Source organism: Cynocephalus volans, chromosome 4 (assembly GCF_027409185.1).
Source record: "Cynocephalus volans isolate mCynVol1 chromosome 4, mCynVol1.pri, whole genome shotgun sequence".
NCBI classification, from domain to species: Eukaryota; Metazoa; Chordata; class Mammalia; order Dermoptera; family Cynocephalidae; genus Cynocephalus; species Cynocephalus volans.
Window position 1 is genome coordinate 72,835,559 of NC_084463.1, and position 60,948 is coordinate 72,896,506.

Consider the following 60,948-nt stretch of genomic DNA (forward strand, 5'->3'; position numbering starts at 1 on the left):
TTCCATTGGTCTGTGTGTCCGTTTTTATGCCTGTACTATGCTGTTTTGGTTCCTATAGCTTTGTAGTATAATTTGAAGTCAGGTAGTGTTTTGCTTCTGGCTTTATTTATTTATTTTTTTGTTCAGGATTGCTTTGGCTAGATGGGGTCTTTTGTTGTTCCATATGAATGTTAGGGTTGTTTTTTCTATTTCTGTGAAGAATGTCATGGGTATTTTAATGGGGATTGCATTGAATCTGTAGATTGCTTTGGGCAGTGTGGACATATTCACAATGTTAATTCTTCCAGTCCAAGAGCATGGAATGTCTTTCCATCTTTTTGTGTCCTCTTTAATTTCTTTCAACAGTGATTTGTAGTTCTTATAGAGATCTTTCATTTCCTTGGTTAAATTTATTCCTAGGTATTTTACTTTTTTTGGTGATTATTGTAAATGAGCTAGCTTTCTTTATTTTGTTTTCTGCTAGTTCATTGTTGGCGTATTGAAATGCTACTGATTTTTGTGTGTTGATTTTGTATCCTGCATCTTTATTGAAATGGTTTATCAATTCTAAGAGTTTTTTTGTGGAGTTGTTAGGCTTTTCTATATTTAGGATCATGTCAACTGCAAATGGGGACAATTTGATTTTGTCTTTTCCAATCTGGTTGCCATTTATTTCTTTCAGTTGTCTGATTGCTCTGGCTAGTACTTCCAATACTATGTTAAATAAGAGTGGTAAGAGTGGGCATCCTTCTTGATCTTGTTCTTAATTTCAGGATGATATTGGCAGTGGATTTGTCATATATGGTTTTTATTGTGTTGAGTTACTTTCCTTCAATACATAATTTGCTGAGAGCCTTTATCATGAAGGGATGTTGAATTTTGTCAAATGTTTTTCCTGTGTCTATTGAGATAATTATATGGTTTTTGTCCTTGATTTTTTTGATGTGGTGTATCACATCTATTGACTTGGGCATGTTGAACCATCTTGGCCTTCCTGGGATGAATCTCTCTTGATCATGGTGTACAATTTTTTTGATGTGTTGGTGTATTCTATTTACTAATGTTTTATTGAGGATTTTTGTGTCTATGTTCATCAAATATATTAGCCCACAGTTTCTTTTTTTGTGGTATCTTTGTCTGGTTTTGGTGTCAGAGTGATGCTGGCCTCATGGAATGAATTTGGGAGAATGGTTTCTGTTTCAATATTTTGGAATAGTTAGAAAAGAATTAGTATTAATTCCTCTTTAAAGTTTGGTAGAACAGTAAAGCCATCTGGTGCTGGCCTTTTCTTTGTTGGGAGACTGCTGATTACTGCCTCAATCTCATTGCTTTTTATGGGTCTGTTTAGGTTTTCTGTTTCTTCTTGGTTTAGTCTTGGTAGTTTGTATGTGTCCAGAAATTTATCCATTTTCTCCAGGTTTTCAAATTTGTTGGCATATAGTCATTTATAATTAACGATTCTTTGTATTTCTGTGGTATTGGTTGCAATGTCTCCTTTTTCATTCTAATTTTTGTTACTTGATTCTTCTCTCCTCTTTTCTTAGTTAGCCTAGCTAATGGTTTGTGTATTTTGTTTATCTTCTCCAAAAACTAACTTTTTGTTTCATTGATAATTTGTATTAATTTTGGGGTCTCTGTTTCATTTAGTTTTTCTCTGATCTTAATTATTTCCTTCCATGTTCTAATTTTGGGATTGGATTGTTATTATTTTTCTAGTTCTTTGAGGTTAGCATTAGGTTGTTTATTTGAAATCTTTCTATTCTTTTGATGTAAGCATTTACTGTGATAAACTTTCCTCTTAGTACTGCTTTTGCAGTATCACACAGGTTTTAGTATGATGTGTTTTTATTTTCATCAGTTTTGAGAAATTTTCTGATTTCCTATTTAATTTCTTCTTGGACCCTTATGTCATTCAGGAGCATGTTGTTTAATTTCTATGTGGCTGTATAGTTTCCAGAATTTTGCTTGTTATTGATTTCCAGTTTTAATCTGTTGTGGTCTGAAAAGATACCTGAAGTAATTTCAATTTTTTAAAACTTGTTGAGACTTGACTTGTTACCTAACATGTGGTCTGTCCTGGAGAATGTTCCATGTGCTAATGAGAAGAATATGTATTCTATGGTTGTTGGATGAAATGTTCTGTAGATATCTGCCAAATACAATCGGTCTAAAGTGTTGCTTAAATCCTGTGTTTCTCTGTTGATTTGTAGCCTAGATGATTTGTCCAGTGTTGAGAAAGGGGTGTTCAGGTCCATAACTATTATTATATTTGGGTCTGTCTTTTTCTTTAGGTCTAATAGTGTTTGCTTTTTATATCTGGGTACTCTGATGTTGGGTGCATATACATTTTTTATTGTTATGTCTTCTTGCTGGATACATCACTTATTATCATATAGTGGACTTGTCTGTTTTTATGATTTTTGGTTTCAAGTCTATTTTATCTGATATAAGAATGAATAGCTACTCCTGCTCATTTTTGTTTTCCATTTGCATGATATTTCTTTTTCCATCCTTTCACTCTTAACCTGTGTGCATTTTTACAGGGGAGGTGAGTCTCTTGTAGATAGCATATAGTTGGGTCTAGCTTTTGAATCCAATTAGCCTGTGTCTTTTGAGTGGGGAATTTAATCTATTTACATTTAGGATTATTATTGAAACGTATTGACTTATTCCTAGCATTTAATTGATTTTTGTTTGGCTGCTTTAAATATCTTTTGTTCCTTTCTTTCCCTTTTATTGTTTGTCTTCCATGTTTTTTGATTTTTTTAGGTGGTTAGGGAAATTTTTTTTCTCTTTCTTGTTTGCATTTTTGTTCTACTAGTGGGTTTTGTTCTTTCCTGTGTATTCATGGTAGTGATTATTGTTTTTTGGATTCCATGTGCAAGACTCCCTTGAGAATTTCTTGTAGGGCTGGTCATGTGGCGGTGAACTCTGACTTTTTTTTTTTTTTTTGTCGTTTTTTCGTGACCGGCACTCAGCCAGTGAGTACACCGGTCAGTCCTATATAGGATCCGAACCCGCGGCGGGAGCGTCGCCGCGCTGCCAGCGCAGCACTCTACCAAGTGCGCCACGGGCTTGGCCCTGACTTTTTGTTTGTCTGGGAAATATACTGTTTCTCCCTTATTTCTAATGGATAGCTCTCTGGGTATACTATCTCATTTGGCAATTTTTTTCCTTTAGTATTTTGAATATATCACTCATTCTCTTCTAGCCTTAAGGTTTCTGTTGAGAAGTCTGTGGTTAGTATAACAGGGACTCCCTTACAGGTGACTTGATGCTTCTCTCTTGCTTGTTTTTAAATTTTTCTGTCTTTTCAGCTTTTCAAATTTGACTGTAATGTGTCTTGTAGAGGACTTTTGTGGATAGAATCTGTTTGAGGATCTTAAATTCTCCTGGATCTGAAGGTCTTTTTCTCTCACTATACCTGGGAAGTTTTCTGTTGTTATTTCATCGGATATATTTTCAATGCTTTTTTCCTTCTCCTTCCCTTCTGGAATACTCATGATTTGAATATTCATGCACTTCAGATTGTCTGCTAGCTCTCTTAGATTTTCTTCACTTTTTAAAAAACCTTTTTTCTTTTTTCTGTCTGCGTGCATTATTTCAAAAAGACCATCTTCAGTATCAGAAATTCTGTCTTCTGCTTGCTCTATCCTTTTATTAAGCTCTTGGTTGGATTTGTTATTTCACTGAATGACTCCTTCAGCTCCAAGGACTCTGCTGCATTCTTTTTTAAGGCTCTTTGTACATTTCCTTGTTCAGATCCTAGATACTTTTTCTCATTTTGTTGTGTCATCTCACTGAGTCTTCTTGTATCCTAGTGAGTTTCCTTGAGACTGTTGCTCAGAATTCCTTTTCAGTCATTTCAAGGGTTTCCTGCTCTATAGGTTCTGGTACTTGAGAATTGTTATATTCCTTTGGCAGTGTCATATTTTCTTGGTTGATATTTTATTTTTATTTTTTGTATTTCTAGTGTCTCTACATTGTTGTCTAGTCATCTGATAGAGCAGTTGCCTTTTCTATTACTCTGGAGTGGGCTTTGAGGAGAGGGAGTTCCTCTTGTAAATGTGTTTTGTAATGACCATTGAGTGGGATGTTTTAATATTGTTCTAGGTAGATGCAGTAGTGTACTTTGGCCAAATTCAGTGTGGGAATTACCTGTGAGTCTCTCCGTGGCCTAGTCCCTGGGGTACTTAGTGATTCCTTATTGAGGTTGGTGACACTATGTTGGTCCTTCAAGGACATGGGAAAGCTCTTGAGTTTTTAGGGGAAGCACCTTGGTGCTCTGTCACTCTTTGGGTGTGGTGGATGACACTGGGCTGGCCTTTTGGCACCCCAGCTAGCTCCCAATGACCCTGAGGGGTGCACTGGTATATACTGGTACTCCTCAGTTTTAGTAAGTGACTCTGGGCATGTTTTCTCTTTCTTCTTTTCTAAAGGCAGAGGCTCCTCCTGGGGCTTTGCTTCTCCCAGTTGGAGGATGGGTTGGTGGAGATGGGGAATTTTCTTTCTTACTCCATTTGGTTATCCTTGGTTTCTACACTCTCAGAGGGTTCCATGTGTGTCTCTCCCCAGATCAAGGTCATATGGGCTCACATGTACCTCCCACCCCAAAGTGTGTTACCCAAAGTGTGTTATTTGGCAGCATAGTTCTTCCTGCAGGTTGAGCCACTGGGTTGTGGGTCTGCACTTGCTCACTTCTTTCCCTGGGCTCCACTGGTGACTCTCCTACTGTCTACGCTGATGAGTGAACAGTGAGTTGCCTATAAGGTGGCAGTGGCTGCTGGTGTGGCAGCAAGTCACCCTTACAGCAGCATTTGCTGTGGTGGTAGCTGTCACGGACTGCTTGCTCAGCACTGGCGTCTGTGGCAGTGTCAGGTAATGCTGCTGCTGGTGAGGTGGCTGGCATGCTGGTGCCATCAGGTAGGGGCTGGCTGGCAGGGTGGGGCTGCTTCCTGGGGCCTGGCAAGGTGCTGGGTGCATTTGTGCAGTCAGTCAAGGGGCTGTTTGGCAGAGTGGGGCTGCTTCTCAGGGCCCAGTGAGGTGGCCGAGTGCGGTACTCTATCAGTAGGCTAAGATTTTTAGACAGAAAAAGGAAAGTGATGGGTTTGATACATTCTGAGGGCTGGGAAGTACAATATCAAGGCTCTGTCAGGTTTGATGTCTGGTGAGGATTCGTCTCTGAAAGTAATTTAAATTTTTTTTTTTTCCTATTTCACTGGCCAGTACTCAGTTGTTTGTGCCCAATCCCTACCTTGAAGCTTCAAGGAGGCTGAAAAATACAGGCTAGTACTGTGCCCAAGGAGAGGAGAAATGTGGATATTTTTTATTTTATTTTATTTTATTTTTTAACTTTGTTTTGTCGATATACATTGTGGCTGATTATTGCTCCCAATCACCAAAACCTCCTACCCTCCTCCCTCCCCCCCCCCAACAATGTCCTTTCTGTTTGCTTGTCGTATCAACTTCAAGTAATTGTGGTTGTTATATCTTCTCCCCCCCCCTCGTTTTTTTTTTTTTTTTTTTTTGTGTGTGTGTGTGTGTGTGAATTTATATATTAATTTTTAGGTCCCACCAATAAGTGAGAACATGTGGTATTTCTCTTTCTGTGCCTGACTTGTTTCACTTAATATAATTCTCTCAAGGTCCATCCATGTTGTTGCAAATGGCAGTATTTCATTCGTTTTTATAGCTGAGTAGTATTCCATTGTGTAGATGTACCACATTTTCCGTATCCACTCATCTGATGATGGGCATTTGGGCTGGTTCCAACTCCTGGCTATTGTAAAGAGTGCTGCGATGAACATTGGGGAACAGGTATACCTTCGACTTGATGATTTCCATTCCTCTGGGTATATTCCCAACAGTGGGATAGCTGGATCGTATGGTAGATCTATCTGCAATTGTTTGAGGAACCTCCATACCATTTTCCATAGAGGCTGCACCATTTTGCAGTCCCACCAACAATGTATGAGAGTTCCTTTTTCTCCACAACCTCGCCAGCATTTATCGTTCAGGGTCTTTTGGATTTTAGCCATCCTAACTGGGGTTAGATGGTATCTCAGTGTGGTTTTGATTTGCATTTCCCGGATGCTGAGTGATGTTGAGCATTTTTGCATATGTCTGTTGGCCATTTGTATATCTTCCTTAGAGAAATGCCTACTTATCTCTTTTGCCCATTTTTTAATTGGGTTGCTTGTTTTCTTCTTGTAAAGTTGTTTGAGTTCCTTATATATTCTGGATATTAATCCTTTGTCAGATGTATATTTTGCAAATATTTTCTCCCACTCTGTTGTTTGTCTTTTAACTCTGTTAATTGTTTCTTTTGCTGTGCAGAAGCTTTTTAGTTTGATATAATCCCATTTGTTTATTTTTCCTTTGGTTGCCCGTGCTTTTGAGGTCGTATTCATGAAGTCTGTGCCCAGTCCTATTTCCTGAAGTGTTTCTCCTATGTTTTCTTTAAGAAGTTTTATTGTTTCAGGGTGTATATTTAAATCCTTAATCCATTTTGAGTTGATTTTAGTATACGGTGAGAGGTATGGATCTAGTTTCATTCTCCTGCATATGGATATCCAGTTATCCCAGCACCATTTGCTGAAGAGGCAGTCCCTTCGCCAGTGAATAGGCTTGGTGCCTTTGTCAAAGATCAGCTGGCAGTAAGTGTGTGGGTTGATTTCTGGATTCTCTATTCTATTCCATTGGTCAGTGTGTCTGTTTTTATGCCAGTACCATACTGTTTTGGTTATTATAGCTTTGTAGTATAGCTTAAAGTCAGGTAGTGTTATGCCTCCAGCTTTATTTGTTTTGCTCAGCATTGCTTTGGCTATGCGTGGTCTTTTATTGTTCCATATAAATGTCTGGATAGTTTTTTCCATTTCTGAGAAAAATGTCTTTGGAATTTTGATGGGGATTGCATTGAATTTGTATATCACTTTGGGTAGTATGGACATTTTCACTATGTTGATTCTTCCAATCCAAGAGCATGGGATATCTTTCCATCTTCTTGTATCCTCTCTAATTTCTCTCAGCAGTGGTTTGTAGTTCTCATTATAGAGATTTTTCACCTCCTTGGTTAACTCAATTCCTAAGTATTTTATTTTTTTGGTGGCTATTGTAAATGGGCAGGCTTTCTTGATTTCTCTTTCTGCATGTTCACTATTGGAGAAAAGAAATGCTACTGATTTTTGTGTGTTGATTTTGTATCCTGCTACTGTGCTGAAATCATTTATCAATTCCAAGAGTTTTTTTGTAGAGGTTTTAGGCTGTTCGATATATAGGATCATGTCATTTGCAAACAGGGACAGTTTGACTTCATCTTTTCCAATATGGATGCCCTTTATTTCCTTCTCTTCTCTGATTGCTCTGGCTAGTACTTCCAACACTATGTTGAATAGGAGTGGTGAGAGTGGGCATCCTTGTCTAGTTCCTGTTCTTAAAGGAAAAGCTTTCAGCTTTTCCCCATTCAGGATGATATTGGCTGTGGGTTTGGCATATATGGCTTTAATTATGTTGAGATACTTTCCCTCTATACCTAACTTATAGAGGGTCTTTGTCATGAATGAGTGCTGAACTTTATCAAATGCTTTTTCAGCATCTATAGAGATGATCATATGGTCCTTGTGTTTGAGTTTATTAATATGGTGTATCACATTTATTGATTTGCGTATGTTGAACCAACCTTGCATCCCTGGGATGAATCCCACTTGATCGTGATGAATAATTTTACGTATGTGTTGCTGTATTCTGTTTGCTAGTATTTTAGTGAGGATTTTTGCATCTATATTCATCAAGGATATCGGCCTGTAGTTTTCTTTTTTGGTTATATCTTTACCTGGTTTTGGTATCAGGATGATGTTTGCTTCATAGAATGAGTTTGGGAGATTTGCGTCCGTTTCAATCTTTTGGAATAGTTTGTAAAGAATGGGTGTCAATTCCTCTTTGAATGTTTGGTAAAATTCTGCTGTGAATCCAACTGGTCCTGGGCTTTTCTTTGTTGGGAGCCTTCTGATAACAGCTTCAATCTCCTTTATTGTTATTGGTCTGTTCAAATTTTCTACGTCTTCACGGTTCAGTTTTGGGAGCTTGTGTTTGTCCAGAAATTTATCCATTTCCTCCAGATTTTCAAATTTGTTGGCGTATAGTTGTTTATAGTAGTCTCGAATGATTCCTTGTATTTCAGATGAATCAGTTGTAATATCGCCTTTTTCATTTCTAATTTTGGTTATTTGAGTCTTCTCTCTTCTTTTTTTTGTTAGCCATGCTAATGGTTTGTCAATTTTATTTATCTTTTCAAAAAACCAACTTTTTGATTCATTGATCTTTTGAATTGTTTTTTGGTTTTCAATTTCATTCAGTTCTGCTCTGATCTTAATGATTTCTTTCCGTCTACTAACTTTAGGTTTGGATTGTTCTTGTTTTTCTAGTTCTTTAAGGTGAAGTGTTAGGTTGTTCACTTGCCATCTTTCCATTCTTCTGAAGTGAGCATTTAATGCAATAAATTTCCCCCTTAATACTGCTTTTGCAGTATCCTACAGGTTTTGGTATGATGTATCATTGTTTTCATTAGTTTCAATAAATTTTTTGATTTCCTGCTTGATTTCTTCTTGGACCCATATGTCATTAAGTAGAATGCTGTTTAATTTCCATGTGTTTGTATAGTTCCCAGAGTTTCGTTTCTTATTAATTTCTAGTTTTAATCCATTGTGGTCTGAGAAAATACATGGGATAATTCCAATTTTTTTGAATTTATTGAGACTTGATTTGTGACCTAATATGTGATCTATCCTGGAGAATGATCCATGTGCTGATGAGAAGAATGAATATTCTGAGGTTGTTGGGTGGAATGTTCTGTAGATATCTGCCAATTCCAATTGGTCTAGAGTCTTGTTTAGATCTTGTGTTTCTCTACTGATTCTTTGCCTAGATGATCTGTCTAATATTGACAGTGGGGTATTCAGGTCCTCTGCTATTATGGTATTAGTGTCTATTTCCTTCTTTAGGTCTAATAGAGTTTGTTTTATAAATCTGGCTGCTCCAACATTGGGTGCGTACATATTTATGATTGTTATGTCTTCTTGATGGATCAGTCCTTTTATCATGAAGTAGTGTCCCTCATTGTCTCTTTTTATGGTTTTTAGTTTAAAGTCTATTTTGTCAGATATAAGCATAGCTACTACAGCTCGTTTTTCTTTTCTGTTTGCATGGTAAATCTTTTTCCATCCTTTCACTCTTAGTCTATGTGAGTCTTTATGGGTGAGGTGGGTTTCTTGTAGGCAGCATATAGTTGGGTCCTCCTTTTTGATCCAGTCAGCCAATCTGTGTCTTTTAATTGGGGAATTTAAGCCTTTTACATTAATAGTTGTTATTGAAACGTGTTGATTTATTCCTAGCATTTTATTGGTTGTTTGGTTGTCTTAGGTGTCTTTTGTTCCTTGCTTTCTGATTTACTGTTTGGTTTCTGTGTTTGTTGGTTCCTTAGGTTGTAGATAGCGTTTTTGTTTGCATGTTTTCTCTTCATGAATGCCATTTTTATTATACTAGTGGGTATTGATTTTTCTTGTGTTTTTATGGCAGTGGTAATTATTTTTCAGGAACCAAACCCAGTACTCCCTTGAGGATTTCTTGTAAGGGTGGTCGTGTGGTCGTGAACTCCCGCAGTTTTTGTTTGTCTGAGAAATATACTATTTGCCCTTCATTTTGGAAGGATAGCCTTGCAGGGTAGAGTATTCTTGGCTGGCAATCTTTGTCTTTTAGTATTTTGAATATATCATCCCATTCCTTTCTAGCTTTTAGGGTTTGTGATGAAAAGTCTGATGTTAGCCTGATTGGAGCTCCCTTATAGGTGATTTGACGCTTCTCTCTTGCAGCTTTTAAGATTCTCTCTTTGTCTCTGAGTTTTGTCAATTTGACTATAACATGTCTTGGAGAAGGCCTTTTTGGGTTGAATACGTTTGGAGATCGTTGAGCTTCCTGGATCTGAAGATCTGTGATTTTTCCTATACCTGGGAAGTTTTCTGCCACTATTTTGTTGAATATGTTTTCAATGGAATCTCCATTTTCCTCCCCTTCTGGAATACCCATGACTCGGATATTAGAGCGCTTAAGGTTGTCTGATATCTCTCTCAGATTTTCTTCAATGTCTTTGATTCTTTTTTCTTTCTTTTTGTCTGCTTGTGTTATTTCAAACAGCCCATCTTCAAGTTCAGAGGTTCTCTCTTCAACTTCGACAAGCCTGCTGGTTAAACTCTCCATTGTGTTTTTTATTTCGCTGAATAACTTCTTCAGTTCAGCAAGTTCTGCTACATTTTTTTTCAGGACATTGATTTCCTTGTACATTTCCTCTTTCAGGTCCTGTATACTTTTCCTCATTTCATCATGATGTCTAGCTGAGTTTTCTTGTATCTCATTCAATTTCCTTAGAATTATTACTCGAAATTCCTTGTCAGTCATTTCAAGGGCTTCTTGTTCTATAGGATCGAGAGTTTGAAATTATTAACTTTTGGTGGTGTACTTTCTTGATTTTTTATATTTCTGGTATCTTTTTTTTGATGTTTATTCATTGTGGCAGGGGACTTCACAGTCCACCGGTTTGAGACTATTGACTAACTAAGATGTTGCTGTGGTTGCCAATTTGGTATGGCTCCCTCCGTGACTGTTCAGTTGGCCTCTAGTGCCTTGTGTGTATGGTTGCCTCGGGTCTTGGGCCTCTCCGGGGAGCCACCTCTCTGGTCAGCTTGGACTCTGCTGGGCTGGTGGATCTCGTACCACAGGGTGTGTGATCTCTGCTAAGCTTTCACTTCCCGTGCAGGACTTCTCCCTATTCCATGTGCTCTGGCCCAGGCTGTTGGATCGTGCAGTGGCGACCCCACAGGGTGTGTGGTTTCTGTCGAGTCTCCGCCTCCCTAGTCGGACATCTCCACGTCTTGTGCCCACTGGGCTGGGCTGGGGCGTGTCTTCTGCAGCCCTCATCTATCAGCTGGGCCTTCAAGACCCTGCCCGGCACCACCTCGCCCAGGAAGTCTACCAGGTTTCTGCTAGGCACAGACAACTGGTCACTCTGGGTGCCTCTGTAGCACTGTGTGGATCTTTCTCGGTACTTATCACCTTCCTCCTGGTATCACGGTTATTTGTGTACTTGTCTTATCTCCTACACCAGAGCGTGAGCTTCTTGGGGGAGGAGCCCGCAGCACATGGTTCTCCTTTGTATCCCCCCGGCATGGGTCGAGTCCGGTGCCCGCCTGCAGTCAGCTCTCCAGCAGGTTCAAGCGGGCTTGGGAACTCTCCAACCACACTATTCCTAACCAGAAATTAATTAGGCGTTTTTCCAAACTGGTGGCCGCAGAGATGGTATCTGCCTCCCAGTAACAGGAAGTTTACCAGGGGCCGGAGCCCAGGGTGCAGTAGAGTGACAGTCGGCCCCGCCCATACTTCCTTGCCCTCCCGATGCTGGCCGGACGCCCCACGCTAACAGCCCCGCCAGAGAACCACGGAGGGAGTGGGAGGGGAGACCAGCCTGCAGGCCCTGGGAAGCCCCGAGCTGGGGCTAGCAAGTGGGAATGCTCAGTGAGGAGCCAAGCCGGGCGAGGAGAACAGGCTTGGCTGAGCCGGGCCAGAGCTGCCACCACCCGGGATCCTGGCTGCATCCACGGCAGCCCGGGCACTGTGTTCCCTGTTTAGAGACTCCCATATCGAATTACTATTAAAGCAAACAATTATATATCCACTCAGGTAAAAAAAAAAAAATGCTTTTAAGAAGATAAAAAAAAATCTTGCTCATTTTTTAGTTCTCTGAAGTGGAAGGATTAATCCAAATCGACTTGTTTGTTGTAACCAGAAGCAGAAGTCTTTTATTCCTTTTTTTTTTTTTTTTGCATAGTTTTCTGTATTTCTTTAGGACTGATTGTAGTCTTATTCATATAATTTGTCAGATCTACAGAACCTACAGATAAATCTATATTTTAACCAGTGTCGTCTATATAGTAAACAGCTAATATTTTGTTTGCCCAATACCCACTCCTCCTGGGAATAGTAAAAACTCTGCCCCTGGACACAAAAGATTGGGGTGAGATACTGGGAAATGAGACTATAGGGTTATTCTCTCTCCAGTGGCTGAAAATGAAGCCAAAAAGCTGAGACAAACAAACATGGGCAGGAAGGAGGGAGATGGAGAGAAGAAATAATATTTGAGTCTATTTTTTCAAGTTTTGTTCTGAGGCTCTGTAACAATTCTGCACTTGAATTCTATGAGAGCACAGTGTCAGAATGTCAAGATGGGTTTTCGTGACATGCAACAGAAAACATCTAATGAACACAGACTTCCTGCCTAACTTTGAGATAGGTATTTTATTTCCTTGGGATAAAGAGTATGTATATAAATTTCTAGGAAGGGCATTAAGAGGCCACTGAATAAGTAGCTCTGTGCAGACAAACTTATTGATAGAGGTCAATACCCTGTTCGTTTGTTTCCATATTCCAAAGTTTAGTAAAGTTGGGGGAAGATTAGGGGATAGAAAAACAGGGAGAAAGAAAGGAAAAGAGTTTGTTAAGGGTTGCCAAAAACACTGGATAAAATGCATAGTAGGGTTTAAATTTCACTTATTGTGTTTTTCTGCTCTAGAAATGCTAGTTAGCACTTTTTAAAAATTGTCACATCACTTTTATAGTTTCCAGTTCCTTCCAAGATGTTTTCAAGATTTAAAAAATTTCTTTAAACATTCTTGGCTTAATCATTTCACAGCATTATGACAATTTCAATATATGCAGTCTTTATGAGTATGTTTCAATTGTCTCTTATTTCTCCTGGTTTTGTGTTCAGTGTCTAGTTTTCTTGTATGTTGGTGATATTGTATACCTAGCTATGCAAGTTCAAAGATTAAGCTTCCTTGTCATATTTGGACTGCAAATCCAGAAAAAATGTTAGCTTAGTTCTAGTAAACCCTCTAACTTAAGGAATGGGTGGCGTTTGTCAGGCTTCCTAGTGGGTAGGCACTGACTTCTACTTTAGTTGCGCTCATTCCAAGAAGGCAATAAAACCCCAGTTCTGCTCACAGCTATGTCTTCATATGAACAAATGCCCTTATGGCAAAAGCAGTTTTGTGAGCTGGTTTTATTTTATCGGACTTCCACATTTTCCTAGATTTTGGTCTGGTAATTTTCACACAAATTATCATTCATATATAATGTAGATTTTTAGCTATTCTCAGAAAGAGAATTGGTCTTAATGACCTGATCCAACATACTCAAAGTCCCTCCTCTCAGCACAGAAAGAGCAATGGTTGCTAGAGCTTGGGTTGGGAATGAGGATAGACTGCAAATAGGTATGAGGGGATTTTTAGGGTGATGCAAGTGTTCTAAAACTGCACTGTAGACATGGTGTACAACTGTATAAATTTACTAAAGCACATTGATCTATGCACTTAAAATGGGTAAGTTTTATGGCATGTGAATTACAACACACCAAAGCTGTTTAAAGAAGAGACTTGGAAGATGATGGTTGAAGAATGAGAGAAATCTCAGCTATATTGAGGGGGAATGTGAAAGAAGAGAGGGCTTGTACCCTCATTTACTGTTTAGTTCTGAGGGAGGAGACTACTTCACAGGGTGCCCCCAGGTTGACATGGAGTGACCACAGCACAGGAAAAATCACTTAGCATGTTTGGGCAGAGAGAGTGCCCCAACATGCCAAGACTGCTTCTTTGCCTTAAATACCGCCCTATCCGGGTGGTGTGGTAGATCTAGAATTTCACATGTGCTTCTTGTGGAGGACTCAGAAAGTAGCTGAGCAAGAACCAGTGGTATTGCTGTGGTGTGAACCATGTTGGTCATGTAGAGGGGGCCATGGTGTGGCCAGCTGAGGCAGAGGCCAGATGGAGAACGCAGAGGAGACCCAGATGATCTGATGCAACTGCCAGAGCTGAGGTGGAAGGTGTGGGGATGAAGGGTAACAACCACCTGACATACTGAGAGAACAGACCACGAGCTACACAAGCTGAACATTGTAGAGGCAGAGTAGTAAGGACAGAAGCCGACAGACCTGGCAAGACAAAGTAGCTGTGGTTATGTACGCTGCACCTCCTCTCCATCTGGACCTCAACCACAGATAGAATGGATCCTGCACCCATCCAACTCCCTGGGCACACATGAGCTTTACCCTGTACCCAGAAACTGTCTTGCAAAAGAGGAAGACAGTCCTTTTGAGAGAGGAGTGACAGCCCTGATAGATAGTTTGAATTTGGATTTGGCTGAATATTTTCCTGAAAGGGATTTTTAAAGAAAAAAAAAAAAAGGCCATTTTTAATCACAAGAGAATGATTCACCTCTAATTGGCATTTTGATGCTCTGCCCGCACCCCACCCCCAGCCGTATGCCAGAATGGGTGTTTGGCAGAAAGCTCAATGCGTTTGTAGAGAAACGAAAACTCTCCTTTTGTTATACATCTGAATAGTGTGTAAATTTGACGCACTCCCCTCACTGCATCAGCTATGACCTGTTAATAACCAAGACTTGAATTTCTCATGTGTGTGTTGGCTGTAGCTGTCAAATAATACGTATGTGAATACTGTTTCTATTTCCACCAGTTGACTATCCGCCAAGTTAGTCAACTCTCTGTCCTGGAAATGTCATGCTCATTTCGAGAACTCTGAGACCTGTTTCTGTTGTTGCTACTGTTTTAGCTCTTCTTCCTCACCACCTAGTCCAAATGCTTCCTTTTCTACCAGACCCAGCTTGTCCTCTCTTCCCCATGGATCCCTGTCCAAGCACACTAAATCTTACATGTTTCCTGCTCCTCTAAACTCACAAAGCATTTACATGCAGGCTGCTCATTTGACTCTCAATCACACACTGCCTAGGATGGTAATTTAACTGTATTTCATGTGTGGATCTAAAATCTCTCCATTGGCAGGGGGTGGAGTGGGGTGGGAGAAAGGGGGATGGGGAGAGGGGTTAGGGGGGCATTGGTTAAAGGACTCAAAGAATGAGTACATTTTGTAATGATGAATATGCCGACTGTCCTGATTTGATCATCACATATTGTACACAAATACTGATAGTCAATGCTGTGCCCCACTAATATGTACAACCAATTGTGTTTCAATAAAAATAAATAAAATCTCTTCATGGGATTAGAGCCTACAGCCTGTATATCTTTGCATATACTCATAGAGTATGTTCCATTGTTTGGTATCAGTCAAATCTGAGTTCCTCCGCTGCTCTTTTACTTATTAAGTACTACTATATGACCCTGAGCAAATATTCTGGCTTCTTTTAGCCTCACTTTCCTCATAGGATCTTTGAGAAGACTAGTGAGATTAGGCATGTGAGGAATTTAGCTTGTGTATGTGTAATTTATGGCACACAAATACATAATAAATGTCAGCTATCATTAGAGGAAGATCCTTGAGGGCAGGGATTGTGTCTCCTTTCCTCCTTGTTGACTCTACATTCAGAATACATTAATATCCAACCAATTCTCATGACCCTCACTGCTACCAGCCTCCACCCGATTCTGGTCCCTACAGTCTCTTGCCTGGATGGCGGCAATCTCCTGGCATCTCTCCCTCACTCTCCTCTTGCTGGTCTGTGGTCTTTCCTCTACACAGAGGCAGAGTGACTCTATCGAATTTAAGAATGATGGGATCCTGGATAGAATTCAAAACTTTTCAGTTGCTTCTTATTTCCCTTTGTGTAAAATCCCAAATAATTTTAAGGACTGCTTCCAACACCAACTTCCTGACCTCAGCTCCTACCACTTTCCCCTTCAGTCTCTCAACTCTGACTGCACTGCTCTCCTGCTGTCTGTGGACTGCACCAGGAATTTATCAATCTCAAGACTTTCATTCTTACTTTTTCACCTATGTGATGTGCTCTCTTATATTTTTCAGGTCTCTGTTCAAACGTCACATTATCAGAGTGGTCTTCCCTTACCACCCAGTGTAAATACCATTACTCACCCTGTCTCCTAACACCCTTTATTTCCCTTACTTGGCTTCATTTTTCTCTGATTCACTTATTCTCTAACATATTATTTTTTTTCTTTTAATCTGTTTTCTGTTTTCCTCCACTGGAATGTAAACTCCATGTGGGTAAAGTCTTATTTTGCTCACTGCTTCACTCTCAGTGCTTAAAAAGTACCTGGCATAGTGCATGAGAGAATGAATACATTAATGAAAAAGTAACTAATTAATGGCACATGCCTAATAGCTATATGTTGAAAAGTCATCTGATTGTGTTAGCAATAGAAATGATGAGATATTTTAATATACAGGCTAATGCTATAATTCCCAAAGCTTCAGCATATTTTTTAACGGAATAAATTCTAAGTCTGTTGAATTTAGATTATGTCACTGTGGCCATATTCATTGTATATTGCGTACTGTACCATTTTTTAGTGAGTATATATATTGCCATTCACTGTGTGGTGATCATGGGATTTCAACTTGGATCAAGTCAGATGCTACTGCTATAAATTGTTGGAATCCATTACTAGTAGAGTTGCCACGTTTAGCAGTTAAAATACAGGATATCCAGTCAAATGTGAATTTCAGATAAACAACAACTAATCTTTTAGTATAAGTATATCCCAAATATTGCATGGGTCATACTTATACTAAAAAAATTGTTTATCTGAAATTCAAATTTAACCAGACATCTGTATTTCATTCGGCAACTGTAATTACTAGCATGAATTTCCTGCCTGTTTGCCTCGCAGTCCTGAATGTTTTCTGTTTTTCTAAATTCAAATCAAGCAATAACCTCACCACCTTGAACTGTGCTTTTCCCTTGATGTATCTTAGCGCTAGAGGGATTATTTCACTTTTGTTTTTGGCTATTTGTAGACAGTAAAGCTGAAAGATAAGAATGATTAAATAAGAGCACTTCCTTTCCCCTGACTGCAGTAAAACAGAGTACAGAGTGCACACAGTTCAGTTAGAACTTCACTCTCTGAGGGAGCTTTGAATCGTGAGTTGCTCTCTGTAGTGCAATTAGTCATTCGTCTCAACCATCTATTAATTCGTCATGAATCAGCAGATGGCCTGGTGTGACGTGTGCCCACAGGGCTCTGTTTATAGGGGATAACTATGCCAAGAGCTGTATTTGTTTCTCTTTTCTAATTATGCATTTGGAGAAGATATTTTTAGAATTTCCAGTGGTCAGTATTACTAGGTTGAGGAATTGATTTGAAACCTGTGTGGTTCGTGTGGGACATCTAGCATCTAAGCTCTCAGTTTTATGCAATTTCCAGCTTTGTGTATTTTTGTCTGCAGAGATCTGAATAAAATATTTTTGGTCATGAATAAAGATTCCATAAGTTACTTTCAGGTTTATCTATGCAATGATAGTGATTATCCTGCTGAAAACAACAAAAAATGTATTGTTTTCTCTGATAAATTTTATTTCTTTTTGCTTTAATACTCGTTAGTTAATAGATTGTACTTATACTTATGATTTTAATACTGTATTGAAGCATCACCAGTTCATGTTTGCATAAGCATTTCATCTGACAAGTTATTTCACTTTACCTTAAATGCTTAAGAGGTGAGCTAGAGATTTCAGAGGCCATTTGACTCAGTAAGCAGAGTTGAAAGTCTTTTTTGTTATGTGCTGCTTTTCAGTTCTTCTGTTTGTCCTATAAACTATTCCTAGTTTTGATTTTCTAAAGATAAGTAGAACTCTGTGAGGAAATTGCATTCTTAGAATTATTAGACTAAAGTGAAGGGCAAACATTTATAAAGAGAGTAAATATTAAAAGAACAGGCAGTGTGGTGTAGAGCTTAGATTAAATAGTATTTGGTTTGCTTTGTTCTCTTGCCTTTCAAATTCTGTTTACTCGGAGGCACCATATGAAACAGAAACATCCATTATTGTGTACATATCGTGTTCATAAGAAAGAAAATGTACCTCTTGAAGAATCTCAAGTACTTGGTGTCTATGTCTTCAAGGCTATTTTTTCCTCAGCTCAAATAACAATAGTAACAGTAATAATAAAAATTGTAGTTAATTTTTTCTGGAGAGGGGCCTGACCAGTATGGGGACCTGAACTCTTGACCTTGGTGTTACACCACCACGCTCTAACCAACTGAGCTAACCAGCCAGCCCAAGAGTTATAATTAATTTTAAAGCACAGCACTTACTATGTGCTAGGCATTTTTTATATAACATTTACTTATCCTTCCCATTCACGGGATATTGTAATCATGTTGTTAAAATTCCTCCACTGGACTGTAAGCTCTTCATGGTCACTGGCGATCATATTTGTCTTAGAGTCCCTAATACCTAGCGTAGAGCTTGACTCATTGTATTTCCTCAGTAAGAGAATAAATGAATAAGTGAGAAGACTGTTGTTTTAGTTAAAATATTAGAGGAGAATACTGGATTTACTGGATCACTCATAATACTTAGTCAATTTTTGATCCTATTTTAAAATTATATTTATTTTACTTTTTTTCTTTTTAATATGCTATTTGATATATACTAAAGATTATATACACCAAACAAAACATGATATAATCGCTAATCACCACCTATCATCAAAATCAGTTCCTACCTCATTACCAATAACTCTCACCTACGTATGTGTTTCTACCTTTGTCCATCTTCCTGCCTCCCCGACCAAAGGGTAATGACTGTTCTGAAAATTTTGTTTACCATTCCACCATTTTAATTCTTTTTATTTTTATTATATATGTATGTAGGTCTAAAGACTATGCTGTTTAGCTTTGCTTGCTTTTAAGCTTTATAAAATATGATATTGTACTATGTGAAGTCTGCAGAAGCATGCTTTTTTTCACTCAGCACTATGCTCCTAAAATTTATCTATGTAGATGCATGCAGCTATAGTTCATTACTACTGTATAATATTCCACTGTGCAAATAAACCACAATTTATTTATTTCTTCTCCTGTCAGTGGCCTTTTGTGCTTGATTTTTCACCTTTTTGCTAGTATGAAAAATGATGCTATCATCATTTGCGGACATGTCTTCTTGCATGTATGCTAGAATTTCCTTCAGGCATATATTTATAAGTAGAATTTCTGAGATGAAGGGTACGTGATGGTCGAACATTACAATATAATGCAAAATGATTTAAGAAGGCAACACCTTATTTTCTTGGGTGAACCAGAACTGAGAGTTCAAAGTTAATCTAATTCAAGCTGCTTACCTTGTTTTCAGTTCAGTGTCGTGTCTCAGAGATTGTATATCTGTTAAGGAGCAAATTGCAATCAAGACAGTATCTTACTAATCAAAACTGAGTGTTCCTAGTGATAATATATGGTCTACAAAAGATACTTATTGGGCAAGGTCTTCAAGTGATGTCTCTATAAAAAGTCTAAACTCTGTGGTGCTTGCAAAAATATAAAATGTTATAATTAGAATGGTCCTGAAAACTTTGTAATTCCCAAGAGCTACTCTTCATCTAAATCCCCTTGAAAGCAGAAACATTATTCTGAGAAAATAAAGAGGGAAACAGTATTTCCACTCCTTGTGCTGTGGGGAACTTTATAATGGATGAACTGAGTGTGCCTAGTTAGTTATTTCTAGGGCTAATTTTTGTATTGAATGATTTATCCTTCTCAAGGTTGTAGGCTTGTCTATCTATACTTTTATTATAGAAAATACAAAAGAAATTGTGGTCTAGTGTAATTTATTGCTAAACGTGTATCTTATCCACATATATTCTAAGAAAAAAGTATTCATATAATTAATTATATATGTGATCATATCTTTATTAGGCATCTTGACACATCTGCCACATATTGAAAATTTTTGACTAGAGAAGAATCCATGTACTTTAAGTATTTAAGTAAATTTTTATCTGAATTAAAAGTATTTTGATCTATTTGGCAGATTGCTTCCCAATGGATTCTAATTGTAATCCAGATTTTAAAATTATCCATATTGTTCACATTCAGACAAAAAGCTGGATCTGAAGTGGTGTAAATATTACCAGAAAATAGACTTACCATGTAAGAAACTATTGGTATTATGCTTGCATGCAGAGATTAGTCCCTCAAGTTTTGTGCCTATGCTTTTGAACTGATCAAGTCATCGATTCTTTTGTTTGAAATTTGTTAAATTTCATACTCTCCTCATTTGGGATAATGGGGTTGAATAAATGACAATTACCCAGTCCACAAAATGCTGTTTGTTGTGCACATACCAAGATGCAGTGTCCTGCACCAGGTATTGCAGGAGACAGCAGAAGAGAACACAGCCTGACACTGCCCTGTGGAGCAGGGCATGAAATTTATATTGTAATACATAATGAATTCAATATGGTAGAACATTAAATGCTTAGTATGCTTAGTGAAAATTGTAATAAATTTTTGGAGGGAGTCATTTTTGAGCAAATTATTTCTGTCTGTGTTTATAAATATAAACTGAAGATTTAAAGACTTCTTTCACTTTGTAGTTTCTTGTTTTGAATAACTAGAATTGCTAATATTAACATCTATTCACTTAAATAAGATGTAGATTTGTAATTAGTGGAACCTTTTTTTTGGTTTGGTTTATGTCTTTATATTTATTGCTTATAAATGTGTTTAGCACACAGTAACTGCTCAAGTAACATTAATTTTATGAACTATCGCACACATTTTATTTTTTAAAAATGTTTCCCTTAATTCATAAATAAGTTTAATTCACTGAAATGAACCAGTGAAAGTACATATTTTATCTACCTTGATGAAATTTTTCTTTTAAATATACAATGTCAATTAAAACTAGCATTGGATAAATTGTTAAGAAACATCAATATAAAACTTAAGTAAAAGACAATGATATTCTCTATTAATAATTAAGTTTAATTCAATGAAATGAAGCAGCTCACAGTATCACATACATTTTAAATAATAATTACAAAACTAGCATAAAATATATTAAACCAATACAACGGTGTTCAATATCTAGTGATCAGAATAAATAGGTGAAGCTCAACCAAAGTCTGGAAACATTGCTTATGTGATGACCAAAGAGTTTAGTTAATAGAGACTAATTTCTCTAATAATGTCTTCACCATAGCCATGCTCAAGATATTTTGTTGAAAGCTATAGTCTCTAAAATAATGTGATAAAGATTTAATGACACGCAGATTACAAGACACTGAAATGTTTCACTTGAGTAGATATTGGGTTTCCCTTATATTTCCACTTAACATCAGGGTTATGATTAAAGTTTGACCCAGACTTGAGTGATATACAGCAAGAGACTGAAAATCTGGACTCTGGGAAAAGGAATGCTACTAAGTGCAGAGAAACCAGTAGATATTTTAGACACAAAAATATTATGGAGCTGGAGACACAAAATGGAATGTTGAGGGGCTGCTAAAGCATGACTGCTTTTTGCTGAAAACCTTTTGTTGAAGTTTGAAATTGCATGTTGAAGGAGGAAATATGATATATTTTCCTCTTGAGAGTCATGGTGTATATTAGCAAATTAAATACTTAAAGAAATCTCTCAGAAATGAAAGCCATTTAGCTTTGATATCTTGTAATTTTCTAAGCTATTTATTTTGTGGGGTTCCTTATTCTTTACAAAAACATTCTATCAAATAGTTTGGAAAGCACTGAACTAGAATATTATTTAGTATATCAGGTCAAATTTGTACATATGTTGACTGATCATGGCATGACTGAATATAACTCTTAAATCAAACTGATTTATTGAGTTCTGCATCAATTTATATTAAATACTAGAGAAAAACAGATAATTAGATTCTCAGAACAAATGCATTCTTTATATTTTGACAATCTAGCAGGTACATATTTATGTTTTTAATGATATCTAATATTGATATCTATAATGATATCTATAGATATCTACAACAATATCTAAGAACAGAAATAAACATTGATGCTTTTTCCTACATAATTTCAATGAATGCTCAATGGAATATAAATGAACTTCTTGGAGAACTCCAAGGAAAAACTATTAAGCACACATTTTCTAAAAGTACAATATATTAAAATATTGCACAATTGAATGGAGGTACAATAATTTAGTCGGTTCTAATAAAATGAACTAAGGGTGTATAACAAAAATGTGAAGCAAAAACTAGTGGTAGTAAACTGAATAGGAAAATAATGGAAGATAAAATTGAATTTAATTTAAACAGAAACAAGTAATGCATTGAAACAAACTTTGAGGATACAATATAAATAAATACACAAGAATAAATTGTATATTTTTATACTAGCAATGAAAAATCCAAAAAGGAAATTAAGAAAATGATATCATGTACAATAGCTTAATAGCTTCGAAAAGAATAAAATAGGAAGAAATTAAACAAAATGAGTGAAAGGCCTGTTTACTGAAAACTACAAAATAAGGCTGGGAGATATTAGGGAAGATCCAAATAAATACAGACATTTCATTTTCATGGATTGGAAGACATAATATTGCTAAGATGGCAATTCTCTCAAATTGATTTGTAGATTTGACATAATCCTTGATAAAATCCTAGCAGGTTTTTTTCTTTTTGTAGACATTGACAAGGTGATCCAAATTGAAATGAAAAATTCAATTCATTTTTCATATATGGAAATGGAAAAAACCTAGATTAGCTAAAACAATATAAAAAGATAAAATGTTGGGGTACTTACACTTAGTATACAACCACAGTCATCAAGATTTTTTTATATTGGCATCAGGGTACACATTTATGTTAAAAGAATGGAATAGAAAGTCCAGAACTAAGCATTTATATTTATGTTCAATTAATTTTCAACAGAGTTGCCAAAGAAATTCAATGGAGATGGGATAGTCTTTTCAACAAATGTTATTTGAAGAATTGGATATCCATGTGTTAAAAAAAAAGTTTAGAATCTTACCTCATACTGTATACAAAAATGAACTCAATATTGATTATAGACCCAAATGTAAGAGTAAAAACAGTAGGATCTCCAGAAGAAAACACAAGAGAAATTCTTTGTGACCTTCAGATAAACAAAGATTTCTTATATATCACCCCAAAAGTATGATCCATAAAAGCCAACAGTTGATAAATTGGAACTCATCAAAGTTAAAACCTTTTAATTTTTAAAAGACATCATTAAGAAAATGAAAAAAAGTCAAAAACTGGCTGAATGTTTATACATAACATAGCTGGCAAAGGATTTGTATCCATGATATATAAAGAACTTTTGCAAATGAATAATAAGACCAGTGACCCAATTAAATAAATTAAGTTTTTTTAATTGGCAAAAAATTCAAAAAAATTTTACAAAGAAGATATATGAATGACTAATAAACTCATAAAAAGATGTTTAACATCATTAGTCATTGAGGAAATGCAAATTAAGACCACAATGAGTTACAACTTCATATCTTATACAAAACTAGGGGACTATCACGGTACAGGCAATTTTGAAAACAGTTGGCAATTTCTTTAAAAAGTTAAACACTACCACATGACTTAGCGATTCCACTCCTAGGTATCTGTACAAAACAAATGAAAATATATATTCCCCCAAAGACTTATATACCAATGTTTATAGTGGTATGATTCATCATAGCCCAAAGCTGAAAATACTCAAATGTCCATCAACTGGTGAATGCAATGTGTTATGTCTATGCAATGGTATGCCGCTTAGCAATAAAAAGGTACGTACTACTGATAAATGCTACCACCTGGAATAACCTCAAAAATATTATGCTATGTGAAAAACCCAGACATAAAAGACTATGTATTGTGGGATTCCAGAAAACTCACTCTAGAGATAGAGAAAGCAAATCAGTGGTTACCTAAGAGTGACAGTGGGCATCAACTACAAATAGGCACAAGGGAACTTTGAGGAGGGGGGCCGATTAAATGTTCTAAAGATGTATTTAGGTACAGATTGCACAATTCTATGAATTTATTAAAAATTACTGAACTCTACATTTACAATGGGTCAGTTTTATGGTATGGACATTGCATTGCAATAAAGATGTTAAAACAACCACCACCACAACAAACTAGACTTTGGAAGACAGATATATTTTTATAGTTAAAAACCATTGCAAATGTAAAGCATGAATCTCATAAATGGACTATTCAGGATTTGTGTAACCTTGGGCTAATTATTTAATCTGTTGGGAGTGCAATTAAAAGTCTTCAAATTGAATCCTATAGCTTTTTGAGCAAGTTCCAGAAGATTGCATATAGCAGAATATACTTTTTAAAAGTTAATATGCTTTTTGTTGATTCACAAAGCATAGCTGAAATCTATTTTTTTAGTCTAAAGAACAGAAATCCAGAAATTTTAACTAACTGCTACAAACTAGGATAAGATCCCTAATCTCTTGACTTCCTTCAGTACTCTTAATTGTATCATGCTGACTCAAGCAGACCCCTGCTTCCTATTTTACATCTAGCTGTGACATAATCATACTTTTTAAAAAAAATCAAAAGCAACTTAAACAGTATACTCCTATGAAATATATACATGATAAAATGATATTAAGAATAAAGAATGAGTATCACCAATTACAGGCAAGTATTAAGCTTGAGTGGGAAGAGGAAGGGGAATGGAATGGGGCAGAGACAGATGGAGTAATTGCTTATACTCCAGTTCTATTGAACAGTAGATCCATGGTATTCATTATGTTAATGAATTAAACAAGAAAATGAATACAAAAATAAAAATGATGTTTCTTCTCAGAAAGATACTAACATATGTCAAATATTGTGGTTATAATCTTGTAAAGGGAATAAGCTATTGCTTTACAAGATTATTACCACAATATTTCAATATGTTATAAAATAAAATAAGCTATTGCTTATTCCTAGAAAAATGGAATTAAAAATATAAATCTTTTCATCAACTTTTTGAAGACTTCTTGTATACACAAATTATACATAGTTGAATATTTATGAATATTGAATTAAAAAACAATGTATAGAATTTAGAGTTTACAAAACATATATGTTATCTCATATGATTCCTCTAATCATGCTATAATTTAGGCAAAATATGTACTATAATCGCAGTTTTCTTAATGAGCAGTTGGAATTATGGGTTAAGTGATTTATTGAAAGCAACACAACCAAAAAATAAGGAACTTGACTCAAACCCTCACTTAGGTTCCTAGGTTCTATTCATCGTGGCTGCCACCTCTCAAGATACAGAGTATGAAAGATGATTAAGCTGACACATGCCATATGAGAGTCAAAAAGTTAAGTGTTAAAATGAAATATATATAATTTTACACCTCATTGCATATAATATTTTTGTTGGTTCCTGCTTTAAGTATCTGGATAAGCTGAATTTACCAAAAATGTTTGGAATTGATTTTACTTGTAACGTGGTTTTCTTTGCCTCTTCAGTTTTAAGTCTAAACTGAGCTCTAAATAGAGTTACTAATCAGCTGTTTGAGAGACTTCCTTTTGATTTGTTTTTTTATATAAAAAATGACTTGGTATTGAGATATTTGGGGTAAATTTTTTCCCAGGACATTTGAACTAGTTTAGGGTATATGTTTTTAATCTTTCTTTATGAATGTGCAATTCAGCAGGATGTAGAGGACTTAAAAATAAGCCAGGAATATTAATTGCAGTTCTCTGAACCACTTGGCCAGTGGGCCTGTGAACAGAGAGGTTACTACAGGCATTATGGATTCCTTGCTAAGTTTATAACTATTAATTGTTAATTTATAGAACATTTTCTTGCAAATCCTTCAATTGTTCAGAATATTACAGGTTTTATGCATATACCTTAGAGTAGGGTTGAGTGGGAGGTAAGTGACAAAATAGATGTTTTCTTGGCAAGTTATAATTGGGAGACTTTTCTAGGGTACCAAATAAATTCAGTAACAGATATGGATTGGATTTGGAATTCAGTTGTTAAATTCTTTAACAATAAAGTAGCTTCAGACCAGATTTAACTTAAAGAAATGAATTTTCAAAAATCATAACAAAGATTTTAAATACTGGATATATGAATTTATTGTGTTTATTCAGGTTTATAAGTGTGATCTTCTGCTTCTCTCCTCTGCAAAGAAACTGAGATACAGCTAAATTTATACCACTCTTTCCTATGTTCTCTAAAAAAAGCTCTTTTTAATTGCATATTATATACCATAAATCATTGAAATATTTTGCTTTTCTACTGTTGTAAACTTAGTGGTTATTTTATAAATGTTTATTTACTTTAAAGTAAATGTTTATTTACTTTATAAATAGAATTGCTGTGAAAACTGTAAGCGACTTTTGAGCCCATTTAGTAGCCAGACCTTCTCATTTACAAATAAGGAAATTAAAGTGGAGAGGTTGAGAGACGTGCACAAAAGTCACCAGCTAGTTAGTGATAGAGTTAGGACTATAGCCTAGATCATAAGACCCCATCCTGGGTTCTTTCCACTCTACCATAATGCAGATTAAACACAAAATTTTAACAACCACCACAACGTGGTCATGGTCCCGTTACTCTATCAGTATTGGTAGATGATTGTTCAAGTGAAAAATTTGGTTAGGGGGACTCATCAGAAAAGCATTAATAGACTTTAAACATTTTATCTTAAACTGAAACTCTAAATTTGCATTTTTTACCAATCTTTTGGTCATATCTCTTGATATGTGCCCATTGAATTGGGATACACACACACACACACACACACACACACACACACACACACACACCCACACACACACACGGCATAAATCACACCAATAGTACAGCATTTAGTCTTTCCAGTGCCAATTTCTTTAGGTTATTAGCGAACTTAAATACAAGGGTACTTTAAAAAGTTTGTGGAAAAATAGAATTAAAAGAGAATATGAATCTTTCCATGGACTTTTCGACGTACCTTGTACACTTGACCAAGTGATATGAGTGCTGAATTTTTCTAGGTTTTTATCATTTCCCCTCCCCATTTAAAAAATTCTTAGCCTCACACACATTTAGGCAAATTTTCTTTCTTCCTTCCCTCCTTCTCTCCTTCCTCTTTCCCTCTGCTCCCCTCCCATCCCCTCCGTCCTCTTCCTTCTTTCTCTTGCACTCTCCTCCCCATCTCTGTCTTCCTGTGTCTGTCTCCTGTCTCTTTCTTTTTACTGACTAGACTTTATGGAGTCTCTTCAAAATCTTCTACTTGGTTCTAAGAAATAACTCTCTTTGTTTCCCTGTTACTGTTTCATTATTTACATAGTAGTTAATCGAATGACAGAATAACAATAATAATTGCAAGTGGCATAAACAGGCCTGGGAAACCATAATGGACCCTTGGTAAACATTACTTAACTGTTGAAGCATTAATGCTGGGATGTTTGCATCATCTTACTGCAAACCCTTAGCATGGGTGGGAATCAGGAGGATGTTTACAGAGGCGAAGGAGGAACCAGTAAGAGAGATTTTACTCAACATTATCATTACAGTGCCCAAATAGTGACAGCTTTTAAAAAATTTTTGGATGATAAAATATTTTCATTGTATTCTAAATCATATTTTCAAAAAGATTAAAGAACAAAAGTTATTCTGCTACTCTGAGATTACATCATTATTAATAATGTGACATAGTTCCTTCTAGTCTTTCTGTGGTTATATACATTTTTATTTATAGACTAGGGATCATATTGGACATGTAGTTTACTGTTTAGACTTCTTTTTTAATCACTGACTTACACTATGAGTATTTTTCAAATTAAATATTCTTTCAAAATGTACATTTTTCATGATTTTACAGGAGTTCATTCTATGAATTTACTAAAATTATTCACCCAATTGCATATTATTGTATGTTTGGTTATTTCTGAGCCTTTTCTCCACTTTTAAAGAAGTAGTATACCTGAGTGAATAAAAACATGAACTTTATAGTCAGCACCTACTAATCATAGAATATGGCACATAGTAGGTGCCTAAAAGTATTAGTGATAAAAATCTGGCAGTGCAGTTTCTTCTTCTCATGCTTATGTTTTATAAAACTTACGGCTGTGCATGCGGGTGTGCGCGCGCGCGTGTGTGTGCGTGCGTGTGCGCGCGTGCGCGCGCGCTTGTGTGTGTCTGTGTGTGTGCGTGTGTGTGTGTCTGTGTAATTTTTACATAGTTTTCCCAACCGTACACTTTAGGTAGTGATTAAATTTGCTTTATTCTTATGAATTAATTTAATAGGAAATAACATATGTATTGTTAGATATTTTATTTTGAGTCTTGTCATCAAATAACATATTTTAACTTTCCATCTATTTAGGTTTTATTTTAGGTCCCTCCATTAAGTTATGTAGTTTCTTTGATGTAGGTGATATATTTTTTTCTTAAGTTTTTTTTTGGGTATTTATATCTTTGTGATTATTATAAAGAAAAATATCTTTATTGTTACATTCTGATTTGCTAAATTGTAAACTGTTCAATTCTGTTCTTAGTTTTAAGAGTCTCTTAATTTGCTGATTTTTTAAAGATCTATTTAACATAACTGTTCATTTCAGTTGAATGTGAACTAATAAAAAATCCAAGAATAGAAGAAAGAAATGTCCAACCCAGACAAATTTCATAAGGACACCCCTACCTATGCTGAGTCCATTTTCACAGATAATTGAAAGGAGTATACATTTTTATAATCACCTCAATTTCTTAGCCACATTGTACCTGTCTATTGATGAATCATAACATCGAATCTAAACAGTCAGACTAATGATGTATCCCTTATAATAAGTAAGTCTTTAGTCCTGAAGTGAACATTATATATACATATGATTATACCTTAGAAATATCTATTTAAATTAGAAAATATCTATTTCAACATGTAGGCAGACCTGGACTATAATGAAGTAGTCAGATGCTTTCACTGACTTGTAAAAAGAAAGATGTGAATTTAAGAAAATAAAAAGATAGTAGTCATACCAAAGAAGCTCATGGAAATGGAAGAGCATAGATGCAGAAGAAGAAAATAAAAACTAAGGTTAATTGGTCAGTTTATTTGTACATAAGAGAAAAAAAAAAAGGGAAATAATAGGCAGAAACTAATCACAGATTTCAAAGTGGAAAAAATTAAGAAGTTTGTTAGTTTTGTACATGAGCGTGGCTTTCTTTCACCCTTCCCACTTCAGGCTTGGAGTCCAAGTTACAAGTTCCCAAGTACTGCTCTGCTCTATTCCTTCTGGTTTTCCTGCATCTTACCCAAACCTTTATGAATTGTCCATCTAAATTCTCAAGTTGTCCAATCTGAGTGTGTTATTTATTTCTCACTGGGGCACTAAATGATACAATAATTGATATTCACAATGGCCCGTGAAACACACCCTCAAAAATGAGACCCTGGGAATGGGTTGCTTATATATTTAAGGAACACTGGGAAAACCTCCCTGACTGGGGGAAATAAGGTGCAGGTAATACATGTCATGTGGTGGATCATGCTTACTTCAGTTGTCATTGGTGGTGGCATGGGCTAGAGGGCAAGGCATTGATTGTTGTGGCTGTAGCATTTAGTCACTAAGTCAACAAGTGTGATCACAATGATTGTGGAGTTGGTTACCTGGTGCCCTGATTTTATTAGTGTCACTGTATACATCATCATTTGTGGTTTTTCTACTCCCTAATAATGTCTTTGACAATAGCTTATTCATTGAATGTTCCTTATATTGCTTGATTTGAGTGTGTTATCTAATTATACTGGCTGGGGCCTTGGCAGGAGAGACTTTATCTGTTATTAGATGACAGGGAATAAATCACGATCTTTTAAAATAGCATTCAAATGAGAGTTATCTTAGTTCAGGCTGCTATAGCAAAGTACTATAGAATGGGTGGCTTATAAAAAACAGAAATTTATTACTCATGGTCCTGGAAGGTGGAAGTCCTATATCAGGGTGCCAGCACAGTTGAGTTTGGTTAGGGCCCTCTTCTGATTGCAGACTCTTGTCTTCTCGTTGTATCCTCACATGGTGGAAAAAGAGTGAAAGGACTCTCTGGGGTGCCTTTTATGAGGACAGTATACCCATTTATGAGGGGTCCTTCATGATCTAATGACTTCTCCAAAGGCCCCACCTTTTAATACCATCACATTGGGAGTTTCAACATATCAATTTTGGGGGGGACACAGATATTCAGTGCATTGTAAGAGCAATATGTTTTCAGTAAGTTATTTAAGCTTATTCTTATCTAACCGCTGCAGACATGGAGACTTGAAAATTCTCTGTTCAAAGTAATAAATAATGTCTATGATTAAATGCCATAATAATTTTCATCATTTTAATGAGATTGATTTGATCCTTGCATTGTAATAGGAACCTTGTTAGCATCTAAAATGTGTATGACAGGTGTATATCATGTTACACTAATGTTATTTTAATTTTTAATACCTAATTTTTCATTGTTTTAAAGAAAACATAAACAATAGTATCAAATAGTAAAATATTTTTAAACAATTTCCTTTAGAGAGCCATCTTACTTCCATGTTTAGGATAAGACATTCAGACTCTTCACTGTCATTGCATAGTCTAAGAGACTACTCTTAATTGTCTTAATACCACTGAATAGCACTCAGTGATTCATGGAGCTTTCCACTAAAATATGTGGTTACCAAATATGGTGAAAGAACAATACTAAAATACTTAGTGTTACTTTTCAAAAGTTGGCTGTACACCCACACTGCTAACTGTTGCTGGTGTTCCATCTGCTTTTCTAATGTAAAGGCATTAGAAGAAGATTTTTTTTTTCTATGAGGTAATGGTTTCAAGCATCTAATTTTTGATGATTCTTGTGTATCCATTTACAGTAATTTTGAAAATAGTATTTCCTTAGTAAGTTTTTCATTCCTTGAGAAAACCAACATATGTGAGTAGTAAAGCTTTATTATCACACAGAATATGTTCATCCTATTGAAATAAAAATTCAATTGCAACTCATTTTCAGTTGCTTTTGGGCAAATTTTACGAAATCATTGATTCTTCTAGAAAAGTTATCATCACTGTTCAATGGCATAGAAAAGATATTTCATTTTAATTTTTCTATCATTGCACCAATATTCTCTCTTGAAGTTGGTATGATAATTTTTTCTACAAATTCTTATGGTTAACTACATTTTGCAACCACTGGAGCTATTCTTCAGTGTAAGATTTCTCACACTCATGGACCCTGATCACTAAAAACCAGTAGTGACTTTCCAACCTTTGTGATGTGCAAAAACACCCACATACATTTCCAAAATGTTCCCCTAGGAGGCAGCATCATTCCCTTGGAGAATCATTGGACTATAGCAACATTATCACACTTTCAAAGTCACTGAGAAAGATTGATTTGGGTTTATTGAAATAAATTATTCCAGCTGGCCGCAAATTTAAATATGCTAACAGAAAAGATTTCAAAGGTCTTTTGCAGTATCATCATCTAACTCCTAGTCAGTGAACACAGCACCTTCACAAACCTACCTGAGAAAGGATTTTCAGTCTCTGATTTTTCCGAGGTCTAGGGGCTCACTACCTTAAAAGGCAGTCCACTCACTGTTACAAAATCTTACTTTTAGAAAGTCCTTTTATAGGAGGAATTGGCATCTTCAATGCCCAGGTGTGGAAAAGAGAGAAGCCAGTTAACGTGCAGTGCTTTCTAGCTCTACTTTTTTGCCTCTCCAGCACATGGCTTGTTCCATTGACCTGACTTAGGTTATTATTCATGTTAACAGAGTCAGAAAAATAAGCGGTTCTATCCAAACAACGTCTCTCACGTCTGAGATTTTCTCTCCCTTTTCTTTGTGAGGTTCAAAATTTGACTTCTCGTGTCCTCCCCCCCCCCCCACATGTGAAACTATAGAACTTTTCTCCAAATGAATAGGTATTAATTTTTCCAGGGCAAGCATCCACAGCAGGAGCCTGCATTTCAAGCTGTTCTTTTTTCTCTCACCTTCTAAATGTCACGTCCCCCAAACCTCCCTCTTCAGCCCTCAGCCCTTACTCATCCACATGTGCGACTTCACTAGCCACCAGCACACCGATGACTCTTGAGTTGATATATCTGGCTCATACCCCTCTCTTTTGGTTTAGATCTGTTTATCTACTGTTCTCCAGAATAACTGAGCGATACGTGTTCAAAACTTAGCTCTTTTCTACCTGGAGAAATTATCCCACCATCGTTCAGTCAACCAAAACAAAAATGTTCAGATTATATGAGTTTTCTTTAACTCACAACCCAGATTGTTTTAATTAGTAAATCCTATTGGAAATCTCTCATGGTTGCCCTGTTTTCTCCAACATCAATCTCAATGCCCTAATAATAATGGTGCTCAGCAAATGAGAATTACCGTTTGCCAGGAACTGAGCTAGACTCAGTAATATTATTAAAAAAGTAATATTATTCTAATATTACACAGAAGAAACTAAGGCACAATTAGGTAAAATAATCCCTCCAAAGAACTTAGTTGGCACGAGATGAAACCAGGATTGAAAGCTAGTTCACCCTTTCACCAAATCCCATATTTTTAACTCTACCATCAATTTCCACCATGAGAATTGTTGAAAGTACTCTTCTGGTTTTCCTGCCTCCATATATTTTTCCTCTAGTCTCACTTTTACTTTGGTGTCAAAGTAATCATTCTCAGATACAAATCTGATTGTGTGACTCCCAACCTTAAAATCCTTTAATGTCTCTGTTTTTCTTTTATTCCAATATAAAACCCAGACTTGGCTTAGCACAAAAGATAATTCCTGAGGTGGCCTCAGTCTACCTCTCTAGCTTCAGCATCTGCAGTCTCACCAAGGACAAACACACTTCACTCCAGTCACGGAAACGACTTGTGGTTCTCTAAATGCATCATGTTGTGTCACACCTCAGTACCTTCTAGAGTGCTTTGTGGTCCATCTGGGTCACCTGTCCCACCTTCTCTGCTGGGCCAATTTCTTCAAGACTTGCTCATGTCACCTTCTCTAAGAAGTCTTCCCTGAAATTCTTTTATTCAGACAATTTCATTTTCTCCTTTTATACCCTGTGTAAGTTTCCATTTTAGAAACTACATTATTTCATCTGCATTCCCCCAAAAGCAGACTCTTAAGACAAGGGATCAAGTGTAAGTAGTTTGAGATGCACATGGAATGGTGGGGCAAATGGGGAAGTGATACATGGAAGAGAAATCAGATAGAAGTGGGTGTGTGGTTAACCACAGAGAGCCAGTGGATCTTAAATCCTCCAGGAAAAATTCCAGGAAATGGCACAAAACACATTTCAGAATTCAATCATCAGAGAGAGGAGATAGCTGCAATATATTTATATACATCAGCATCTTTCAGTCATTGGTTAGCACTGGAAGGTGCTCATTCTAAGATTTTGGGGGATTACTGCTTGTTGGGCAGAGCAGACTTGTGCAGTTCTGAGAAAAGCACTCAGGCTCAGAGATGCTGCGTTATGGCTTAGGGTAAGGTTCAGGCAGCTGGAGTCATCTTGAGCGTGTTGAAAGGGTGTGGACTACGTACTGACTGGTCTTGACCCTGCACTTGACTATGGCCCTTTATTTATTTGTCTGCCTCTCCAACTAGACTATAATGTAAGCAAATGCCTTATAGTTACCTCTACATTCCCAGAACTTAGGACAGCAGCTGCTTAGATAGATTACTTTCTAAAAGATGGCTGGGTAAAAGAATAAATAATGCAGCCCATCAGTAATGCAAGTAGGTACAGAAGTTCCAGGTGCAGAGGTAATAGATTGAAGCTTTTCCATGGAGGTTAGAGTGGGGAACATCTTTGGCATGTGAAGGTATTTCCAGTTGGCTTAGCTATTGGATTTCCCCCTTTGTCTTGGAGACTCAATGAAATTATGTTCTGAAATAGCTCTGTCATTATTCATTGATGTATTCATTTATCCACAAATATTTATTAGCTATTACCATGTACCAGGCACAATGCAAGGATTTAGCATAAACTCTCTCAAAATTTTATGTCACTGAGTTTTTATCTTGTTTATGGATATTTCCAGGATATTTGTGAAATACCTGAAATTCTGTATAAAAATACTTGTTTGCATTTTTATGAATGTCAGGTTTCTCTTATATATTACAAATCACCTCCTGGAGATGTTAATGGAAATTTTGCTTTAACAATAACAGTACTTCACAGCTGCTTCGCAGTTTTACAAACCTCTTTTATGATCACTACATTTGATTGTTGCAACAATCCTGTGAGATAGAAAGAGCAGATAGTATGTCCCTACTTTACAGATGAGGAAAGTAATGTTCAGGAACTGTAAATCACTTGCTCAGTGTTATTCATATAGTGATTAGCATATAGTGATTAGCAGCCTTGGTTCTAAATCTTCAGAGTCCAAATTTAGTTCCGCTATACTTTATTATTATTAGCTTTAGCTTTATACAGAAGATCTTTATTAATCAATTAACATTAACTCATAATTAGGTACATATATGACTAATAAATAAATATTTTTTATTATCTAGTTATTACTGGCAACATTCTCCTACCACTTAAAAATTATAATTTAGCTTATATCATGGAGACCTTACTGTGATATGAATTTTTACTGCTGTGGCATAAAACAGAGTCCAGATCTCTTTGCATTTTCAGGAAAAGCTCTTTATTATCTATATCCTGCCTACCTTTCTGATTCATTTCCAGTTACTTTCTTCTGAAACACACTATACTTTGAACGCACCAGACAGTTTCCCAAACACAGGTTACAATTTTATTTCGTCCTGCTTTAGCTCATTCTCTTTCCTCAGGCTGGAATGACTTTCTTCTATTTGGCCTAATGAATGAATCCAAGAATGAACTCAAATGTCAGTTCTCTTCTTTCAGCTTTCCTGACTAACCTGGACAGAACGAATTGCTCCCTCAGCTATGATCCCACATCACATTGTGAGAATGTCATAGCTCTTACCACATCGTCTTGTAGTCATTTATGTGTTTCTCTTCCTGGTTAAACACAATTCCTTGATAGCAAAAATCAGGTTTTATTCATCTTTGTGTTCTCAGTACTTGATTCTGTCCCTATCATGTTACAATACATCAATAATGTCTGTCAAAGTAACTGATTATATAGGGTACCGATTATAAACTGCACTGATTATAAGCTATTAACTTGCTTAAACTTTCCTTCCTTGGTATGTCTCATTTAATCTTGTTTAATGATGTTTTGTTTGGTATTTTCCCTTTGAAAACTGTCAGTATTGAGTCTATATCTTCACAAGTAAATGACTTCTAATTTGTTATTTTTTTCTTTTTAGTTAGGTGATAAAATTTAGAACATAAATTAATTTCGAATTTTTACTCTTATGACTATGCCTAAAATTTATATATTGAAGAATTTATTAGCTTATTGCTATTTTTGAGAATAAATCCCTTTATCTTTAGGGAGAATTTTCTTAATATCAATACTTGATATTTTATAGATGTCTGTCATAATAATTAATCATTTCTCTTTGTGTATTCCTCTCATCTGACTGAATATAGAATGAAAGGTTTTTTCCTTGATTTTTAATTGTGAATTTTATGAAATGAGGTTCAGTTATTTATTTTCTGAGATATTATTTTTTCTGTTACATAGTTCAAATTTTACTGATGTGGTCTATATCAGTTCTCTTTTCACATTAAGTTTACAAATTGTAATTGCCCTGAATGCCACAATGAAAATATCTCATAAAGTATTTTGATTTTTCAGAATAAAGACAGTGGATGGAGAGGTAATCAGAGATAAACTGACCTATTATCCCATCATTATACTTGTGAAACAGTGAATCAAGCTTTGTCAGCTTCAACCAGGAAAACACAAGTCATCCTTTTACATTTAAACTAAGAGAATGGAATAAAGCCTTAGTTTCACAGGTGCGTAACTGAGAAATTATAAGAGAGATGATGAGACAACCCAGAAATTAGCAAAAGCAGGAGCTGCTCTCTCTCCTTGGCTGGGGAAACGAAGGAGGTGTATTATAGAGGCCCAGAGATAGGGTTCTGCAGCAAACACTGGAACTATGCAGTCTGTCTGGTGGGAGCTGGAGCTATGGAGTGGACACAGACTGAGGCAGAAAAGGAAGGCAAAGACATCTTGGTTTCTTCTTTCCTTCCACTCTGTGATCCCCTGACATTGCCTTCCAGTGTCCAAACCCAGATGGATACCTGGAAAATAGAGCCTGAAGGGTTGATTTCTGAAATGCTGAGTAGAGAAAAGGAAGGGAGAAGAATGAATATGAGATGAAATAGGCCGAGAACTGGCACCCACGTTATTTATTATTTAGTACCTGAATCTATGTCCTTCTGACATCTTATAGATCTTGGGATATTTGGAGGCAGGACTTGTGATTGGTTGAGATATTGGATTAGCAATGTGCTCAAGTCTATACAAGATATTACTAGACCATACTACTTATAATATTAGACTGCTATTAAATGTTTTAGCCCTGTTTTCCAGTGGACATTATGAAGTTGCATATAATGGATTTTAAAAACAGTTTCAGGACTTCCAATCAAGATGGTGGAATAGATGGTTTCTAGTGTCACCCTCTCCTACAGTCGACCAATATACAACTATTAAAAAGCAATGACTGCCAAACTAGGGCCACTAGAGTGGAAGTGAAGAGGAGGAGAGACCCTACAGAGTTCATGAAGGTGGGAGAAGCCACAATGAGAGAAAAAGAGGACTGTTCCAACTGTTTCAAGTCCCGGCCACTTCAAGGCTGGCTCCGGTGAGCGCATGGAGCAAGAGCTGGCAAAATCTGCTGGTCTTTGTGTGAAGTTGCTTGGAGATGGCAGGGGAGAAGAGGGCCTTGGTGGACCCCAGGCCAGCGAGACCACTAACAGGGTTCCTGTGGACCCACATAGGAGCAAGGGGCCACAGACAACTGAAAACAGGAGCCACTCAAAGGCCAGTGAGTCACTGTAAGGGACCGGCACATGGCCTGCCCCATGGGAAGTGTTTGGAGTGTGGGGGCTGGGGGAGATGGGCCACCAGAGGAACACTGGGGCACAGCATGGACAGCTGATTTGCTCTCCAATCAGCACAGGCCCACCTAGTGGAGGCTGGTCAGGAATATAGATCTGTAGGGGGTGCAGTATGCTAGAAAGACTCAGGTCCAGACCAGGGTCTCCACACAACCCAGGTGTATCGGAGCTCACAAGACCTGGAAGTGCTTGAAAGATCAAAAATTAAAACCTGAGCTGCACAAAAAGCCTTCCCCAGGGAATCAGCAGCAAAGCAGCAATTTAGCCCAACCAATAGGACTCTAGTGCTGGTCCCCACAGGAAGTTCCTCCATTTTAGAAGTAAGCAAAGGACAACAAATTAGTTCCAGTGCAGAGCTTAAGTAGTGGAAGTAGCTAATAATCCAATGCAGAACTGAAAGAAAAAACAAAAAACTCACAGGTGAGAGACTAAGTTCTGATGTTAACCAGTAAAGGTCTAACACCATCAAAGAACACCTATAAAACCTAGAAGGACTGGAATCCCCCTAGGATCCCAAGCCAGGATGAGGAGGGGGCTGAGGGCCTCAGCCACATCCCCCTGACATCCATATCCAGCCCAGAGATTACCCAGCAGATGCCGGAAGCCTCCCAGGCTCCCAAGCCAGGGTGTAGGGGGGCTGAGGGCCTCATCCAGCCTAGCATGACTGAGCTGCCACCAGGAGGCCCCCACGTTCCTGAACTGGAATGGAGATTGCTGTGGGCCTTGGCCAAGCCCCACCCCACCCTCTGAAACCAGGCAGTGAAGGAGCTGGCCATGGGCCAGTCCCTCCCCCATCCCCCAACTCCCTCCCCCTCCCCTTTCTCCCTCTCCTACCCCCAACTGCTCCACAACAACATCTTAGGATGTAAAATAAATAAATTAATTAGGAAAAAGAATTTTAAAAAGTTTCATTATGGTATAATTTACATACCATACAATTTACCCACTTGTATGCAATTCAGTGGTTTTCAGCATTTTCACAATATGTGCAATTATCACCACAGTTGATTTTAGAACATTTTCATCACTTCCAAAAGAAACCCTGTATCCTTTAACTCTCACCTCTGTACTTACCTATTGATTCTGCCCCCCAGCCCTAATAAATCTCTAATCTACTTTCTGTCTGTATAGAGTTCCCTATTCTGGACATTAATATGAATAAAATCATATAATATGCAGTATTTTTTTATTTTAAATTTTTGTTTATTATTAGCGTATTCATTCTCACAAATCTTGATATTTCTTTATGCCCTTTGCCTGACCTATCACTTCCCCTCCACCCTCCCTCCCCCCATCCCTAGTATCCTTAGGTTTGTTTTTTCCTTCTGAAACTTTAACATATTGTTGTGGTCTTTCTCTTTTTCCTTCATTCCTTCCTCCTTCTCTCCTTCCTTTCCCCTCCCACCCTCCCTGCCTTCCTTCCTAGCAGCCAGTTATGAGTGAGAACACGCGTTATTCTGTTTCTTTGTCTGGCTTATTTCACTTAACATAATTTTCTCCAGACTCATTTATGTTGCTGCAAATGGCAGAATTTCATTCTTTTTTATGGCTGAGTGGTATTCCATTGTGTATATAAACCACGTTTTCTCTATCCAGTCATCTGTCAATGGACACTTAGGTTGGTTCTATATTTTGGCTATTGTAAATAAAGCTTAATATGCAGTCTTTTGTAAGTGTCTTCTTTCAGTTAGCATAATGTTTTTGAGATTATTCCATACTGTAGCATGTTTCAATACTTTTGTTTCTTAAATATTTTTTTAATATTTTAAAAAGTACTTTATTACATAAATGTATATAACATGTTTTATTTTAAATTGATTGACATATGGGTTATTTCCACCTTTGGCTATTATCAATAATGCTGCTATAAACCTTCATGTAAAAGTTTCTGTGTGGACATATATTTTAATTTCTCTTTATCTTAGGTATATACCTAAGATAAATCTGACAGGTCACATGGTAACACTGTGTATAATTGTTTGATGAATTGTCAGACTGTTTTCCTAAGCGTCTGTACCATTTTACATTCCCACCAGCAGTGTACGAGGGTTCTGATTGCTCCACATCTTTACCAATGCTTATTATCTGACTTTTTGATGTTAGCCATACTAGAGGGTGGAAATGATGGATTTTTAAGTAAAGATAAAACTTTATAGCGGAAATTATTCCTTTGACATGATATATTCCTGAAGCAAAGAACACTACAGAGGAGTAGTTAAAGATTTACTATTTAAGAACTGTTATCTGAGTGAGTGATTATTATCAAAGGTGTTATTTTTGAGTTTAAATTGCATTTCATTCTAGTATTCGAGAGTGGTGGTACGTAGAATGGTGTTAGCAAGAGCGTTTACATGCATTTTTGCATTTATTGTCCTGTAATATGATATAAATGAAGAAGTCTAAGTATTTGTAAGTTCTAAAATGAAAATAGTAAAGTGAACACTCCTGAAAAAATTTGCCTAACTTAAGAGCTAGAACATATCCCAATCACTGAGGTTACCAATGTACATCTTCCAGATTCCAAACTACTTACTTATTCCCCCAAATAAAGACTTCCCAGAATCTTGTGTTTAAATGTGTGCTTTTAAAAACATATTTTACCACATTGTTATTTGATTTTGAGCTTTGTAAAAGTGATATCATTTTATATGAAGTCTTCTGTACTTTGCATTTAACATCTTTTTCCCCCTAGGATCCATCTGTATTGTGGCGTATAGCTAGAGTTTCTTCATTTTTGTTGTGTACAATAATTGATTATGTGAATATGCCATATCACTTATCTAGAGTCTCATGTTCGGAACACTTAGGTATTTTTTGTTTTTGTTTGTTTCTTGCTTTCATGAGCTGTGCTTCTATGAATATTCTTGCATATCTAATGGCATAAATGTAGAAAACTCCCCACACTTGTGTACACTATAGAACTAACTTTGTTTTTCCTTCATAGCTTGCCCTTAATTAAGATTAAGATTGTATCAAAAGCAGACATCCTGTCTTGCCTGAGACATTCTGATACATCTCTCAAAGCTTCCTGTCTTGCAAAGCAGGAAGCAGCTGTCCATCACCCCTGAAGACATCCTATATCCTGTATACATCTCTCAAAACATTCTGTCTAGCCCGCTACGTTTACCTATATAAACCCCAGTCCTCACTAGATTGGGAAGGCAGTTGGGACTTTACTCTCTGTCACTGAGTCTTCTGAAATAAAAAGCCTTTCCTTTAAGTTCTGTCTGGCGAGTGTGGTTGGTGGTCCTGTGGTGGTGAGCACTCGGGCCCACACAGGTCAGGAATTCTGGGGGAGACGCATGGGACTCATTCGTTACCAATGGGGCATATCTGCAAGCATTTCTTTAGAAAGTGGAGTGGAATTGCTGAGTTGTAAGGTAAGTGCATATTTAAATTTATATGATAATGCCAAAATACTTTCCAAAAAGTTCGAGCCAAATTATTAGAGATCTAGAAGCTTCTACATGAAATATACTTCCGTTGACAATACTATTGCTATATTAACTGTACTTGGTTTAGTGTTTGATAATATATAATTCCATCATTTTACATTCAGTGTTTCTGTGAGGGGATCTTCAAAAAGTTTATGGAAAATGAGTATTATGAAAAAACTATGCATGGACTGCAAATTTGGGGGGGGATCAAAATAAACTTGTACCAACTTGTGAAAATATGTCTGAAGAAGATCTAGTGTGAGGCACTACGAAGGATAAGACATCAGTTTAAAAAGAGCCCCTGTCACAGCAACCTGAATTCTGCTAAAACTGAAGCAAGAACAAACATCAAATTTATGGTGAAGCTTGGGTGAAAGAATGGTGAAATCATTAATGCTCTACAAAATGTTTATGGGGAAAATGTTCCAAAGAAATCTGCAGTTTACAAATGGATAATTTGTTTTAAGAAGGGATGAGAAAATTTTGAAGAAGAAGCCAGCAGCAGCAGACCATCCACGTTAATTTGCAGGGAAAAGAATTAATTTTGTTCCTGACCTAAGTAAAGAAGCCTAATGATTAACAGGGAAAACAATAGCCAACACCCTAGACATCTCAATTGTTTCAGCTTACACAATTCTGACTGAAAAAGCACTGTTGAGCAAGCTTTCTGCTCAAAAGTGTCTTGAACTTGATGGAACTTTTTAAGGAATAGAGCTTATATATTTCATTTTTATCTTTTAATTCCATTTTCCACAAACTTTTGAACTCCCTTTGTGTGTCCTTTTGTTTTCAGCATGTGTCTTGAAGAGAGGTTATATAGCTGAACTTTTAAAAATTCAATCTAACAATCTCTGCTTTTAGCTAGTGAGTTTGGACTATTTGCATTTACTGTTTTTATTGATACATTTGGGCTGCTTTCTATTATTTTACTTTGTGCTTTTTATTTGTCCTCCATTTTTTCATGCATTTAAAATTCTTTCTTTCCCTTAAGTTTAGTTTTGTTGTTTAAGTTTAGTTTGCTTGTTTTCCTATTTCATGTTTTTCAAAATTGGCTTAGATTTATATCTTTATTTTCTTAGTAAAATATTATATAATACTTTAGAAGAGTTTGACACCAATAATTCTACTGAATTATAAGCAACTTTTTGATCAATATTTTAATATATGTTTAAATTTTCTCTATAAATTATACAATATTTATTATTTTATAAAGATAATATTTATTTAAAATTATCTATCTCCAGAATCGGACATGTTTCTCTCTTATTCTTTCATTGAGTTATTTTTACTTCATTGTTCTTTTGTCTCAATATCTTTCCAAATTCTTTTAACTCAGATATTTATGCTGGGGGGTATTTTTCCTTCTTATGTAATATATATGTCTTAGTTTTGGCTGCTAGAACAAAGAACCATAGACTGGGTGACTTATCAACAACAGAAATTTATTCCTCACTGGTCTTTTCTTATTTTTAAGTTTATTGTGGGATCAAAATATTGACAGAGCTATATCAGTTAAGAGCAGTATTCCTATTGCTAAAACTAACAGGCAGCCTGAGCCTGACTCAACCATTCCCCTCTTCAAATGCTGTTTAAGTGGTGGTGCTTTGTTTATATGACACCAAACAGTAAGTGATGATTATTTTTTCCACTGAATCTAGTAAGTTCCTTGGTTGGTTTAACATATATAGACTGCCTGAGATAATAAAAAATGTCACGTAATGGTAAATAAAGAACTTCCTAGTTTTGATAGGAGAAAGGGTTGGCTGCTGAAAACAGTATGGGTCCTCTATGGGCTGCATACACACATACTTAGTATTAACGTCACCTTTAGTAGAAGATTAAAAGTCAATGGATATGGATGCTTGTGCAGAATTTTCTCACCCCCAGACAAATTTCACAGGGACTCTCCTCCATTACTCAGTCTTCTAGAGCCTTTTCAGGTCACGCATGTGTCTGTTTGAAAGCATAGCTACCTTTTTTGAGGATGCTATTAAGTGTTTTCATTGGCTGTGGTTGTGAAAAATCATTTTGGAAAGATGTTCCATGGAGCTGAGTTTGGTCCCGCTTTGTCTGACACTGGATGCCTGCAATCCACAGTGACTGTCGTGAATGCACCAGGAGGCAGTGGACAGGTGCCACATCTTCTGGTAGCTGTCCTATTCTGACAACTCTGTCAGGTTTGCAGAAATCTTTGTCCCTTAGTGAAAACAGTTCATAATGAGGAGGATCAAATAGTACTTGGAACCCAGTTTTAGTAAAAGCAGTTCTGCAAGCCATGGTCTTTTTTTGAGGCTCTTTGACTTGTACTAAAACAGAAATAGTGAGAAGGACCAGACAATCACTGATGTAATGCCAATAATTGTTCTATGCATTTTAGTGATTTGTTCAAATAGTCCTGCTTTTTTCTTTTGTTTTCTTAAACAAGTTTATTTATTAATATTATATTTTTACATTCTAAGATGTTATTTGGAGTCGTTGGGGGCAGGGGGAGAGGGTAACAGGGTGGGAGGAGGCAGGAGGGGGGCACGGTCGAGGCCCATGGCATACCCCCTCATTCCTGCAGGGGAGACAAGGGGACTTCCAGTGGTGGCTCGGTTGTTGCTGGGCTGGATATAGATGTGAGGGGTGTGTGGCTGAAGCCCTTGGCCCCCTGCAGCCCCAGCTTGGGAGACTAGAGAGCTTGCAGAGGTGGCTCAGTGGTCATCACTCAGCTGGTTGCAGATGTCAGGGGGATGTGGCTGAGGTTCTTGGCCCCCAACTGCCACAGCTCAGGAGCCTGGGGTGCTTCATGCAGTGGCCTGGTGGTCATTTCTGGGCTGATTGCAGTTGTCAGGGGAGCGAGGCCACAGCCCCTCAGACCCCCACTGGGGTCCCAAGCCCAGGGCACTTCCTGTGGTGGCCAAGTGGTTTTTGCTTGGCTGGCTGTGTGTGTCAGGTAGGTGTGGCCATGGCCCTCGGCCCCCTACTACCCTGACTTGGGATCCTGGGGCACTTCCTGAAGTGCCCTTGTGTTTGTTGCTGGGCTGGTTGCTGATATCTGGGGGCATGACTGAGGCCCTGGCCATCCATGATCCCTGGCTTGGGAGCCCAGGGGGCTTCCGGTCCTTCTAGGTTTTATAGGTGTTCTTTGGTGATGTGAAACCTTTACCAGTTAATATCAAATTTTGTCTCTGATCTGGTAGTATTTTGATTTTTCTTTCAGTCCTGTGTTGGATTATTTGCTGTTCCCTCCATTTAAACAAACTCTCCTCTGGAACTAATTTGTTGTCCTTTGCTTACTTCTAAAATGGAGGAACATCCTGTGGGAACCAGCACTTGAGCCTTGTGATTGAGCTAAATCGCTGCTTTGCTGCTGATTCCCTGGGGAGGGCTTTTTGTGCAGCTCAGGTTTGAATTGTTGACTTCCAGGTCTTGTGAGCTCCAGTACACCTGGGTTGTGTGAAAACTTTGGTCTGGGCTTGAGACTTTTCAGCAAACTGCACCCCCTGTAGATCTGTATTTCTGACTAGTCTCCACAGAGTGGTCCTGCACTGACTTGAGGGAGGATCAGCTGCTCTTGCTGTGCCCTGGTGTTCCCCCGGGTGGGCCTGTCTCCCCCACTGCCTGTACTCCAAATACTTCCCACTGGGCAGACTGTGTGCCAGTCCCTTGAGATGTCTCACTGGCCTCTGAGTGGCTCCTTTTTTCAGTTGTGGCTCCTTGCTCCTATGTGGGTCCATGAGAACACTGTTAGTGGTCTTGCTGGCCTGAGGGCCACCAAGGCCCTCTTCTCCTCTGCCGCCTCCAAGCAATGTCATACAAAGGGCACAGCTGCAGATTTTGCCAGCTCTTGCTCCGAGTGCTCACCGGTTCCAGCCTTGAAGTGGCTGGGATTTGAAATGGTGGGAGTGATCCTTTCTCTCATCATGGCTTCTCCTGCCTTCATGCACTCTGTAGGTCTCTCCTCCTCTTCCCCTAAGAATTGGTTGATTTGTGGGAGAGAGTGATGCTGGTGACTGTCTATTCTGCTACCTTGACCAGAAGCCTTTTTTCTTTTCTTTATAATGATTTTCATCCCAAAGGTATGCACAATATTGAACACTGTTACCGACAAGAATTTCTGATGCACATGTTGCTATGGCAAAAGAAAGTGCTGCCTGTGCGGAGAGGCTCCACAAAGGAAGTAAAGAGCATTCTAAACCAGCTAAGCTGACTACCTTCACGTGCCCACATTCGTATCACTGCAACTCCTTTTTTAAACATTACATCATTGGCCACAGGGCTGCAAAACTTGGCCTGCAGATTTTCGAGGGAACTTCTTCCATCACAGACTGCAACAGAGTTTCTCTTGTATTCGTTTGATTGCTCCATCTGATCATCTAGGAACCTCAAATAAATCTTAGCTTCCAAAGTAGACTTAATTGTCCATATGCAATCAACTGCTTGATCAGGTTTCATTTTTTCTTTCTGTTTGTCTGACTAGAACACACCATTCCATCATCTCCTGAGAGCTCATGCTGGCAATCTGGGATGGGATTTAAAATACCTCTTATGTAAGTAAAGTCTGGATATGGAATAAGACAGATATTTTGTTCAAAATCCCAGTCCTTCAAGTTCTTCATCAGAACTAAACTTAATCCACATGAATTTTGTTGTGGATCTAGTTAACGGAGGCCTTTTCATGCCACAGTCGTAATCTATAAGAAGAGAGAAACCAAATGGCCCATCTCGAATTTCCGAGTGATCAAACTGACATTCAAATGATGGTTCTGTATAATAATGTTCATCAAAGGTCAACTCTATTCTTTGACATGTAGCAGCTTCCAAAATGTAGAAACACTCCTTGTTTGGTGGATATGAATTGGGTTAATGTGGTGAAGCAAAATGACTTCCGTTGCTCGTTCAAACCCAAACGCCTCACTGGGTTGCAGGAATGTGCTTGATTCCAATATTTTGTCCATCTTGGGTCTTCTGGGCCACAGCAGTACCTTCCACTCCAAGTATTGTTACTCATAACACTTTGAGGACGGAGCAGAGCGGCTCAGGATCATGTTCCCCAGCGTCCCGTGCTTGGTGAGGGGATGAGGCGGCGGGGAGGCGGCGGTGACACCCCGCACGGCCAGGTCCTGCGGCCCGCCACACCCGAGCCCAGGGACAGGCGCCGCCTCCTCCGCGGCGGTTGTCCCATCCACGGCCCCTGAGCTGGGGAGGACGGACGTGCAGGGTGGGACCCACGGGACCCCTGCGGCCTTGCCACCGACTCCACTGAAGTCTCCCACAGGTCTTGAGACTGGAAGTCCAAGATCTGGGTGCCAGCATGGCTGAGCTCTGGGGAGGGCCCTCCTTTAGTCTGCAGGCAGCTGACATCTTGCATAGTCACACGGTGGGAAAAGGGTGAAAGAGCTCTGTAAGATCCCTTTACAAGGGCACTAATCCCATTCCTGAGGACTCCAACCTCAAGACCTGATCACCTCCCCCAAAATACCCAGGAAGGTATTTTCTTTATCTATTGAACTTAAAAAATATTTTTTACTTAAAAAAATTTTAATTGTACATATTTATGGGGCACAACATGATATTTTGATTAATGTATACACTGTATAATGATCAAATCAGGTTAATTAGTATATCGATCATCTTAAGCAATTCTCATGTCTTTGTAATGAGAATATTAAAAAACTTATAGCTATTTCGAAATATACAATACGATATTGTTAACTCTAGTTATCCTGCCACGCAATCGAAGGCCAAAACTTATTCCTCCCGCCTAACTGTGGCTTTGTACCCGTTTACCAATCCCTCAGCATCGTTCTCCCTTTCCCCAGCCCTCCCCCTCCTGTGGTAACCACCATTGTATTCTCTACTTCTATGAGAACAGTTTTGTAGATTTCACATATGAGTCAGATCATACAGTATTTGCCTTTGTGTGCCTGGCTTATTTCACTTAACATAAAGTCCTTCACGTTCATCCATGTTGCTGCAAATGACAGAATTTCATTCTTCTTTATGGCTGAATAACATTCTGTTGTGTATATACCACATTTTCTTTATTCATACATCTGCTGATGGACATTTAGGTTGATTTCATGTCTTGACTATTTTGAGTAGTGCTGCTATAAACATAGGAGTGCAGATATCTATTTGGCACACTGATTTCATTTCCTTTGGATATATGGCCAGTAATGGGATGCCTGGATCATATAGTAGTCCCACTTTTAATTTTTTGAGGAACCTCCACACTGTTTCCCATGTTGCTGTATTAATTTACATTGCCACCAGCAGTGTGTAAGGGTTCCCTTTCCTCCACATTCTTGACAATACTTGTTATCTTCTGATTTTTTGATAGTAGCCATTCTAACTGTCTGAGGTAATACCTCATGGTAGTTTTGATTTGCATTAAATTTGGATTTTAATTACAATTTTTTTTTTGTTTCTAAAGTTCTATTTGGTTATTTTTCAACTTTAACTGGTCATTGTTACAGCCTTTTGTCCCTTGTTTAAATTCATTCTGATACCAGAGGAGACGGTCTGAGGAGTCCAGATAGCTGGCCTCAACCCAACCTGTCCTCTTACCAGGTTCTGGATTCTGCCACAGGAAAGAATTCAAGAGCAGAGTCACACTAGAAAGTGAAAACAGGTTTAATGTAATGGATAAGAAGTACAGACTTCACAGAGAAAGTGTGGCCCAGCTCCAGAGATTGAGCAGGGCCCACACCAAGTTTAATACAAAAGTAAGAAATACACACTTAATGTTTAGTACAGAGTGCAGGCTGGCTCAAGAGAGGGAGCAGCCGCTTGCTGAAAGTAAATTTGATACAAAAATAAAGCATACACACCACAGCCAGTGAAGTGCAGGTTGGCCCCAGGAAAGTGAGCAACAACCCCACCTCCTACTGGGATTCTACTTTTATAGTTTTGTGGGCCAATACATATTCATGCTATTTAATGAATATTCAACTAAGGTGGTGGTTCCCAGTTATGTAACATAGTCTTGCACATGCTCACTTGGTCTCCTTCTACGGCATGTGCATTGGTAGAATTCTATCACGTGTACTGAACATATGCAAGAATATTCTGTGCTCTGTAGCACCTCTAGTGGAAAGACACTCAAAGGATAAATTCCACTTTACTGAGAATGCTTGGCTACTAGGGTTCTATAACCCCTATCTACTGGGCATGCCCAGCCACTAGATTTGCATAAGTCAGCCCCCTGAGGTCTCAATTTCCCTGTGTTAGTGTCAAAAAATAGGTCCAATAAGCAGCAGTAATTCTCCTGTAAGGGAGCGTCTAGAGGACAGGCTTGCAACCTTGGGGAATGGCTTGAAATCCAGAGGCGTGTCCTGAAACCCAAACATATAGAAGCTGAACACCTCCTATCTCAATTCCATATTTTAATTCTGGAAACATTTTATATATAGTTTTTAATATTCCCTATCTGATAATTCCAATTTTCTATGTCATTGATGGTTTGGTTTTTCTTGGTTTTTTTTTTCAGCAGTCTCTTACTAATTGTGGCTTGTTCTTTGTATAATTGATAATTTTGATTGTGATTTTATTTTTGGTTGAACTTAATCTATGAAAATGGGTTTCCTCCAAAGAGGGCTTATATTAGCTTCTTTCTGCATCCAGGAAGTACTATTGACTTAGGACGCCATTACCCCTCTCTGTAAAGGCCAGATTCAAGCACCTCAGGTGCTGCTTCCTAACACTGCATACAGCCTAAGGCTCTGTTCTCCAGTCCCAGTGATCCACTAATGGTAAGGTGATTGTCCTTGGAGTCCTTAGATTGTGATATTAGGATTTCAGTTCACTGCTTATTATGATCTTTTACTGCTCTTATTAATCTTATTAACCCATGGAGATTTCCTTTGTTTATTTGTGGGTATGATATGTATTAAAAAGCATTTTTATATTAATTTGTGCTGGATCTAATTTTTGTAGAAGAAAGATCTTTCGATAATCTAATTTTCCTTATAGCTAAAATTAGAAATCTCTAGAGTACCGTTAAATCAAATAATCTTTTACTGCTTCAAAAAGCAGGCTGTATATTTACCAGTCACTACTTTTCTGTGCTTCTCCCTGGGTTAAAATTTAACCAGGTTTATTTAGTTGATCATTGTACCCCAGGTACCTACTGTAATGTTGGTGCATGGTGGGCAATCAAGAAACATTTATTGAAATGGAACCTGAAAATGGGATGTTATGCAATTATTGTCTTCTTAGTATGAAGATAACTTACATAAATGTTCCTTATAACAAATGTTTTATCTTAGGGTGTTAGAGCTATCCCAAGTTTGAGTATTTGCTTCACCAATTACTGGTGAGGTGATCTTGAACAAGTTACTTAACCTTGTTTAGTCTCTGTTTCCTCATTTTATATATAGACATAATAATATTATATTTTACTGTTTTGAGTATTAAATAACATAAACATATGTAGCACTTAACCAGTTACTGACACATCAGGGGCTCAATAGAATAATTAATGGTTGATTACAATGCTAGATGCTCTTGAGGTAGCAATTGCTTTTTATCTATGGCCGCATCATCTGCTAAATAAACCTATAGGCACTGATCACAGTGGAATTAAGCTAGGAATCAATAACCAATAAAAAAAAAATCCTTAGAAAATCCTCAAATATTTAGAAAATGAACAAGACACTTCCAGGGAACTCATGGCACAAAGAAGAAGTTAAAGTAAATATTAAAAACATTTTAAAATGTATTTTTGGTTTTATTGGTTATTGTTTATTTTTTGTTGCATTCTTTCTTTTATTATTGATTATACATATTCATGGGCACAGAGCTGATCGTCAGCATCTGTGCCCAAGATGTGATTATCAGATCAATACTATCAGCATACCCACCACCACAAATTGCAATTATTCCCCATGTACCCCAACCAACATTTTTTTTGTGTGTGTGTGGAAAGATTTGTATTATGTTTTAATTCTTTTCTTAAAAATTTTATTTTATTTTATCAATATACAATGTGGTTGATTATTGTGGTCCAGTACCAAAACCTCCCTCCCTGCTCCCTCCCAACAACCTCATAACTGTTCGCTTGTTGTAACAACTTCAAGGAATTGTGATTGTTGTGTCTTCTTCCCTCCCCCACCAGTTAAATTCTGTATTTATTTATTTATTTATTTTTAGCTCCCACAAAAAAGTGAGAACATGTGGTATTTCTCTTTCTGTGCCTGACTCATTTCACTTAATATAATTCTCTCTAGGTCCATCCATGTTGTTGCAAATGGCAGTATTTCATTCTTTTTTATAGCAGAGTAGTATTCCATTGTGTAGATAAACCAAATTTTCCATATCCACTCATCTGATGATGGACATTTGGGCTGGTTCCAACTCTTAGCTATTGTAAAGAGTGCTGCAATGAGCATTGGAGTACAGGTATGCCTCCGACTTGATGATTTCCATTCCTCTGGGTATATTCCTAGCAGTGGGATAGCTGGGTCATATGGTAGGTCTATCTGCAATTGTTTGAGGAACCTCCCTACCTTTTTCCATAGAGGCTGCACCATTTTACAGTCCCACCAACAATGTATGAGAGTTCCTTTTCCTCCGCAACCTCGCCAGCATTTATCGTTCAGAGTCTTTTGGATTTTAGCCATCCTAACTGGGGTGAGATGGTATCTCAGTGTGGTTTTGATTTGCATTTCCCAAATGCTGAATGATGTTGAGCATTTTTTTCATGTGTCTGTTGGCCATTCGTATATTTTCCTTTGAGAAATGCCTATTTAGCTCTTTTGCCCAATTTTTAATTTGGTTACTTGTTTTTTTTGTTGTAAAATTATTTCAGTTCTTTGTATATTCTGGATATTAATCCTTCGTCAGATGTGTATTTTGCAAATATTTTCTCCTACTCTGTTGGTTGTCTTTTAACTCTGTTAATTGTTTCTTTTGCTGTGCAGAAGTTTTTAGTGTGATATAATCACATTTGTTTATTTTTCCTTTGGTTGTCCATGCTTTTGGATTTGTGTTCATGAAGTCTGTGCCAAGTCCTACTTCCTGAAGTGTTTCTCCTATGTTTTCTTTAAGAAGTTTTATTGTTTCAGGGTGTATATTTAATTCTTTAATCCATTTTGAGTTGATTTGGGTATATGGTGAGAGGTATGGGTCTAATTTCATTCTCCTGTCTATGGATATCCAGTTATCCCAGCACCATTTGCTGAAGAGGTAGTCTCTTCCCCAGTGTATAGGCTTGGTGCCTTTGTCAAAGATCAGATGGCTGTAGGTGTGTGGGTTGATTTCTGGATTCTCTATTCTATTCCATTGATCAGTACATCTGTTTTTATGCCAATACTATGCTGTTTTGGTTAGTATAGCTTTGTAGTATAGTTTAAAGTCAGGTAGTGTTATGCCTCCAGCTTTATTTTTTTTGCTCAGCATTGCTTTGGCTATGCATGGTCTTTTGTTATTCCATATAAATGTTTGGATAGTTTTTTCCATTTGTGAGAAAAATGTCATTGGAATTTTGATGGGGATTGCATTGAATTTGTATATTACTTTATGTAGTATGTACATTTTCACAATGTTGATTTTTTCAATCCAAGAGCATGGGATACTTTTCCATCTTCTTGTGTCCTCTTTAATTTCTCTCAGCAGTGGTTTGTAGTTCTCATTATAGAGATTTTTTCACATCCTTGGTTAAGTTTGTTCCTAAGTATTTTATTTATTTGGTGGCTATTGTAAATGGACTAGATTTCTTGATTTCTCATTCTGCTTGTTCACTATTGGAGAAAAGAAATGCTACTGATTTTTGTGTGTTGATTTTGTATCCTGCAAATTTGCTGAAATCATTTATCAACTCCAAGAGTTTTTTTGTAGAGGCTTTAGGCTGTTCGATATATAGGATCATGCCATTTGCAAACAGGGACAGTTTGACTTCATCTTTTCCATTCTGGATGCTCTTAATTTCCTTCTCTTCTCTGATTGCTCTGGCTAGTACTTCCAACAGTATGTTGAATAGGAGTGGTGAGAGTGGGCATCCTTGTCTAGCAGCTTTTCCCCATTCAAGATGATATTGACAGTGGGCTTATCATACATGGCTTTAATTATGTTGCGATACTTTCCATCTATACCTAACTTGTAGAGAGTCTTTACCATGAACGAGTGTTGAATTTTATCAAATGCTTTTTCAGCATCTGTAGAGGTGATCATATGTTCCTTGTGTTTGATTTTATTGATATGGTGTATCACATTTATTGATTTGCATATGTTGAACCAACCTTGCATCCCTGTGATGAATCCCACTTGATCATGTTGTATAATTTTGTATATGTGTTGCTATTCTGTTAGCTAGTATTTTATTGAGGATTTTTGCATCTGTATTCATCAAGGATATTGGCCTGTAGTTTTCATTTTTTGTTGTTTTTGTTTTTTTCTTTACCTGGTTTTGGTATCAGGGTGACGTTTGCTTTATGGAATGAATTTAGAAGAATTGCCTCTGTTTCAATATTTTGGAATAGTTTGTAGAGAATTGGTATCAATTCCTCTTTGATTGTTTAGTAGAATTCCACTGTGAACCCATCTGGTCCTGGGCTTTTCTTTGTTGGGAGTCTTCTGATAACAGCAAAATCTCTTTCATTGTTATTTGTCTGTTCAGATTTTCTACATCTTCTTGGCTCAGCTTCGGTAGTTTGTGTTTGTCCAGAAATTTATCCATTTCCTCCAGATTTTCAAATTTGTTGGCATATAGTTGTTTATAGTAGTCTCTAATGATTCCTTGTATTTGAGAGGTATCGGTTGTAATATCACCTTTTTCATTTCTAATTTTTGTTATTTGGGTCTTCTGTCTTCTTTTTTTAGTTAGCCATGCTAATGGTTTGTCAATTTTATTTATCTTTTCAAAATACCAACTTTATGATTCATTGATCTTTTGTATCATTTTTTGGGTTTCAATCTCATTAAGTTCTGCTCTGATCTTAATGATTTCTTTCTGTCTGCTAACTTTGGGTTTGGATTGTTCTTGTTTTCTAGCTCTTTAAGGTGAAGTATTAGGTTGTTCACTTGCCATCTTTCCATTCTTCTGAAGTAAGCATTTAATGTGATAAATTTCCCCTTTAGTACTGCTTTTGCAGTATCCCACAGGTTTTCTTATGATGTATTGTTGTTTTTATTAGTTTCAATAAATTTTTTGATTTCCTGTTTGATTTCTTAGACCCATATGTCATTAAGGAGAATGCTGTTTAATTTCCATGTGTTTGTATAGTTTCTGCAATTTCGTTTGTTATTGATTTCTAATTTTAATCCATTGTGATCTGAAAAAATACATGGTATAATTCCAATTGTTTTGAGTTTGTTGAGACTTGATTTGTGACCTAACATATGATCCATCCTGGAGAATGATCCATGTGCTGATGAAAAGAATGAATATTCTGATGTTGTTGGATGGAGTGTTCTGTAGATACCTGCCAAGTCCAATTGGTCTAGAGTGTTGTTTAGATCTTGTGTTTCTCTGCTGATTCTTTGCCTAGATGATCTGTCGAATATTGATAGTGGGGTGTTCAGGTCCCCTGTTATTATGGTATTATTGTCTATCTCCTTCTTTAGGTCTAATAGTGTTTGCTGTATAAATCTGGCTGCTCCGACATTGGGTGCATATGTATTTATGTTTGTTATGTCTTCTTGATGGATGAATCCTTTTATCATTATGTAGTGGCCCTTATTATCTCTTTTTATGGTATTTAGTTTAAAGTCTATTTTATCAGATATAAGAATAGCTACTCCAGCTCGTTTTTCATTTCTGTTTGCATGGTAAATCTTTTTCCATCCTTTCACTCTTAGTCTATGTGAGTCTTTATAGGTGAGGTGGGTCTCTTGAAGGCAGCATATAGCTGGGTCCTCCTTTTTAATCCAATCATCCAGTCTGTGTCTTTTGATTAGGGAATTTAATCCTTTCACATTAAGAGTTGTTATTGAAAAGTGTTGAGTTACTCCTAACATTTTATTGATTTTTGTTTGGATGTTTTAAGTGTCTTTTGTTGCTTTCTTTCTTTCTGATTTACTTCTGTATTTGTTGGTTTCTTGGGTTGTAGTTAAACATTTTTTTTCTCTTTGTTGTTGATGTTTTTATTTTACTAGTGGGTTTTGATTTTTCTTGAGTTTTTATGGCAGTGGTGGTTATTTTCCAGGTACCAAACCCAGTATTCTCTTGAGAATTTCTTGTAAGGGTGGTTGTGTGGTAGTGAATTCCTGCAGTTTCTGTTTGTCTGAGAAATATACTATTTGCCCTTCATTTCGGAAGGATAGCCTTGCGGGGTAGCGTATTCTTTGCTGGCAATCTCTGTCTTTTAGTATTTTGAATATGTCATCCCTTTCCTTTCTGGCTTTTAGGGTTTGTGATGAAAAGTCTGATATTAGTCTGATTGGGGCTCCCTTATAGGTGATTTGACACTTCTCTGTTGTAGCTTTTAAGATTGTCTCTTTGTCTTTGATGATTGCCAATATGACTATAACATGTCTTGGAGAGGACTTTTTGGGTTGAATACAGTTGGGGATCTTTGAGCTTTTTGATTCTGAAGATCTGTGTCTTTTCCTATACCTGGGAAGTTTTCTGCCACTATTCTGTTGAGTATGTTTTCAATGCAATCTCCTTTTTCGTCCCCTTATGGAATACCCATGACTCATATTTGAGTGCTCAAGGTTTTCTGATATGTTTCTTAGATTTTCTTCAATGTTTTTAATTCTTTTTTCTTTTTTTTTTTTTGTCTGCCTGTGTTATTTCAAACAGTCCGTCTTCAAGGTCAGAAGTTCTCTCTTCTGCTTCTGTAAGCCTGGTTAAACTCTCTGTTGTGTTTTCTATTTTGTTGAATGCATTCTTCAGCTTGACAAGCTCTGCTACATTCTTTTTCAGGGCGTTGATTTCCTTGTACATTTCTTCTTTCAGGTCCTGTATTCTTTTCCTCATTTCATCATGTTGTCTAGCTGAGTTTTCTTCTATCTCATTTAGTTTCCTTAGGATTATCACTTGAAATTCCTTATCAGACATTTCAAGGGCTTCTTGTTCTATAGTATCTAGAGCTTGAGAGTTATTACCCTTTGGTGGTGTACTTTCTTGATTTTTCATATTTCTGGTATCTTTCCTTTGATGTGTAGTCATTGTGGTAAGGGATTTCACGGTCTTCTTGTTCAACACTATTGTCTGGCTAGGGTCTTGCTAGGGCTGCTGATTTGGCATGCCTGCCTGAGTGTCTGCTCAGTCACCCACTGGCACCTTGGCGTGTGGCTTTGATTGCCGTGGGTATTGGGCCTTTCCAGGGAGGCACCTCTCTGGTCAGCATGCACTTGGCCGGGCTGGGGATGTGGTCCTGCAGCAGCAAGACCTTCCTGCTTGGTCGCGCGCTGGCGCCAGGGGGTGCATGGTCTCCACAGGACTTGGGCCTGTCTGGGGGGGCATCTCTCTGGTCGGCTCACACACGGCAGGACTGGGGATGGGGTCCACTGTTGGCAAGGCCTATCTTCTTGGTTTCATGCTGGCGCCGCAGGGCGTGTGGTCTCTGTGGGACTCGGGCCTCTTCAGCAGGGCTCCTCTCTGGTTGGCATGCACTTGGCCAGGCTCACCTGCCTGCATCTTTTAAGTCTTTATGACATTAAAGATGCCATTGCCTACCTCCAAGTACAGTTTATTATCATGGCTGGGAAAGGGGTAGTAGTTTTAGAAGTTTCCAATTGTTTTTTTTTCCTATTTGATAGTTTTCACCCCATAGGTCAAGGAACCAATGTATGGTTTGTGCAAATTACCAAGTATGACTATTTCAATTATGTACTTCGTGACCAGGAAAATAACCTCCATATGGGACCATAGACTCAGGGGACCCACATTAAACCTGATCTGGGCTAGGACACTGTTATATTATCTAATCTCCATATGCTGGCACTCTAAAAGTGGAACTGTGATGATGCTTTTGGTCTCCAGGTATCAATGTCAACTTGAATCCTATGTCCAGTAGTCTTCTCAAAGTACCGTTAACAAAGTAAATGGCTGTAGATCTTCTGGGGAAGACCTGTGGGCAACACACTGTGAACTTGCCATGGTATTGATGGATCTTTCGTCCTGTGGATCCAGCCTCTCTTTCAGTCAGTAGGTTCTGGGTCTGAAAAATGGCTCAGATGTAGAAGCTGTCTGAGGCATTGTGACTTCAATTATGATGACTTCCCTCAGCATTCTGATCATTTATTTTTTATTTCTTTTGATTGTACATATTGGGTGATAACCTTGCTGGCTGCCTATTTTGTCCATAGGAAAATTGTATTTTATTAGCCATCTCACTAACTCTCTGTCTGAATGCCATTCCAACTTTCCCTCTCATTAGGATAATTGCATACACCTCTTTTATGACTTCCAAGTGCCAGCCACCACCTTGCCATTGTTATTTTGGTTCCTATCATGCTCATTGCTATCAGTGAGCTTGGATCTCTAGTGGCCCCTTCTATGATCAGCCCTGGCCTATAGAGGAGAGCCAACACTGAACTTCCCAGTGATGCTGGCACCCTTCCCACCACTGCATCACTTATTGCTTTCATAGACCATGTATCCCCAGGCTGAAAAAGGAAACTTGGTGAGATTTGGAGCTGCTGTGTTCTAGCTGTTGCCTTACATCAATAAGGTGAGCCAGCAAATTAGCAACCATGTCTAAGCTGCAACATGCCTGGCCCTATACCAGCTTTTAGAGCATAGAACAACTGCTATTTCATGTGTACCTTTCAAATATCATGCAAATTTCTCTCACAGTTAGTCCTAACCTGGAGCAATATAAGGAAAAGAATTATGAGAAACATAGTTCCAACACAGCTAATGTGACAGAGAGCAAAGTCACAACAGCTTCCATTACCTCTGAGTTAAGTTGCCCTTAAAACAAATTCTGTGCTTCCTGGAAGATTGTGGACTACAGGTGCCCAGATTGTGTTCCTCCCACAGAAGAAGATCTAAACAGGCTCACTGCCACTACTGCTGCAGTCGCTGGAGCCATTGTCCAGTTCCCGAACTGTTGCCAGTCTCAGAACAACTGTCCTGTGGGTTGCCCATCACTGCAGCCTCAGACTCTGCAGATGCAAGAGAAGTGGCTGCAACCACTGCTGCCACTGCTGTCCCAACAAGGTAACCCTGTTGCTGCCAAGGACACTGCAGATACAAGGGAGTATCACCATTATTGCCCCCACAATATAACCCCGCTAGTGCCAAGAACAGTGTAGATGTGAGGGAGGCAGTTTCAGCCACTGGATCCCCCAGTGCCTCTGCCTCCCCCACAAGGTAAGCCCCCTGCTGCCAAGGACGCTGCAGACATGAGGGAGATGGCTGCTGCCACCACCATGAAATAATCCCCACTGTGGCTAAGGGTGCCACAGACACAAGGGAGGCAGTTGAAGCCGCTAGAGTTGTTGCCATCCCCAAGAGGTAATGCTGCCACTGCTGCAGACACTTCAGACTCAAAGGAGGCATTTGCAGCCTCCAGTGCTCCTGCCGCCCCAACGAGGTATCCCCAGAGTTGCTGCTGATACCACAGATACAAGGGAGGCAGTCGCAGCATTGGTGCCTCCCCACTCCCATGAAGTAATCCTGCTGCCATTGTGGACACTGCAGATGTGAGGGAGGCAGTTGCAGCTGCTGGTGCTGCTGCCATCCCTGCTGTCCCCATGAGGTAACCCCACTGCCACTGTGGACACCACATACATGAGGGAAGCAGTTGTAGCTGCTGGTGCCATTGCCATGCCATGAGGTCACCCCGCTACCACCGTGGACACTAAAGATGTGAGGGAGGCAGTTGCCATTGGCACCACTGCCATTCCCACAAGGTAACTCTGTTGCCACCAAGGACACTGCAGATGCCATGGAGGCAGCTACAGCCACCAATGCTGTTGCCACCACTGTGAGGTAACCCCACTGCTGCTGCACACACCATAGTTGTGCAGGCCAATGTGGTGAATACCACAATCAAGCAGGCAGCTGCTGCAACCATCATTGCTATAGTCACTACTGCCACCAGCACTGCCAGTCAACCACCATTGTTTTGTGAGCAGCCAACCCCACCACTGCTAGAGCTACCACTGCCATGTGGGTAGCATGTCAAAACCACCTCAACAACCACAGCTACTGTAAGAGTGGCCTGCTACCACAGCAGCAGCTTCATCAGCCACTGCATTGATGCAGGAGGGTCACCAACAGAGTCCAGGGAAGAAGAGTAATAGAAGAAGCAACTGCTCCACCAGATGACCAGACATCAACATAGAGATGCTAGAAATATGAAAAAATATGAGTCCACCAAAGGAATATAATAACTCTTAATAGAGGAGAAAACCCTTGAAATGACTAAAAAGGAATTCCAAATAAAAATCTAAAAGAAACTCAATGAAATACAAGAAGACACAGTCAGATGATACAATGAACTCAGCAAAACTATCCAGGATATGAAGGAGGAAATTTACAAAGAGATTAATACTTTAAAAAAGAATGTAGCAGAACTCATGGAACTGAAGGATTCATTCAACAAAGTAAAAAAGACAACTGAGAGATTAAGCAGCAGGTAGAGCAAGCGGACGAAGGAATTTCTGGTCTTGACAGTTTCTTCTAAATAACTTAGGAGGACAAGAAAAAGAAAAAAGAATTTTAAAAAATGAACAAAATCTAAGAGATAGCAGACAACCTTAAGTGCACAAACATCTGAATCATGGATATTCCTGAAGAGGAAGAGAGAGGAAAAGGCATTGAAAACATATTCAATGAAATAATAATGGAAATCTTCTCAGGTATAGGGAGAGATACAGACCTTCATATCCAGGAGGCTCAAAGATCCCCAAACAGATTTAATCCAAAAAGGTCCTCTCTGAGGAAAATTATAGTAAAATTGGCAAAACTCAAAAACAAAGAGAGAATCCTAAAAACAGCAAGGCATCTAGGTTGGAAAAGACAAAGTCAAATTGTCCCTGTTTGCAGATTACATGATTCTATACATAGAAAAGCCTAAAGACCATACAAAACAAACAAACAAACAAACAACCAAAATAAACCTCTTAGAGTTGATAAACAATTTCAGTAAAGTAACAAGTTGCAGGATACAAAATCAACACTCAAAAATCAGTAGTATTTTTATTCTCCAACAAAAACTAGTAGAAAAAGAAATCCAGAAGTCTAGCCCATTTACAATAGTCACCAAAAAAATAAAATACTTAGAAATAAAGTTTACCAAGGAGGTGAAAGATCTCTACCATGAGAACTACAAATCGTTGTTGGAAGAAATTAAAGAGGACACAAAAAGATAGAAAGAAGTTCCATGCTCTTGGATTGAAAGAATTAATATTGTGAAAATGTCCATTCTTTCCAAAGCAATCTATGGATTCAATGCAGTCCCCATCAAAATACCAACGACAGTCTTCATAGAAATAGAAAAAGCAACCCAAACATTCATATGGAACAACAAAGGACCCTGAATAGCCAAAGCAATCCTGAGCAAATAAATAAATAAATAAATAAATAAATAAATAAATAAATAAATAAATAAATAAATAAATAAATAAAAATAAAGCTGGAGGCATAACACTCCCTGACTTCAAACTATACCACAAAGCTGTAGTAGCCAAAACAGCATGGTACTGGCATAAAAACAGACACTTGGACCAATGGAACAGGTTAGAGAACCCAGAAATCAACCCATGTACTTAACAGCCAACTGATCTTTGACAAAGGCAGCAAGAACATACATTGGGGAAAAGACTGCCTCTTTGATAAATGGTGCTGGGAAAACTGGACATCCATATGTAAAAGAATGAATCTAGATCTGTACCTTTTGCCATATACCAAAATCAACTCTAAATGTATTAAAAACTTAAATAGACATCCTGAAACTGCAAAACTCTTAAAAGAACACATAAAGGAAAAACTTGAAGCAGTAGAACTGGGCAAAGACTTTCTGAATATGACCCCCAAAGCACAAGCAACAAAAGGAAAAATAAACAAATGGGATTATATCTAACTAAAAAGCTTCTGCAACACAATAGAAACAATAACAGAGTGAATCTACAGAATGGGTGAAAATTTTTGCAAACTATGTATCATACAAAGGATTAATATTGAGACTATACAAGGAACTCAAACAGCTTAACAGTAAAAAAATCAATTAACCCAATTAAAAAGTGGGCAAAGGAGCTGAATAGGCACTTCTTAAAGTAAGATATGTGAATGGCCAGCAGACACACGAAAAAATGCTCAACGTTATGGAAATGCAAATCAAAACCACACTGAGATATCTCACCCCAGTTAGACTGACTATTACCAAAAAAAAAGAATAACAAATGCTGGATGCAGAGAAAGGAACACACCTATACTGTTGATGGAACTGTAAATTGGTGCAACCATGCAACCATTATGGAAAATGGTATGGAGGTTCCTCAAACAACTACAGATTGAGCTGCCATATGATCCAGCAATTGCACTGCTGTGTCTATACCCAAAGGAATGGAAATCATGTCAAAGGGATACCTGCATGTTTATCACAGCTCTACTTACAATGGACAAGAGTTGGAACCAGCCTCAATGTCCATTGTTGGATGATTGGATGAGGAAAATGTGGTATATTTACACAATAGAATACTACTATGCCATAAAAAATGCAATACTGCCATTCATAGCAACATGAATGTACTTAAAGAAAATTATGTCAAGTGCAATAGCCAGGCACAGAAAGAGAAATGCCACATTTCCTCACTCAAAAGTGGGAGCTTAAAAATAAACAATTTTTTAAAAAAGAAAGATTTAACAATTACAATAAAATGTTGAACTTTCAAAAAGAGAGAACAGAATTGAGGTTACCAAAGGTGGAAAGGGAGAGGGTGAGGAAGGGTAAGGGAGGAATTGGTAAAGGGCTACAAAAAATGATTACATTGTATAGTGTTGAACATAGTAATTATCCTGATTTGAGCATCACATATTGCACAGAGGTGATGATATTCAACTCTGTACCCCACAGATATGTACAAGCAACTATGTTATAGTAAAAAAAAACAAAGCCTCTAATTTTCACTTATATAGGTTAAAAACAATTTCTAACATGATGGTCAGTATAATTGTGTTGGTATATCATCCTTAGAGCTCTATCCCTCTCCCTTTTTATTTATTTATTTTTTAAATTTTGTCTTGCCCCTTCTTTTCTTTTAACCCGAAAGGAATTTTATACCTGGTTCCATGACAGGGTATTAGAAGAGCATAGGTAACAACTTCCTCACTTTGTTATTAGATGGAACCCCTACTGCACCTGCAGTTTCCATTACCTGATGAAATGTAGTGTTTAATAATCATCAGGGAACTGCAAATCAAAATCAAAATGAGATTATCATCTCATCATAGTCAGAATGGTTACTATCAAAAAGACAAAAAATTACAAATACCACTGAGGATGCAGAGAGAATGAAACTCTTGCACACTGTTGGTGGGTATGCAAATTAGTACAGCCATTATGAACCCAGTATGGAATTTCCTCAAAAAATTTAAAATAGAGTACCTTATGACCCAGCAATTCCTGTACTGGGAATATAATCAAAGAAAAGGAAATCAGTATACCAAAGAGATATCTGCATCCCCATGTTTGTTGCAGAACTACTTACAGTAGCAAGATGTGGGATCAATCTACATGTTCATCAATGGATGAATGGATAAAGAAAATGTGGTCTGTATCCCACTCAGCCATAAAAAGGATGCAATTCTGTTGTGTGCA

At 37.6% G+C, this 60,948-nt stretch overlaps 1 pseudogene; it reads right to left on the reverse strand.

Annotated features, from left to right (window-relative positions):
* Positions 1–42,087: 42,087 nt before the first annotated feature.
* LOC134376201 (neuropilin and tolloid-like protein 2) lies at positions 42,088–45,595 on the reverse strand (annotated as a pseudogene).
* Positions 45,596–60,948: the final 15,353 nt, after the last annotated feature.